Source organism: Chaetodon trifascialis, chromosome 17 (assembly GCF_039877785.1).
Source record: "Chaetodon trifascialis isolate fChaTrf1 chromosome 17, fChaTrf1.hap1, whole genome shotgun sequence".
Classification (NCBI taxonomy): domain Eukaryota; kingdom Metazoa; phylum Chordata; class Actinopteri; order Chaetodontiformes; family Chaetodontidae; genus Chaetodon; species Chaetodon trifascialis.
This window is the reverse complement of record NC_092072.1, coordinates 19,789,413-19,861,501: the sequence shown is the minus strand read 5'-3', so window position 1 is coordinate 19,861,501 and position 72,089 is coordinate 19,789,413. Positions and strand designations below refer to the sequence as shown.

General features: G+C 44.5%; 1 protein-coding gene across 2 annotated transcripts; it reads left to right on the top strand.

The window, feature by feature from the left end:
- Positions 1-13,405: 13,405 nt before the first annotated feature.
- On the top strand, positions 13,406-67,223 carry arid1ab (AT-rich interactive domain 1Ab). Of its 2 annotated transcripts, none has more exons than XM_070985159.1 (20): positions 13,406-14,699; positions 34,724-34,945; positions 37,592-38,371; positions 39,258-39,374; positions 53,630-53,870; positions 54,559-54,648; positions 55,058-55,228; positions 55,786-56,086; positions 56,732-56,877; positions 57,013-57,110; positions 57,205-57,414; positions 57,538-57,742; positions 60,184-60,316; positions 61,141-61,316; positions 61,405-61,534; positions 61,721-61,840; positions 62,032-62,128; positions 62,346-63,165; positions 63,640-63,770; positions 63,879-67,223. In XM_070985159.1, exons 1-20 carry the CDS (start codon positions 13,800-13,802, stop codon positions 65,802-65,804), a joined length of 7,014 nt encoding a protein of 2,337 aa, XP_070841260.1. In that variant the 5' UTR covers positions 13,406-13,799; the 3' UTR covers positions 65,805-67,223. The 2 variants fall into 2 exon arrangements, with proteins under 2 accessions (XP_070841260.1, XP_070841259.1); XM_070985158.1 differs by having other exon boundaries at positions 55,058-55,249.
- The last annotated feature ends 4,866 nt before the right edge of the window (positions 67,224-72,089 follow it).

Here is a 72,089-nt window from a genome sequence, read left to right as displayed (position 1 = left end):
CAGTTTAGGTTTAAATGTCAGGTGAAGGACATGTTGACTTTGTAAAAAAAAGAATTCAAATATATTCTGTTGGATTTCCACTATATTACATTATGTCTTATCATTTTAAGCATTAGAGAGGTTACTATTCCCTGTTAATAAAGAGGGGGTGTTATTCATACTTCAACATGAAGTAGCCACTCATTTGTTGTCCATCAGTACTTACTGTAGTGGACTATGAGTACTGAATCATTTGGTATGTAGGGCGTTTTGTTGAATAAATTGATATTTCTCCACTCTGATATGTGTGAATCATTATTTCATTACGTGATCACCGCGTTCATTATACCCAGCAAACTTGATGTGTGCTCTATAATGGAATATGAACTCCAGTGTGGTTGCTGTGGGACTGGTTGTTTTATAGGGCTTTTCCACTCGCTCTCTCAGTTCTCCCTCTATGTCTCTCTGCCTCTCTCGCTCATCGAGTCAAGGCGGGAGTTTACAGGAACAGCAGGCAGGCAGGGCCTTGTCACACCGCGGAACAACACAGGAATGTATTGTATGCGTTAGAAAGACAGGACAGCTGGGGCAAAATAGTGCACCAAGTTCCTTAAACATGGCCTGCGGATGTGTAAACGCATTGCATTTGCTATCCCGTGAAAAGACAATCAAAATGAACTATTACACCCTGCTTAATGTTTCGTTATGTGCTACGGCCGGTGTCGTTTTGTGCTGTAAAACAAGAGTCACATACACGCACACACAAGTGAGCCGCGGAGGAATCCTTAAGGTTGCCAGTGAGTGCTGCGGCACTGAAAGCACACACAGTAAATTGAGGCTTCAGCTTTGTGGAAAACCCGGACTGGATTTTGATGTTAATCTGAAGCAAAAACACGTTTTAAAAGTCGAAAACTAAAAGAGGAAAGTATAACAGTGTGTTACAGCGCTGAACAAATGTGTTATCATCAAAGTGTGACTGTCACGTCTTTCATACTCTCATACATTGTTCTGTTTTCAGCCTGTGTTTGCTCATGATCTGCCTGTGTGTTGGAGGGAGCGGTTGCTGTACTATGACCTCTATCTAGACTTGACTATCTGTGGCTCAACTGTGAGAGCGCCAGACAGTCCATGCACAGGGAGTGGAACTGGTTTTCTGGTGGTCGGTAAACTGGAACATCCTTGTGTGAAGAACGGCCCCGAAGGTCACAGCAATCCACAGAATGTCCCACAGAAAAAAAATTGAGAGGTTTTTCTGGTCTTAGCTGTTAAATGCACCTGCAAAGCCTCTGCACCACGGCAGACATGTTGAAATGTTGAGGAAAAGTTAGCATGACATTAGCCTCCTCACAGTCTATAAACTTTATGGCTAGTTTCTTATCAAAAAATCAGAATTTATAGTCTTCATAATTTTCTTCATAAAAATATGTTTGAAAAACTTCATTTATGTTATTCCTAATGATAAAATACCCTGTGGTATTTACTTCAATACATTTGCTTTATATTTTAATGTTTTTTTTTTACTTTGCCTTCACTCCACATCACATTTGTGACCGTGATTTGTGTATGTTTCAATGTTTGCTGTTCCCCTTCATTTGAATTATAATCTTTTGGCTCCATCATGCTGCTGCAGTAATCTACTTTCATATTGTGTTTTATGGACAAACAGGTATTCATTTTGCATGATATGAAGTTATATGCATGCTGAGCTGCTCAGGGAGGCATATAACAAAATCATAGCCAGTTTGGATAAAGAGCATGTTGAAGGCCAGGTCTGTGTGACCACAGACATGTTTAGATCTACTGTATCTAGCCGGCGGCCCTCATCCTGTACAATCTCTCCAGTCTGTCTGCCCTGGAATGCCGCCACTGACAGCGATTCTTCCCTGGAACAACAGGGAATTATTTGGAAAGGGTGGCAAAATCAACACACCGTCTGTCGATTATCCCCCTGCTATTCTGGGTCCTTTGGCTCCGCTGTGTGTTCAGAGCATCAAAGACCCGTCAGAGATGTCGGCCTAAGGGAGGTGATGCACAGTTTAATCAAACATTTGGGTGCCTCTGTGTTCAGTGTCATGTGCCACCGTCTCAAAGAAGTGACATATTAAGAAAAACAATGGAGAGAAATCACCCCCTTTGGAGCGAGGAGATTTAAAATCTATGCACATGTGCCCATTCCCCTTTCTTTTTTTTAAGACCCAGGAATCTGCATTGAAATGCATTTGGTTGAAATGCAACCAAGAACATTGTTGGGTGCAGTTGAAAGAGGAAAATCCTCTCATCCATTTCTACATCATAGAAAGCCATAATTTCTGTTACCCCTGGGATGAATCGTGACACAAGAAAATATACTAGTGGGGTTTCTATTATTTTCTACATCACATTAATTTTACAGGGTCCTGATGGCCCAGCACTTGTTATCAAGTGTCACACAGATGCACCATGTTATGTGACATTTGATAAAGGATCTGGGGGAAATGTTAGCCTCGTGGCTGCACTGCTGTGTTGATTTGTACTCCATCACTCAGTGCATTTGTTATGGGGACTGTATGCCTCTGCCTGCCCTGATAATACCCTTTCTCTACCCAGGCCCTTTCTTGACTGTCACGTCTGGTTGACACAAAGTGCTGCCACACGGATGGGGGTTCACCCATCCCTTGAAAGCCCAGCTGTCAGTGGTTACATAATAGCAGAGCCTTGTTGGCCTCGCTGGACTGCTTTGTGCACCTGTCAGTGAATGTGATTGTGGGTAAGATTAAGCAGCGGGTGAGAAGCCACAGTTAAGGGGTTCCTACCTGATCTCCAGCAGAGACGACAGAACAAACAGAATCAGAGGTTTTGGAGAGCGCTTTAATGTGGCTCAGCAAGACTCGTATCCCTTTTTCACACCACACATTGCGTTGATGAACAGCGCTTCTTGCTTACATGCTTTTATGCATTGCCTAAGTGAAGACCTGCAAGGGAGAAGCTCAGCTCCATGGGCAACCGATTAACTGAGCACCCAGAAGTGATATATTTGAACAAATGACATTAACCAAATGCCATTTTTTTCATGGATTTAAAGCCATAATATAATTCCTCTGCGCAGACTCAAAAACCAAAAGCTGTGCTGAAATTCTGTAGCCCACAGCTACAATCAATAACTGCTTATGAAATATCATGTAATGTAATGAATTCACCCAAAAGGAAAAAAGGCACATTTGAAATCCCAACCAAACAGCTATACAGCCAGGACAAGGACATGCACATGATCCCAGTAAACATGATTTAATAATAAATGTGTTATTGAGCTTGAAACCATAAAAATCATGGATAGTGGTTGGTTGGTGGGGGTATATGGGGGTGGTTTCCAATTTATTGTAGGGGGACCTGATTTCCCCAGGGCTTGTGTTGTTAATTCAGTGCATTATAGCACTGTTTATCCAAAGAGGGGGCAGGAGCTGCTTCAATAGGGGTACCATCCTCTCTGAGAAGTCGCCTCCCAGGGAGACCGTCCAGTCGGCCTACGACCAGTGATTTCTGCTGGACTGAATCCTTTCAAAAACTCCTCTGAGTGCTCCATCAGCAGGCTAACCGGCATCCCTCAGGCCGCTCGATGAGACTCTGCCTCTTCCTCTTCTCCTCTCCGTCTCCCTCTTCCTGCCAGTCCAGACCAGCTTTTTCCTCTCTCCGCTGCTTATAACAGAGCCAAGCCTTACATTAAATCTGTGTTTCTGCATAACCGGCCTTGTATGTTTTTTTCTCAGTCTGCTGGGCCCTCTTCTGTCTCTCTCCTCTTTCTATTGCAGTGGAAATAGCGCAAGCCAAGCCTCCCAGTGCCTCGCTATCAGCGCTTTCTGCACAACCTGAATTCTTCCAACACAACAGCAAATAAAGAGTGTGGCAAAAAAAAAAAAGGGGGGGGGGTACTGTGTACAGCATGAAAGTGCCAGTTAAAACTGTGGCTATGGAAACCCCTCTGTCTTCCCCCTTAATATGTGTTTACGTTGCTGGGTTTGACTGACAGATAAAGGCACACTGGGGGAAGAGCCTCTTTTAAAATGCATTGTCTTCAGCACCTCCTCCCTCCTATTTTATTTTCTCTTAAAATAGGCCTCACTGGCAGGTTAAAATGAGGCAGAATAAATTACTTTAGCTATATTTTGCCCTTCTTTCCCTACTGTTTTGATTTGTACAGTTGCAGGACAGAAATTGCTCTCCTTGGTGCCTGAAATTAAACATTGCTGTTGTCCCTGACTGTGTTCCTAGAGCCTTTTTTTATTGTAACAGTCTCAGTGAGGATTGCGTATGTGGCGCCTACTGCTATCAAATGAGGGATATCAAAATCTCTGAGAGGGGCATTCAGCCAAATCCTTTAGTAAGAAGGTTCATGGTAAAGACACTGAGGCAGTATTGTGTATTTAATTGAGTCTTTCTTACTGTTTTATGTGCAATAGCGAGTATTAAAGTGAACAAACAATAAAAATAGGATGCACTTATTTTTTCCATTTACCGATATTGTGAATCCACACGCCAAAAGCTGTTATTGCTTTTTGATTTTCCTAATTAAAATCCAATACAAACAAGGCTAAACATTGCTAAAACACATATGGAACCAATAATATTTTGCACCTTTGCTGTGTGCTTTAAATTGATCCTCATTCTTGCACCTCTCATCCCACTGAGAGACTGAGAGCTTTTTAATGAATCACTTTCAGTTTGTAATGCTTCTGTAACCTAATGCTAAGTTGTGTTTGGGCCAGTTGTCTGGAGGAGACAAGCCATACTACAGAGACACATGCCAAACAAAACCCTTGGTTGGCACTATGATGTGGGCATCATGCCTTTGCCAGCCTTCACTCTGTAGGGCCTGTGCCAACCTTTTATAAATGCCCTATTTGGCAAGAGCTGTGCCCAGCAGTGTCTCTTAAGGTTCTGGTTCAAATACCCTCTTCAAATGTGAACCTGATCCAAATCCTAAATGATCCAAATTATGCGTTCCAAATTGTAAGCTCTCATATCATATTCAGAGGAAACCGTGGATTATGTTTTATCAACTCGACTGGCAACAGATGGAGAAAAACTGGAAAGTCATGCACAGCCTCGTTTTTCTTTATTGTCACACATTATAGTAGATTTTGTTCGTTAATCTCAGCATCCTCCTCCCTCTCCATGCATGGAGAAAAGGGTGGCAGCTGCAGCACATCAGTGTTCATGGTTTGTTTTCTTGGTATTCTGCTTGGAGGTGTGTCACCCAGAATTACTGCAAAAGAGCAATTACAGCTGAATGTCCTCTCTTTCATCAGCATTTCAATGCAAAGATTTGAGATCTGACCCCCAGCCGGTTCCACCCCTATCTCCAGCCTTGCCCCGCAGCCTCAAGCCAATGATCAGCCCCAAAGAATAGTTTCTGCACTGAAAAACCTTGTAGCCCCTATCTTGCAGCCTCCCCACAGAGTCAAGATAAAGTTTTGTTTACACACTTGACTGGTGGGTGTTGCTGGGACCCCCCCCCCCCCCCCTCCCCATCTGCTGTCCTAGCATGGTTGCAAAAGGTCATTCCTAAAGTGTGCCGCCCCACATGGAGACAATTCTCATCACAACGGAGGGGCCCTGAGATTACCATCATGCCCATATTGGTGCCTTCACTCACAGGCCACATAGCTGCCTTTCCATCAAACCCATTCTATCCTGACGCTGTCACCATGCTAGGATTATATGCCAAAACTTACACCCCATTTTCCCAAACAGTCTCTGCTTGAGTTCATCCCACTTCAAACAGAACTCTCTTGCTGTTTCAAAATCGACTCCAGCACCTATCTTATACTAAACTGCTATGCTAATGTATTCCCTTTTTTTTTTTTTTTTTTTTATCATTGCCCTTTGTAAGTTGAGGCACTCATGCTTGAAACAGCACAAACATCAGCCCCCATAAGAAGGGAAGAGTTCAGGCACAACAAAAAGCGCATCTGTAAACAATAGGCTAAAAGAGTAGGATAAGAAAATGATTCAGCTGGCAACAGCTGAAATTCGTCCAATTTCAATATATGAGAAGATTGGTCTCTTGAGCATCTCAGGGGCGCAGGGAGTGAATTACACCAGCCGTTTTTCAATGTAATGCTTTGTATCAACATACTGATATTACACACAGAAAATGGTTTCTCCATAAAATGCTCCTTTGGTTTCTACATAGACTCTATTTTCTGTGCTGGATAAGTACAGCTGCTTGCATTTATTTTTTCTTCACATCCATTCATTCGCGTCCAATTCATCTTCTCACCCTGCCACAGTTCATATTGATATATGCTCAGGGGCTGTTCTGTAACAGGTAACTTAATCACTCCGTTTTCAACATGTCAATTTCGTCCATCTCTCTGCCAGCCCACTGCTGTTCATCATGTCTACATTACAGTTAGCTATTTCACCTCAAAACAAACGCAGGTCCCCTGGCTGCCACCATTGATTGCAAACCTATGGCTTCTGAATCACTAATTCAAACATGCATATTTGGTTCAATTACACTTTTAAATATTCATAGCCCAGTCTATCTTTCTATTCTGAATGTATTGCATGAGTGGAATCTAAAGGCCTAGGGTTAGGGTTAGGAGGACTAGAAAGGAGGGCAGTGCCATCATCTTCAACATATCACGTTGTCATTTATTTTCACCCAATCAATCTAAAAAAAATTGTGTATTAGGTGCAAGATGTTAGAAGAACAGAATTTTTGAAGTTGTAAAGTGCCTCTTGTTTGTATTGTTGTATTTAAACAATAAACAATTCCACAACTTATTATTTTAGTTTGTCCTTTTTCCAGTGCTTTCATTTCACAATGCCCATTTCTGACCTTTTATTGTTTTGTTTTGTTTTGTTTTGTTTTTTTAATCTACGAAAGATCTTTGTCTGTGAATCAAGACAAACAGGACAGGACCAATTATGTGATTGGCTGCCCAATTTGTTTCGATTGACAGACAGATTGAAGACTGTAATGAAAAGCAGCATCATGGAAAACAGACATATTTAATTGATTATTTTGCAATTTAATGTTTATACTGAACAACATATTTTGTCTCTGTTTACTCATATTATTTATTTTATATTTTCCCATTAATTTAATTTTGAACACTGTGGGTCTCATTAGAGTAGCCTAGGCCAGTGGTTTTTAAAGTGGGGGCCGCGGCCCCCTGGGGGGCCGCCAGGGAGCACTAGGAGAGCCTCAGAAAATTGGAGGGAAGTTAAGAAAAAACAGCAAAAAAGCAAAACATGTTAGTTAATATTATTCTTATGCTAAACAAATGTAATAATTATTGAATAGTGAATAAAAATAAGAAAATCATTCTAAAAGTTGATGTTTCTTTACATATTTTGTAGCATTGTCAGTGGGTTTGCAAAGGGGGTCCCTGGCCAGAAGCTAATGCTGTTTGGGAACCCCTGGTCTAGGCTGTGAGGTCATATTCCACTTTTGGTAAAGTTTGACATGCACAATTACACTGATGGGCAACAGCAGCCTGTCTCGACAGTGTTGACCTATGAGTCCAAAATGGAGGAAGCTAACATGACTTATTAGCTATGTTTCACCATGCAGTTTTATTTAATCCTCCTCTGCTATGATCTGAATTGTTCCACAAAATAGATTTGCCTTTAAGCAGTTATGATCCAGATTTCTGTTCAACTGTTTGGCACATATACATCTTTAAAATAAACTGAAACTTACTGCCTGATTCGTAATTGAGCTAGCTGGTCGATGATTAGCAAGCTAGCTAGTCTGGACAGCTTTCTCCCCGACCTCAATAGCCTAAATCTTTATTGAATGAAATTATATACAATCCTGAGAGGAAAATACAAATAAACAGCAACAAAACAGACAGAAAAGGCTTGGAGAGCTGCTGTGACTCGATGTTTCCAGCATACTAGTGTGTTAGCTGTTAGCTTGACAGCAGACATCCATTTTGCTAAGATGTACAGAAGACTTAAGGCATGACAGGCCCTTAGGACTGCTACAGGAAGAATAATGATATTAATCTATAGCATTAAAATCTAAGATTTGTAGTTGCAAAGCTGAACAGTGGTCTACATTTATGTTTTGAAGGAGCCCTGGTTATGTTTTTCCCTGTAAGACCACTGCACTGTCTTTCTCTGCTCTCTCTTTTGGCCCTGACTTGCAGCTGAAACGCTGACAAGATGCTCTGTGTGATTTATAGGAATAGGACTGTTTGTCAGTCGAGTAGAAGCTCACATACTGGGCTCTGTGACCCACGAGCAGTTCCCAGTGTGCTTGCAGTGATGGCTTCCCTTACTACAGAGATGATTCCCTGCACAGTTTCTTTTCATCCCCACTGAAAAGAGAGCGAGCACTTCTCCATCCTTGTAGGGTGGACACCGTAATTTTGAGTGCTCTTAACCATGCCTGGCTTTGTTGAGATCAGGGTCGCTCGTTCACTTCACTCGAAGTTTGTTTGGAATTCTGTCCATGTGACTGTGTAGATTTTATGAATTCAGAGATTTTCCAAAAATGCCTCCTAGTAAATCATCACCCCCCACACACAAAAAGGTAGATAAAGGTGCCCCAGTGTAAACCTGAACATGTCCTACCAGCACTGATTTTAAGGCCCGTCAGGGGGCACCCAGGTCCCCCAGACTATTTTCACCTGAGGACCACAAAGGATTTCACTGCTTGGGAGAAGATAATATAAGGAGAGACGAGCAACTGACTGAATGTCTGCTAAGCAGTTCAGGATAAGCTGTGGCTCCTGAAAACTTTGATCCCACTTGATCAAATCAGGAAAGAACAACGACTGAAAGATTAATCTGAAATATGACCTTATAAGGCAGTGGAATAATTCCACAAGTGCTTTTTAATATCCTCTCATCTATCAAATCTGTATGGTTGGATTAAATGTATACTGAGGCCCTGGAGAGAGACTGTGTTTTTTATAGCCAATATGAAACTGATTGGCTGCATTAATTAAGGAATCCTGGAGGAAACCATTGCAATGCTTTGAAATGCACATTCCTCAGTCCTGCGCTGCTTACAAAGTGGTGGGTGTGTGTTTGTCAGGTGTAAGTTTAAACGGCAGGTTGCACACACGCACACACAGCGTCTGGGAATGAGCCGGATGCCCAATGCACTTCGCAAAGTGGCACTTCCTTCCTCTACACACTCCAGACTATGCGTTGAACTGCTGCCTGGCAACCATCTGGACAGGACCCAACTGTTGTGATTGTGTGTGTGTGTGTGTGTGTGTGTGTGTGTGTGTGTGTGTGTGTGTGTGTGTGTGTGTGTGTGTGTGTGGCCAGGATGTCACTGTGGGATTGCCGCTGATGTTTGGCACAGGTATGCATTAATGAAGGACTCTTGATGGCCATAAATTCTCAGTGTGTACATTATTGTCAGGTATGAGCTGTGTTTGGCTGTTGCACACGTGGGTGTGTGCTGTGCATCCGTGTGTGTGTCTCTGAATTCAGCTCCACTCTTGTTAGGAAATTCCACGCCACATTATTGGGTTGTCTTGGTGATTGTATGGCTCCATTCCCAGACTGGATCCCTGGGGATTAAAGTAGGACTAAAAGAAAACCTCCTGAATGATCAGTCATCAGTTAACTTGCTCAACAAGAGTGACACATTTATTGTTCAAAGCTGAGATTAATTGAAGAAAGTTACTACATTAAAAATGCATATTTAAGAATATCAAAGGCTTACATAAATTAACAGAAATAGAATATTTTGGTTTCATTGAGTTAGTAAAATATTTATGACCCTAGCCTGTCCACTGAAATTTGTGTTTTGCATTCATAACTAGATTTGATGGCATGAATAATGAACTCTCTAACTCTGAGCATCTTTGAATGCAACTTCTCGCCACAGCTTTAATTGTTGCCGTATCTCCCTTCCTCCTAATCAACCCCTGATATCAGTTTAATAATGATTACAGGAGAAAAAGCCAGTGGATGAAGTCCAAGCTGCTGCCTTGGTGACAGCCGGGGAAGCCACGGCACCAGGCCTGAGGTGATGCATCATGGTCATCCTCGCAGGGAGGCGGTGGTGGGGCACAAGTAAACACTCTTAAATCATCATCCTGGGACAGATGGGGGGTGTCACATGCCCCCCACTCGCCAGCCACCCTTGCCTTTCCCTCCACACACACTATCAACAGTCAGAGTAAAGAGACAAATGTGACGGAGTCCAGACAGCATTTGAACAAAAGGTTCAGATTTTCTTCTTTTGTTGGAATGACTCTCAATTAGACAAAAGACACAGGGCACAGGGCTAAGTGATCATGTGGGAAGTGTGAATGTTATTCTATATGAGCCAGACAGGATTATGACAGAGAGTTACAGTGAGAGGTTTTCGTGGTAACACCTTTTCGTCAAGTCATTCTTTGCCTGTGGGTGGTAACAGTTATAGTACAGTGACTTCATATGAACAACAATTATAATATCCAATGTAGGCTGAACTGCTGTAGACAGCCTCTCTCTAGTTCAGCAGCAGAGTTTCAGAATAAAAGACTCTGCTTTCCAAGTCATATCATTTTCAGCAATCACATTGGCCCTGTTAATTCTGTGTTAAGGAGGTCCTCATGCTTGCTGTTGAGCTTGTCTGGACAAGCAGCATGACATTTTAGAGAACACCATATCCTTGTAAAACAAGAATCACATGAATAAATGCATGACACTTAGCTGCACAGGAGGTCTTTAGCATCATGTTGTTGCTCTCCCACAGAGATTTAACATACCATATGATCTTAGTGCTTTTAAGTCACTTTGCAGCTTCACGGAGCCACTGAGGCGGCTGAACAACAGATAAATATTTTTCAAGGTGAGCGCTGAAAATACAGCACATTTTGAAGCCACTTCTAAAATAAGACCAGGGAAACAGGGCATCGAAAGCAGATTATAGTGCCCTTTTTAAACATATGAAATACAGAGGAAAGACTGCACACGCTGATAATAAACAGCAAGTTTATGCTAGAAAGAAAAAGAAGCTCCCTACCCCCTCCTCCCTTACAGCCCGGTCTCTGCGCTTTCTGCTAACACACACACACACACACACACACACACACACACGCACACACACACACACACACCTCCCTTAGCCTATATAAGCAGACAGCCGCTGAGCTGACCCCCTCCACCCTGCAAACTCTCCTTTATTAAACACACAAAAGCAGTATTTGCAGCTCTAAAATACATGTGGATATTTGTGTTGGTTTCTTAGTAAAACTTCAAGTAAAGGAGGATCTCTTTTCCACGGACAGAGTGAGCAATGTGAGCAGAAAGCCCCGCATTGTAGAGAGAAAGGGCTGAGCAGAGCAGAGAGCTGATGCTTCCCATCCCCCACATTCACATAGCAAAGTTCTGCTGCTTTTGCAAGCGGTGATGCTGCCTTCACGTGCTCCACCCGAGGCTCGTGAACGCACAATGTCGCAGCATTCAAGCGCTCCCTGGCTTGAAATAATATACTTTATGCTGTTACATAAGTGGGTATTTACTTTCTAGGCTTTTTGCTTGATGCTTTGTGTACCTTTGAGCTACTTTATGAAATTAAAAGCAAGCAATGCATCTAATGCCCCAAAGAATAAAATAGAAAAAAATAAATATCACACTATCTTTCCAAGTGAACAAACACAAACAACGATTTATATTTCATTTTCCTCTCATTTGTCAAGAACTGTGTGAATCTGTTTTTTTTTTCCTATTAACACAAGAGATATTTAGGTCAAATACTTTTGCAGACTATATTTTCATATGCATGTTGAACAAGCCAATAGTTACTTTGACAGTTTCACTACATTCTATGATCATCTGTATGTTTACATTGTAATGTCAGTCATTTATAATCTTCATTATTCCATGATTGTTTGCTCCTCAAGCAGATAATATCCCGACACACCAATGTGCCTGATGTAATGTATGTGTTTTGGTGTATATAAGCCTATCACAGAGCTTTCACACACTGTGATGGCAACAAAGGTAGGCTGTGATAGAGCATTTCAGACTTTGCTTCGACATTTGTTCTATTAATTTCACACTGTGATAGTGGTTCGCTTCTGCTCATGGTGTGATGTGAAAAATTCCGAGAGTACGGGAAGGCAGCATGAAGGCTGCTGCTGCTAGGAGAGCGCGAGGCAGGCAGGCAGAGAGCACGAAGAAAGGGGGTGGGGAGAGAGAGTGTGGTGGAGAGACATAGCATGTCTGTTCCCATTAATTGTATAGGGCGACTTCATGCTTTCTCCAAATCTCTTCTCGTTCTCGTGTGTGTTGGCGTGAGATTTGACTTTTAACAGATAATATGTGATGTGTTGAATTTCATTGGCATATACAATGTCACTTTTCCACCACCGCTGTTTCTCTTTTTGTATCTTCACTTCCTGCTCTGTGACTGGGCTCAGTCCATCCCCCATCCTTCTCTCTCTCTCTCTCTCTCTCTCTCTCCCTCTCTCTCTCTCTCTCTCTCTCCCTCTCTCTCTCTCTCTCTCTCTCTCTCACACACACACACATACCATGCACAGACATGCACAGGTTGTGATTTCATCCTTTCCTTTACTCTCCTCCGCTGTAAACTCACATCTCTCATTTGCTGTTGTTGACACATGGAAGCAGTATGGAGGTAGTCACTTACACCGATTAGCCCATTCTAACAGAAGAAGCCTATTTTGTTCCACTCCTTTAACGAGCTAATACGATAAAGTGCACAAATGAACGTAAAGAGCAACGCACAGCTCATGCATGAAGCAATTTTTGTAATCAGAATGGTTGAATAGTTATATTTGACTTCAGGGCAGAGTAGCATAGTAAAGGAAGGGGCATTTTAATTGTTTTATACCATGAAACGGCAGACACAAAGTCTGGCTTTTAGCAGTGTTAGACAGAAACCTTGCATATGAAAGCTGTTTTGAGAATATTCAAAACAAAGTTAAATAAGACAGACTGGTCGTAGTTATGCCAGGGGTGTAAAGACACTGAAATGGCGTTTACTTATTAGGGCAGATAGCTCTTTAGCGTTGGAACGCTCTTAGTTTATACCCCAGCAAACAGCATCAATAAGATGTATACATTATAGACACTAAGACTATATGGCTGTGGAGGCCCTGCAAATAAAATAAAATTAAGTAGTTGATGAAGACCACTTTTGTAAAAAGTGTATAAAATATACATCTACTAATCTAAATCTGCCTCACTTACTATGTCAGAAAGCCTATTGCTGTGCATCTTCATTAGCATAAGCTTTTCACCTATATGCAACACTTAATTAGTCTCAGGATGACCAGTCTTTTATGCTAACAAACTGGGCTTTTCGAAAGCGTCGACATTTTTATGTATGAGAGCAGTTTAAAGCGCATTAGACCTACAATAATGGCTTTTCTTGGGTATAAACAATGTTGTTATTAGACAGTCAGCGTGGTCCGGATCCAGTTTTCGCTCTCTACTCCGCTCCGGGTTTTTATTTTCTCGCGACAGGTCGGTAAGATGGCTGTGTCTCGCGGAGCCTCGTGCTGGTTTGGGTGATTTCTAGCTCGCGCTCTCGTTCTGTAACAGAAGCCCCCCCTCCAACACACACACACACTCACTTGTGTCGGTGAAATTCATTTCCTTGGCTCTGTATTTATATATTTTTTCTTTCCCAAACTTTCCCCTCTGTTTTAACTTTAAACGGAGTCGCGGTGGATTACCGGATACCGGTCCGGGCGGAGGGCAAAGGGGGAATGAACCGGGACAACGGGTACGTTGTTATAAATATAATTGTATTTATATTCAATGGTTTTTCGGAGTTTGACTGTGAGTGAGTCGCCGTGCTGAGAGAGAGTGAGGTAGAGAAAGAGTGGGGGAGAGAGAGAGAGAGGGATATCATGGCCGCTCAGGTCGCCAGCGTCGCCACTCTCAACACTAGCCCGCCATCCGAACTCAAAAAGCCGGATCGGGACCCACAGGAGGAGTCGGTACCGGGAGAGAAACAGCATGAAAATAAGGAACCGGGACCTGACGGCGGATCTCCTGGCCAGAAGGAGCTGCAGGACGGGACCGATGCTGGGAATGCTGGGGGAGGAGGGGATCCTGACATGAAGAACGGCAACGGGAATTTGCCCAGGGTAAATAATAATAGCAGTAATCAGAATGATACAGGCGGGCCCGAAGGGAATAACCATCCCGGTATGGGACACCACCACCCGGGCCCCTTTCCTCCACCTCCTTACGGTTACAACCAGCACTACAGCCGGGCCCCTTTTCATCAACATGGCGGACAACAAAGCCCTGGCATGGCAGCTGCATCGGGGCCGGGCATGATGGACCCTTACCCCCCTAATTCACACGAACACGGCTACCCTAACCATTATAACAACTACAGCCCGTTCCAGAACAGGACTTCTTATCAGGGCCAAGGATACGGGGCCATGAATTCCCCGCGTAACAACCAGCCTCCGGCGGCTGGGGGGCAGCCAGGCAAGCAACAGCCAGCAGGAGGAACCACAGCTATGGCTGCCTCTTACAATAATCAGAGGTATAACATGGGAAACCAACAACCTACGTCTACGCCAACTTTAAATCAGCTTTTGACATCCCCCAGCTCTGCCAGGAGCTACCCGAATTACCCCCAAGGAGACTATAACAATCAGGAAGGGGCCAATAAAGGACCAGGAGATATGGGCAGCAGTCAGTATGGTGGGGTCCATCCGGGTTGGCAACAAAGGACCCACCATCCGCCTCCTATGAGCCCGGGAAACACTGGACAGCCTCCAAACAGAAATCAGGTAAAGTTCACTTACTGCTCGGACACACTTTGACTGAGTTTGAGTCACCCAGTAGCTCAGGAAAAGCACTGTAGAGTTGCATATTGCATTGGACCAGCCATTGTCTATGTAGCAAGAGCTCTAAAATGGCTGCCTCTCTGTTTCTCCCAATACCACCCCCTGCAATAGTGTTTAGACAGAGAAAGAAGCCGCATATTCTGTTGGAAACAACTTTCTGAGTCGTGGGTGTCGGTGTGTGTCCCTGCTGGGTACAGGGCAAGAGTTTGACTAAGTAGAGCCAGAGTTTGTCAGGGGAAAGTGTGTGTGCGTGCAGAGGGAGATGAGGGGAGATGTCTTCGCAGTGCTCCTTCAGCCTCATTGGAGATCCAAGTGCTGTAATCGATGTTATTTCTGCGAGAATCCGCCGCGAAATGGCTTCTTTTCGGTGCTGTGCTCCCACCGGTGCCATCAAAGTTGTGTCAGTGGCTGTCAGGGCAATAAACAAGATGCAAATGACGGCGATATCCGTTAAATAACATTTGCATAATGATTACGGACAGACCCCTCTCCGTCGGTGTCAAAGCCGGCGCACAGTCAAGTGGAGATGCGTCTCACAGTCCGGTGAATGGCAACGATCACGTCCGCTAAGTGTTTACTTGGATCAAAGTGTGATTGTGACCGCGATTGATTCATCCTGACGGAGGGTTTCATTCATTGCGGCTCCGTCCGCCTTTTTTTGCCTGCGTTTCTCCGCCGTGTGCCGCCTTGTAAACACGGCCCCGCCGGTCGGAGTTGGCAAAGTGCAGATTGCCTTTGCTTTGGGATTTGAATTATGGAGGTAAAATCCTGCTGTCAGAGCCAGGAGACAGTTGGTCTTAGGTTGACATGCGAGCCGAGATCTGATTGGCTCCCCATCCCTCTGCTCTCGGCCATTTATAATTGCATCTAATGGAAGGCTGCAGAAAAACAGCCCCCTCTGCCCGCTTATATCCTCCACACTGTCAAGACATCACAGTGCCTGTGTCTTTTTGCTCCCTTTTTATTCTTTATGAGCAATTTTGCACGCATTTGTGTAACCCCCCCAAAAAATAAAATTTTTTTTCATGTTAATATATCTGATTATTCTCACTAAACAACAGGGATATACACAGAGAGCACATTCTCCATTCACAATGCTAACTTTCTCATTGGTTGTGTTTATTTAAAGCATTTTGAGTACATGTTTTGTTCACTTCCTCCCGCTGCAGTAATTTGCATGATGACTGGACTCATGTAGACCCCCGTCCTCATTGTTTTTATTTGTTTGATTAAACCTTAAGCTCTCTTGTGCTGAGTCACATCTCTGCTGTCATTTTTATCTGTTGACCTCAGATGTGCACCTGAAGTTTTTTGCTGTTGGGTACACCGTGTGCGCTGCTCCTTCAAATCGGCTGACTCTGGTACAGCACATAGAGTAGGTGTGGTCATGTAGCCCCGTTGTACAACTGTGCTTTCCACTGTTTCCAGATCAGGAGTTGAGGAGACTTGTGTACCAGAACGTCTGGTGGCCACGTGAGAGGGTCGGACTGGCCGCAGTTGTGTTTACAAGCAGCCAAAGGTGTCAGCCAGTGTCACAGAGGGCCTTTTTTATTTTTAAGTGGGTTTAGAATAGCCTACTTTACTTCCACATGCAGAGAGTGTCACCATGTCAACAGGGCTTACCTTACCTACATCGAGGGAATGAAATCAGCACCTGCCACCTGCCAAACAAAAGCTAAATGTTGGTTGTAGCAGGTGACAATTTCAGGTCACCTGCCGCCGTGGCAGGTAGGTTTCTGAAGTGACCGGCTGACAAGCGACAGTGGCAGGTGAAGACCCTGCCTGCGCTCTCTCCAGTGATAGCGTGCCCTGTTTTTACTCTACAGTTTTGTGTCACGTGTGTCACAGCAGAGGACTAGTTTTATTACTAGAATTTTTAGCTTTGCTCATTTTTATTCCTCCAGTGACAGTATTTTGTATGTATTCTGTCCAGATCCTCAAAGTCATTTTGACTTTCCATGATCTGGCTTTTCTTTCTTTTCTTTTTTTTTGTTACTTGTGGGAGTATGATAGCACCATCATGGCAAAGGTCATTCCTGCATGTGTGTTGCTGTATTATCTTATTTCTGCAGGAAGGTAGATGTGCAGTGTTTTCCGACTTTATCTCCAGCTAAAGAGTGGTCATTAAGGACACTCTGCTCATCTGGAGGAGTGATAGCACCACCACTTGTTGCTTGAAACTTTAAAGGTGCACACTTTTCACACATTTTGCTAATTTGCCACTTTGCTGTACCACAACAGGGTTAACTGCAGACACTTAAAGCTGCACAGTGCACTACTCGCACATTCATAGCTCTGTCTAAGTGTCCGCAAAAGGTTTCAGTTCGAAATGTTTGAACCCAGATGTCCAGTACGCATGTAGAGAGATGAGAGAATTCACGCTGATGAGTCTGTCGCTTTCTCTAGTGCCGCTCACTGCTGCTTTGGGGAAAGTTTGGATTTCCCTTTTTCATTTCAGTTTGTCACTTCCTGTGTGCAGAGAAGTTCCATACCCAAGGCCGGCTTTACGTGTAGGCAAACAGGGTGAATTGTCAGCGTCTTAGTTTTTGTGTATGAGGCACTTGTCTCTGTTGAACTCCTTTCTGGTCATCAAGACCTTTTTACAGTCAAACGTTTGGACGAGCTGTAAACATTCATGTTCATGCTGTAGAGTGGGCTTTTTTACTCCACTGAAGTCAATATTAACCATCATGCATCATTCTTTTGAGGCCATATTTTTAGTGGGACTACTGAGATGACCAGACAGGTTATTTGTTGTCAATACCTTTAGTGAACAGCATATTCATATCGACTTATTTTAATTCTATATGTCTTTTTTTAAAATATTTTTTCTGAACATATTTAAGAATCAATGTTTCTAAATTGCACATATTATGATTAGTTTCTGTAATTTCTCAACTGTCAGTTCCTGATTTGGACCAGACTCAGTAACGCTCTGGTTATATTACGGACAAAAGAAAAGACTGAACATTTTCTTTGTATTCCAGGGCTCAAACTGAAGTTATGATCTTGGAATAACTGTCTTATCTGTGCTGTAACATCTCAATGTCCCAGAGAGCAGCGTGCAAAGAAATCTGCCTCCACTTTTCTTGAATTTATGGGTATAATACTTGCTTTAGGTGACAGTTAGATTACGCTAGTGACAGCACTGTATCACCATTAAAGTACACAGCCGCTCACACTCAAAGTTAAGGTGATAATGGTGTGATTAGAGAAGTAAGCTTTGTTTGTGTTCATATCCATAAACCCATATCCTCTCAACATTTTAACCAAGGAGACTGACGTCTGTCTCAGCACTCCTAACACTTTCTCATCTCTAGATTACCATCCATGCAGGTTTTTCATGTGCTTTCAGAGCTGCTCTTTGTTCAAGAAGCCCAGATTCATTCTTATTGTGCGAGTTAAAGAAGAGTGTCGCTTAAAGTAATTAAATGTTTTGGTTGTTAAGCACACCTAAAGGTAGCAGGACTGTATTTTTGCTGGAGGCCAACAGGCTGTGTCACAATCTCATTAGTGTCAACTAAGAATTGGAATCAGTGTTTGCATCAGTGTTGGTGTCAGTGGTGCAGGTACAGAGAACACGTTACCTGCAGACACAGCACCTGGAGGACGGGACCTTTCACAGGAGCCAGTGGACAGAAAGATGGGATGAGTCGTTTCCATATTTGGGACATGAACTGGGGTCAGATGATGGCGTGGAGATGTGACAGGCCAGGCGTGACGTGTGACCGCGCAGGCCGACGTTGCGGCCAGTGGATGTAAGTTGGCGTGCAGAGTTTTTCACAGACCATCCTCAGCAGAGGAGCTGTCCATGCTAAGTGCTGCTGGCTGTACTTCAGCAGAGTTTATGAAATGCTTCAGCTCTCCATTCATTAACAGTGGCACGGGCGGCTTTTTAATTTATGGATTTCTTGCCGGTGATCATTCCGTGGCTGATTTATTATTATTTTTCATACATTCATTATTATTATTTTTTAAATGGGGCCACTCCACCTGCTTTGGGCCACCTGCTGAAGATGAGTTAATGTGTTTATTGAGTGGTGGATGAGGGCTCATATGGCTTTTCATTATGCCTTGTACACAAATCCTCAGAAGTGGACTGCAGCGGGGTTGTTTTGGATGCTGTAACGCCAGGTGTTTCCCTCCGCCTAACACATGGGAGCGAGCCATCGGGGATGCCCTCTCAGCTCTGCAAGGCTGGCTTCTCAAATTGAGTTTGAATTAAATCATAATCGAAGACACTTTGTAAATATTTCTTTGAGAAAGCCCCACAGTTGAAAATATAATGAAAAACACCAAAGCAAGGGTGTTAAATTGACTGCTGCTAATAGACGCACAGCTCTGCTGCTGATGTACAAGGGAAGCCCCACTGCAAATTGGAAAGTAGCGTACAAATAAATATTTTCATGGCAGCTTTACTGTGTCAAAAACTCCCAAGAAATGAAGATGGAATATATTTAATATTTAACAGAGCAAATGTCTTGCCTGGGTCTGTATTGTTATTCCAAAGTAAAACTAATTAAAGCGTTAGACAGACCCGTTTGCTCTTATTTAGCACACCAGAGCTGTGTTAAGTGCGCTGTTTGTTCAAGGATCTACTGGAAATCTTATTTGAGATTATACTGGAAATTTGAAAGTACGCTGGGAGCCACATGGCAGAGGGGCCAGCCTGAAACAGGAGTTTAAAGTCATTGCATTTGTTTTTGAGTGATCAAGGGGTTGATACTAGAGCTGAAACTGTTGGCCAGAGCTATTTCAGTAATTGATTCAGTCATTTTCAGGCAAAAATATAAAACATGAATAAATGCAGATTTGGTGCGTTTCCTTGACCTACAAATGATGCTAAACTGAATATCCATTCAAATTCTAATGTGCATTTTATGCTGGGATCTGACATTTTATTAAAAATGTATCTAATTTGAAAATAATGTTTCAGTCACTCAATAATAGGAATAACGGTTTGTTTTAGCCCTGCTTAAGTGGCCAAACTTTCACTAGTTCCAGCCTATCAAATGCAGTGTTCCTCAGTTTTCTATAACTGTAAATTGTACCACTGAGATGCAGACTTTATATCAGACAATTCAAACAGAAGTCATTATTGTGGTTTATGAAAAATGATAAACCTGCAAATTTCATTGTTTACTTTGATCGACTAAACGCTTAGTTGTTGAGGCCGTCAACGAATATTCTAAATTCGAATAGATAATCAAATGAAACCGCACTGCTGCGGTGGATGCCCTGAATGCACTGCATGATGGACAGAAGTCATTAAACCTTTTCCTTTGTCCAGTAATTATGCCAAAAATCATTTTTAACCAGGAGAATCTGTTGAAGTCCGACATATTTAATGTCCTTTGAAAATAATTCCTGAGTTAGATGTGAAAGTATTCCAGCTCTACACACTGCTTCCCCCACTGCTTCTCTGATGTCTGCCCTCACTCCTCTCTCGATTTGGTGAATTAAGGATTTATTTCGACCAAACGAGACTTGGTGATCTCTGTCGAGATCCTTTCCATGATGTTGTTGGACACTTGTCAGTGGACGTACACTGACGGTGCTCAAACACCTGGATGGATTACATTTGAGCACATTTCGTGGCTGCTGCACTCTCGCTCAATACTGGAAAAACTTAACAGTCGTCTCCATTTGTCACTCAGACAAAAAATCATGGGAATATAGGGTCCATAATCAGGTAATATTTGACCGTAATTTCCTCCATTTTCCGGGACATTGAAGTCTTCCAGGACACGTTCAGTGGCACCAACAGGAAGCTCTGCATACAAAATGTAAATGCAACGTAGGTCAAGCTGAAAGGGCGAATATTTCAGCAATGTGGTCAAGGACTTAATTTTGTTTATTTTATAATGTGAAGGTATGTAGATCATGTTAATGTTGAGGTAACATACTAGTGGTAGTATATCTTGTATTAGTTTGCTGTCTTATGGACAGAACGTGAAAAAATAGATATTTAAATGGTTCGAACCTTTGTGTTTTTAAAAAGGAATAATGTCATTTTTGACCAATTTTGACAGCCCCATAGTTTCTATTGAACATATGGTTTTATTTGAAATCTGAGATTTTCATGTTACGGTAACTATCTCGGGAAAAACATGCTCTCACTGTATCATAGCGTATGATATTGCACAATTATTATTTTTATTATTCTCAGTTATGTCCCTTAAAGGAATGAAAACAGAAGGTTTTTTTGGTTGAAAAAATTTTATTATAATTTAACAAAATATTATGTCCTGACTGACATTGAACTTGAAATATTTTTAAATAACACTAATACAACAGAAGTCAATACTGTAGAAAAGCAAATATAAATGATATGATAACAGTTTTTGAAATGATGCATAGATAATCCTTATTTAAAACAATGCGTTTTTTGGATAAGGTTTCTTTACTGGACAGTACTCCAAGTATCAACCTGTGCACAGCCACTAGAAAGTGATATACTGTTCTGTGACAGCCGGCCCTGCACTTTCTCAATTGTTGCTAGTCACACAACACAATACGCCGTTCTAAGAAAACATACAGAACAACTTCCAGCTACTGTTTCGACTCCGTTTTGTAGGGGGTGGTGCCGTGGAGAAGAGGAAGCCCGAGCGTTCAAAAAGGAAGTTCACTCTCAGCTCTTTAGTCTGCACTGCTGAGTAATGATTCTCCACAGGCCACATGGACAGCATGCTGCCTCCCGGCAACTGTGTGTGTGTGTGTGTGTGTGTGTGTGTGTGTGTGTGTGTGTGTGTGTGTGTGTGTGTGTGTGTGTGTGTGTGTGTGTGTGTGTGTGTGTGTGTGTGTGTGTGTGTGTGTGTGTGTGTGTGTGTGTGAGACAGAGACTGGATGGTGTGTGCACATGAGGGAGAAACGGTGTCAGTGATACCCAGGGGAGGAGGGGGTGGGTGTTTTGTGAATGATCTTCGTCTGCCCCTGACAGCTGTGTGTATTTGTGTCTAAAGTGCGGCAGTTACTTGGTGGTCATTGTGTATGTGTGTGTGTGTGTGTTTGCCGCTGCCTCAGGAGCCTCTCTGACCTGCTCTTACTCCACGTGTCACCGTCGTTCTTTAGCAGTAATGGCCTTTTTCATCCCGCTGATGACAACAGACAATCTTACATTTTCCAACCTGGCCTTTTTCCTCGGTTTCATCATCCTCAGGACCCTTTCCTTATCCCGATAGGGGGTGCTCCAGGAAAAAAACAAGCAAAAAAAACCCAAAACAAAACAGCAGGGTATGAACCCTGGCCATCATGTAAATGTTTCTAGATTTGACTGAACACTTCCAGGGTTACTGACCTCAACAGGTGATCGAAAGTTTACTGGCCGTCCCTGGCGGTGCAAATTATTAATGAGAATAACTGGACGCTCCGTATTGCACATTAAAATACACCGAGGAAAACAACTTCCCCGATGGACAAATGCCAGACTTGTGCTGTTGCATCAGGCCATGCTGGAATGTAAACGTAATTCATTTCTTTTGACATTTACCTTCAAAAATGTTCCAGATTAGCATAGTAATATCCTCCTCGGAGTCTGTGTGAGACTACAGACTTCATTTACATGACGTATGGTGTGTGTGTGTGTTTTCATGGAATAAAGTGGTTAACCTTTAAATTGGTGCAGTTGTTGATGCTAGAAGGCAGAGAATGATACTTCCTCCCGGCTCTCACCTTTGCTCCGTGCAGAAGAAAAGCCAATGGCTCATATATACAGTATCGTATATATTTTACATAAAACAGGAAAAAGGCAACATTAGCACGCGAGGAGTGGTTGGCTGCTCTCTCTGTATGTCTTCTGTAGTTCTCAATCATGACGTCAGTTTTTGTGGATTGTGCCCTCTGGTCACAGCCTTGCTTTCTGTTTATGCTTTCCTGTTTTTGTTGGCACCAGAAATACAAACTGGTTGAAGTAGCTGTTCCAGTGGATTCAGCTCATCGTGATCATGGTTACAGTGATCATCTGCTTGTATGGATCACAAAGCTCGGGACAGAGAAATTAATCTTAAAAAATGAGTTTATAGTCATACAGTCAAGTCATCTAGTTTGGCTCATTTTGTACTTACTCACAAAAATTCATCTGCTTATAGTGATGAATGTGGCCCGGACATATGCAATCACTGTAAGCAATTTCCACTGTTTTGTTTTACTAATATATGCATTTAAATGACAACATTCATAACGCGACATGCAAAGCGCGTCTCATTTAAAGTACGTAAGAATGTGTTTCAAATGGCTCTTATCACATACACAATATTTTTCTGACAACATTTAACCTTATAGATTACATTTTACTCAATTTGAGTGTTTGCTGCTTCCAGCTTCTTAAATAAAAGGATTTACTGCTTTCATAGAGCTGAAACTATAATATGATTGATTGGTTGATTGACAGAAAAGTAATAGGCAACTGTTTTGACTATTGCTCAATAGTTTAAATGTTTTTTTCAGCCAAAATGCCAAACCTGACTGCTTCCAGCCTTTCAAATGTGAACGTTTTCTAGTTCTCTTAGTCTTCAATCATATTAAGCAAAATATCACAGTTTTGGACAAACCAAGCCATTTGAATCCATCATTGTGGGCTTTTGGAATATTTTTAACATTTAATGGCCTTTTGTGAACCGATCTGTTAATCAAGAAAATAGTTTCCAGGTTTATAGGTGATGAAAACAACCAGTTGTAGCCCTAGATTTTAATCTGTGTAATTATTTAATTATCTGTTGTATTATTTAATTAATTGTGTAATATTTTTAAGTAAAAATGCCCAAAACTCACCGGCTCCACAGTCATATGTGCTGGTTTTCTTAGACCTCTATGACAGTAAATTAAATCTCTTCAGGATTTGGACAAAACAAGACATTTGAACTTGTCAGCTCAGCTCTGGGAACTTTTTCTGACGGTTTTCACTGTATAACAGGTCATTGACTAATATTGATTAGTCAGTCAAGCAAGAAAACAGTCAGCTCTTTAATTGATAATGAAATTAATCTTTAGTTGCAAACCTAAATAACCCTCCTGGGTTTTGGACTGGTGTTGTTCGTGTACAGATAATCAAGTTTGGACTGTAATTCACGATGACCATAATACTAAAATGCAGCCTAAGCACTAACTTCACATCGTGCTGTATGACACAAAACTATAAGAGAGAGACACTAATGTTTATAGCTGGAGTCTGTCTGTCCAGTCCAACAGTCCAAAGTAAGCCGTTCAGCTCTTTAAACAAGTATATATGCTAGTTCTACTTTTTAAGTGACCTAAATAATTCATGTAAATATGTCATAGAAGTGGGATGTTTACACAAGCACCTCTGTCTGTGCAGCAGTGTACCAGGCGGCCAGTTAGCAGCCGGTTTGATACACAGCCATTGTTTTGTTTTGATTTGATCGGCTGATGGTTAAAAAAAGAGCAGTCAGTGGTCAGCAGGGACATAGTTGCACAGACAAAAGCGATCGCAACAAGGCTGTTTAATGTCATTGTTTCTGGCTTGTGTGGCAGGTGACAGTGATTTATACACCAGAGACACGTTTGAACAGTGTTCGGTGCCCGACTGATGCTAACTTTGGACTCCACAGCGTGGTGTTGTGAGTGTGGAAAAGGCAGTAACTGTTGTTGGTGTGTTCCTCTCCCGACTTGAAGATTTGCATGGCAGTGAATGAGTGCATCTGTTTAGTCAACTGGAGAGTGCAAATGAACAATCCCAACGGTCTCTCCAGCCCAGCTCAGCCCGTCACTCATTAGTCACAGTCCTTCACTGCAGCCTAAAAGTTAATATTTGAAAGTGGACCGCTCTGCTACAATGCACGAACTCCAATGAAATTACTAGTCTGTGATTCAGATTACGTCTGAGCGTGTTTTCCTCTGGCCGTGTGTGTGTATGTGTGCAGAGAAGCGTGTCTGACGTCAGTGTCAGAGTTGTGACTCTAACCATGAGGCAGGCAGTGACCCAGCCAGGTCCTTAAGTGGCTTCGCCCCATTCAGTAGCCAGGGTATTTTTGGCATAGTAGTGAGTGACACACTTATCGTAATGGGTCGTCCAGGGTGCCAATGGTCAGCCTGAATAAGCATCCTTCTCGGCAGCGCAAGCCGAGCCTCGGCAACATGATGTAACCGATCACTGTCTTGCTTCCAGTGCTGACCGAGGAGTCGCCGCCCGCTAACGCATCAAGTGGCTTATCTCTGAGCAGGGGTGGAGAGTGGAGACCGCTTGTTCTTCCCTGAGCGGTCCTGCTGAAGTGCTCATGTAACCTGAGCGCCACTGCCATTCTTGCGCTGTACTCACATTGTGGCCTTAAATAAGCCACACTGCCTTGTGTTATGGGATGTCAGTCGACCGTAACTGTAAACACTCTTTGCAAAGGTAATGCATTTTAACGGAGAGCTGTTAAGTGTCACTGCGTAGCTGTTTAGAAGTTTCATTCAATTTCAGACTGTTTAATTGGTTAAAGTTTAAGAATTGATTAATGTACGAGTCACATTCGTACAGCTGGGTGTCATCAGAAATTTGGTACCAATACCAAAACAATAGTTTTTTTTGTGCACACTTTGAAAAATCAAAACAGGTTTATTGCAAACCTTTTTTTATTCAATAAAACAGTGCTTAAACATTCAGTGCTGAGTAAAAAACCCAGTTTACCTAACACAAACAGAATGCAGAACTTAGCCTTTCACACTAATATGAACCTGCATCTTTCAGGTCGTTACCTTGACTGCACTGGCAGCGTATCTTTTTTTTCTCCAAAAGGGTCTCCAGCTTCCAAAATGGTATTTATTTTTTTTTTGAGTTTGAACATTCGTCACCTTCTTTAAAGAACTGTGTCTGCAGATGCAGCATACATCACTCAGAGTTTACTATTACTCCATTGTTAAAACTACGAACATGTGCTTTGCCCTTTACCGTTTGTCACCACAATGTGCACCATGCCCACCGGCCGTGCCTTCGGCCTTTCTGAGCTCCCACTCCAAACACCCCCTCCCCTTGTTCCATTCCTGAGAATCAGCCGGTGTCACCTGGAAATATAAGTTTGGCCTGACAGGTTGACAGCCTGCAGTCAGGGTGAATGTTCACTCTCTTGTAGCCTCAACCTCAACATCACACTGACAGCCCGGGCAGCATCAGGCAGACCTCTTTTTTTATATCAGGAAATAACTGGGAGGTCTCAGCAAGCTGCTCTGATCTAACTAATGAGAGATTTTCTTTTATTTTTTTTATTTTTTTACAAGGCACACTGGGCCTGTCAGTGCAGTGGTGGGTACCAGTTAACACCTAGCAACTATGTCGTTATTCACCAGTCAGCATTCGCTAATCACCATAGTCAAATAGATACCAATCAGTTGAGTTTCTTTTCAAGGAAGAACTGAAATACATGTGCTGGTCTAAACTACATTTTCTAGACATTTCTGGTGCCTTGTTGGAATAAGTTATATAACCAGTTCATGAGAAGTAAAGATGTATCTGCCACCTGTAGATGAACTGTGCTACTACCATCCATCAATTTGATTGCTCAGCTATGTTTCCGCTAAATCTATAGCTTCAGGAGTTAAACACAACCTTTATTTTAAAGGGATAATCCACCGGTTTGGCATTGGGTGTCCATGAAGACAGAATAGCCAAAATGGAAGATGAGCTAAGAAACCGTAGTGCAAATGCAGTGCAAACCCCAAAAAGCTAATAACTGGACCTTTCAAAAATTCATGTGCTGTCAAACCACATTTGAGCTGACCCACGAAAGGCTCTTATATCTGTGACATTACCTTTGGCTGCTGTTTGGGAATGAGGTGCTCAGAAATGTGTCTTCCCACCCTTAAATCATAAAGGTGCAGAGAGGTGTTTTTTTTAACTCCTGCCTCCTTGTTGTTGTTTCTGTTATCAACCTCAAATCACCCACCCCCCACCCCCCTGGAGATGTGAAAGATGGTTTTGTCATGCGAGCATGCGAGTTCCCCTCTTCCTCTCCTCCCTGAACATCTTTTGCATCTCTTGGAACAGCTGGGCGAACATCTGGGTGAGTAGGGTGCTGTTGCCTCTTCATGGTGATGATGGCACCAGCAGGCACAGGCTGCCACCCCCCTCCTCTGCCCAACCCAGGTCCCCCCGCTTTTATCCAGAGTCATGCAGCGGTCAGCTCAAACTCACAACTTCTCAGTGGGAGTTTTGGTTGTTTTTTTCCCCCAGCTTCTTGGCTTCTTGTTCACTCTACCTCTCAGGTACTTTCCCCAGCTATTTGCTCACCCCAGTTGGCAATACTTTAGCTTGTTTTAATGCTTCATGGCTGCTGTTGCTGCTGGGACCTAGCTGTGTGCTTTCCCTGTTTGTTTAGATGTCTGAACTGTTCATGAAAAAGGGAAATATTCACCCAGTGTCTAACTCCTGTCTCACTCCTATGGTATGAATTCTAACAGGAATGATCAGTGACGTTCGTACAGTGTTGAAATGTGAATGTTCTGTTTTGATATCATCAGAATCTCATGGGTGACGTTGCTGTTGTGGTCTGGTGTGGGTTGTTATTTATATAGAAGTTGGTTAAGACAGCTTCACAGTTTTGAAACGTAACGGTCAGGGGTCATTTTTGCATTTACTTCCTGTCAGGGCTGGTTTTCGTTAAAAGAAAACTCAATACTAGTGCTGCCATGATACCTGAGTTATGCTACTCTGGACTATGGGATGGACAAAACAAGTAATTTGTATGTCACTTTTGGCTTTAAGACATTTTTCTCTTTACATTTTTCTTGTCTTTCGTCTTGTTTTTTTGCATTTTCCTGGTGTTTGTAGCATGTTTGTAACAAACAAACATGGACTGAGTATCTACCTGTACATTACCAGCTTAAAGTTTGCCTGGGTTTAAGTGTTGTCAGCAGTGCTCCTCGTACAGCTGGGAAGGTATCAGTGGAGAAAGCGGCTGAGGATCGCTGTCGCTTGTCCTGGGGTAAAGAGCTTAAGCCTTTGCTTCTGCAGTGGAAGTGTTCAGTGCTTAAACAGTGAAAGACCCATCCTACCGGGCTGCTCCCACTGTGACTGTGGACAACAGCATTAATGTGGAGTAAACTAAGTGTGCAGATTCACCAGGCTTGCTCCTTCCTGGACTCACATCTCATCCCTAAAGTTGACAATGCAGCTAAAGGGTAGGTTATCCTGTCCCTCTTTGACGTGTGATGTGTCTGACTCCACCGCCATATGAGGGCGGCCTTAGCCGGCCTGGGTTTGCGCTAGTATGTTGCGTGTCGAAGGGCTTTAACGCAGAACAATGGTGTATGTGGCGAGCCGAGGCCATGTGGCCGTGTGGCGGATTAAATTAGCAGCAGTTGTTTATCGTCTGTCCCCCCCTCGGTCCATCTGCTCTGCTCGGCCCCATACACTCCAGCTCTGCTCTCAGGCACTGCTCCAGACTCAACCCCCCCCCCCCCCCCCCCAATCAACCCATCCCACCCTCCCCAACCCCTTACAAATCCCTATCCTCATCCCCATGTACACACACACATACATACATACACACACACACACACACACACACACACACACACACACACACACACACACACACACACACACACACACACACACACACACACACACACACACACACAGCTTTGAATAGTTGCAATATCCACCAGCAGCCCAGTCATGACACAATATACTCAGTGCAACCTCTTCTGCCAAGAGTGCTCTGGCTTTCCTCTATGCAGATTAGCCATGTGCTAATCGTGGTTATTTATTTATTTTTTTATGGAAGAGAGAAGAAAAGGGAGGGGAAGAGTTTCCTCCAGAAATTGATTAGATGACTGAGCAGAAAAAAAGAGACAGTGCACTGCTGTGAGCTGAGTTGCCATCAGTGTTTGAGACTTTGTTGCTGTCAGTGGAAAGTTTGTTGGAGGTCTTGATGCTGCGTGGAGAAGGAACCACTGCCAGGAATATTTTGGCCTTTTAGTCAGAATGAGAGTTTGAGTTATCTACCTCTGAAATCAGTTTCAGAATTGAACTTCTTGAGGAAACACTGAATAATCACACTGTTTTTCATGTATTATTTGCTTGATTTTTCTAGCCAAAACCACTAAAGCACAGTATTTGTTCAATATTTGTTTCAGTTAACATTTTGTATGATCTCTCTATCTTAGATCTATCAAAATATACCTCGACCTTTTGGAATGAAAATAAGCCTGAAGCCGTGTCAGAAACAAATAGGCGGGATGCTGCAAAGCTTCCTCACTCGCCTTTTGATCCGCCTGCGTCAGGGAATCTCCCTATTTGTCATTTTGTAGCCACATGGCCTTTATAATGAAATACAATATAAGCATTCAGGAAATATTTCTAATCTCATTTAGGGGTGAATAATATTGAGGACAAATTACACTGCAATATTTGTGTTTGCAATAGGCATTGAGGCAAAATGCACCAATTTACTGGTTGCTTTTGATTCGCATCGCTTTATTCTGGGAAAATAGAAGAAATAAGCACCTGTTTTTGTTCCATATCATATTTTTTTAATCAAACTACTTTCAAATAAAAGATGTAGTTACTTTCTGATACTTGTTGGCTCAGTCCTGTTGTCTTTACTCAATTTATTGTTTTATTGCATTGTAAAATGACTTAATGTAACTTTGGCTCGACAGTGGCAGGGCTGTACCCAATCCCTTTGTTTTCTTTTTTCTTTAAACATTCAAAGCTGATATTAAGGTTTTCAAAGAAAACTCCACATCTAAACTTCTAATGTCTGTCATCTTGATGGAGTGCATTTATTGAAGCAGATTATTTTCATCAGATAAAAGCATGTTGGGAATTTTTGGAAATTATTACATTCATCTTTTTTTCTGACTTTTGGACTTTACAGCGCTCTGGAGTTATTGCAAATTGGATCGTGAACAATCTCATTCAGCCACCACTGAAATCTAATTCTACAAATAGTATACAGTTAATAAAATGAGTTGCAACTGTGCAGAAATATTGGGTTTAAACAGAGTGAATAGATATGCAAAAAGATGTGCACCATACGAATTTTGATTTGGAATTAAAATGTCAAGCTTTGGACTATTCCACAAGTGGCAATTTCAAGATCACAGTAAATGCTAAAACACAGCTTAACACTAGCTACAACAGAGTGGAGTCATAATGTCAGCAAATTAATTGTAGAATGTTAGTTATCCAGCTATATGTACACATAAAGGTTTGCAGGCATACCAGAGCAGGGAAAGCTATAGCAGCCAAACCCCTGAGAACACTGGATTAGCAATGGATTAGTAAGAGTGCACTTTATTTAAGTTTTCATTAGTAAAATTCTGAATGTGCCATTGCCAGAAGTTCCAAATAGTGTTTCCTTAATGTTGCATGAAAAATTCAGGGACTTGATGTGCTTGGTCAAGTCAAGGTAGTGCAAACACGAGTAACTAAGAAGTCATTAAAACAGACTAAATTGCTCATGTTCAAATGTGACAGGCTGGACTTTCTATGCAATAGCTAGTTCATGTGTAGTAAGATAGTTTACTTCGAACCATTATGAGCCGAAATTGGCGTAATACATTGTGTGCTTTGAGCTGCCCATGCGTGCATTGTGACGCTGATACTTAAATGATGTGTTGCAGATTGTCACTGTGCTCAGTAGTGGTGCACCCCTTATCATCTTTCCACTGTGTCTTTCTTGCCCTCACCACCTCCACCCCTGACATTTTCCTCAAGTACATCAGAAACAAATCCCTTTCTGTGCCAGACCCTGAACAATGAACAACAAATAACAAGTTTGGCCATTTTATTGAAGGTTTTACTGATGTAGGAAAGCCCAGTCAATCCAAATGTTTAGTGTTTAACATTGGCTTGCATGGTATTTCAGCTTGAAACACGTTCTCCATTTAAATAGACCGAAAACTGCAACGCATGTCATTCCCTCTGCCGGCATTTTTTCCCTCAGCCTTGTCCCTGTGATATTTAAAGTAATGGTACTTTCAATCATAGTTTGGTTGTGATTTAACTCTCAACTCAGAGTCTAAAACGTGGGAAAATAAATTCAGATGATCAAGGTCCTTACTCAACAGCAGCGGTGCTCCAGCCTTGGCAGTGCCCTTCAAAAGAGCTACTCATTCTACAACTAAGAGAAAGAGGAACAGAGTCTACTATGGCAGTCCCTGACCTCTATACACAAAGATGCAGTAGAGGTTGTGCAGTGTGGCTAAAGTGCACACACACACGCACACACTCACAAAGGCCTCAGACAAAGCTCTCTGGGATCTTGGAGGATGTATAATGGTGTGTTAGATGTGAACAACTTGAGCAATGCGAGGAAAATGCTGGTAAACAGATCAATGAAGGCCCGAGCAGTAGACTGGCCACAGCTATCTCCCAGTGTGCAGCTCACAGATGTGTTAACATGATCGAATGAGGCTGAGGAGTAAAAAAACAAGACATCTCGAGCAGGTTTAACATCCTGGATTTCCTGGATTTATTCTGGACTGCAGACCACATACACTTAAAGCCATTATGACATGTTATGAGTGGTGTTGGATAATATTAAGCAGGGTTTAGACAGGAGTCACAGCCATTTGTTGTGCACATTTTCGAGATGGGCATTATGACCTGAAATTTAGATGCAAGTATTTTTATTTATGTTTTCGGTTTTACCATGACTGACCTCTCCATCTCCACTCAAAAACATTTCTGTTTTCACTCTATTAGCAATGTAAAGGAGCATATCTTCAGAAAGAAAAAAAATTGCACCTGCATCTGTCGTGTGGGGAATATCCTGCCCCATAGTGTAGGAAAATGAGTAAATGTTATGGGATTGATTCACAGAGTTAGACAGGGGTTGAGCTTGTGTTGCAGTATAAAGTGTGGAGATAAGTTTAGCTCTGACTGCAAGACTACACAAAAAGCAACATGAAAAAAAGAAAACAGTAAACCACATCTAAACTATTACTCTGGTTATTCAAATGACACTCAGCATTCACAGTTTCTCATAACTCACAACCAATATTAAATATACTAGCATTACTCCAGTGGTCTACAATAGATCCTGCTAGCTGCATTAGTTGTGGAATGTGCTAACGTCAAATTCAACAGGCCGACCAGCAAAACAAACCGAAAAGCAACATAAAAATGGCAAAACTTACAGGTTCTAAGTTTAAAGTCATTATCGATCCACCCTTGAGCCTCAGTTTTGAAGTCAATCTTGCTTTGTATTTGTCCCTCAAAGCACTCAGAATAAAATGACACTCACATATATACTGAGTAAATTTCTGTAAAAAACAGTCAGCTGCTTTATTTAAAATACAGTTTAGATTTGTGCAAAGTGTATATTGGTCTAACACTTGTGATTGCTCTCTGATCACGTGGTCAAGTGACCAGTATCCATCCATTTAGAGTGAAATGAGACATAGAAGAAAGAGAGAGAGACGTGTTTTGGGGACGTCGGCACTGATTCTCCACGTGGTTCAGGGAGCTGGAAACCCTGATTGTAGTTGAGCTGTACTTTCCAGGTCTCTCCCTGCTGAGCCGGGGCCGAGCTGTCAGGCTTCTTAATGGAAAAGCGGGTACACAAGCTGGTGTAGAAATATTCTCACCGCCGGCGAAATATCGACCGAAATTGGTGCGGAAAAAGGTTGATTGTTTTATGGCCCCGGTCATCGCTGGGAGATTTTGTCTAAATGAGAAATAGATTTTACCTTTAGTGTTGCTGCTCTGTAGTTTGTTAGCATTCTAGTCATTTTTCATGTGGATTGGAGGACGTTAGCGGGTGATTCAGGCCTCTGTGGCACACTTTACGGATGACACAGGAGGCTCTGCCTAACTGCTTAAGCAGCTCATTAGGAAAGAGCGATAGCATATTTGTATCCAGTGAAAGAAGTCGCTCCAGCTTTGTTAGAGGGAAGGTGAATTTCTTGTTGTTGTTTGCCGTAATTGGACAAATACACCTGTCTGAAATGGATCGAAAACCAGTGATAAGGTGGGGCCCGCTTTAATATTTTCCGCCGGTCATCTTTAGGCTTGAGCAGTCTGTAGTGTGGCATGGTGTCAGGTGGGGGGGGGGGGGAGGGGCAGGTATGGTGTCCTTCCTTGTAGACTGGGGTTAAAAGTGCATTAGAGGTCACAGGAGAGTGCCTACTGGGGCCTGTTACCTCTTTCCCCCAGGTGTGGTCGGTAATGACCCTGGGGAGCGTAGTAATACCCCCGCCCCCTCCCTTTGCCTTTTCCTTCCACACACACAACATAACACAACACAACACAACACAACACACACACACATATATATATAACCTGGAGGAGCTCAGGAGAGTGTGGCCTGGGGGAGGCTAGAGGGAAAACCTGGAGTGGAATATGTTATCTTGCATAATGTTGGTTGACCATCCTGACAGCCTGTTGATTCCCTTCCCCCTCCCCCTTCTCCAAAACACCTACAGGATCCCCCACGACACACACGCTCACATACATATATTTTCACACACACTAGTCTCCTGCTGAGACACCCCCCACCCGACCTCCTCTTTCTCATTGCAGCACTGTCATTCATAGAGTGCCAAAGCCTGCTGCTTTATTAAAGCCCAGGAAGAGCAAGGCCTGGCCCAGGTTCAAACAGCAGTGCAGCTGGGACCTGTTACATTTTCGGCAGACTGCCCTCTCCGTCTCGCTGGCTATAAATAGCCCCGGTGGTTGTATCCCTTAACCAAGGAAAAGAGGTTTTTGGGGGAGGAAAAAAAAACACACACACAGATTAATAACCGTGGGAAGCAATGAAAGCTTTGTGTCTGCTACTCGAGGTCAGCAGGCCAGGAGGTGTTGCTGCTTCAAAGCCCCCATTGCGGCTCATACTTTCAGATGCAGCTGCGGTGGGTTTGATGGGAACACACACAGGCTGCCAGCGGTGTGATGAGTTGATGCCACTGGATTGTGCCAGCCAGGCAGATAACCCACACGGCCCTGATGTGGCTTCTGTTCTTTCAGATTTGCAGGGGATGACCAGTTCTTTTACAGTTCAGTGGAATTCCATTTTTTAATTGTATTTATTTTGTGTTGCACTGGAGGAGTGTTGTGTTTGGGGGGAATCCACCAAGCTCATCTCTTATGTACACACACAGCATCAGACACTTTATGACCTTGGCTCCAGCTGTTGACAGGCGAGGCTACCTCATTATCAGCCCCCCTTCTCTTCCTCCCCGCTCTCTGTTTCCCTCCCCGGGTCTCCAGCCAGAAAGGCCGTCTGGCCCAGTAACATTGCCTGCCCGGGCCATGTGGATCTCCCTGAGTCCAAGCCGGCCAAGGTCAGCCCCCTCCACCACCACCACCACCACCACCACCACCACCACCACCACCCCTTCCTCCATCCTGACGTGGCTCCAGCTGAGGGGTGGGCCCAGGTCCAGCCACCGCAGACACTTCCACTTCCTTAAGCTTATTTTCATAGAAACCCTCCCCGACGTCTCCGCCGAAACAGTATCCACCCACTGGCACAATGATCTCCTGGGCAGGGAAACGCTCCTGGCGGATATAGTGGGCTCATTCATTCATTCATGGCCAATTTTTTCCCTGTCTAGTAGGAAAGTAAATCCACTACTGTTTTTCCCTCCCCCTTCTGCTTTTTGTTCTATATTTACTTGATTATACTGTGACTGGTTTATGAGATGATGCTCGCACGACACACTGCAATGGTAGAGTTATCATTTGTGTTCATTGCTGAGTAATGCTTTTTCAAGAAAACCTACTAAAAGGTTCCAAAATAGCTCACGCTATATTTGAAGTGGACTACATTCGCTCAGTTTTTTCTGTCGCATCACTGGATTCAGAGCAATCAGTTGCATCACGACAGAGCTTGTTATAGCTTGTTAGGGTGTGTGACTGCACAGTCTAATAGGGGCAGAAGACACACCATAATCATCAACCCCCAAACCATGAGTGAATGGTAGACAATTATCTCTAAAGTCAACCTCTTTTCATATAGTTTTGCCAGACCCTCCATCCGCTGTTTCAGCCCATTGAAACATTGTCTCTGTATGTCCTCCAGCCTCCAAGCCCAATGGACCAGGTAGGGAAGATGCGCGGCCAGCCGTATGGAGGACCCAACCCCTATTCCCAGCAGCAGCAAGGGCCTCCCACAGGGCCTGGACCCCAGCAGGGAGGCTCTTACCCAGGGCAGGGCTACGGACCACCAGGCCCTCAGAGGTATCCTATGGGCATGCAGAGCCGGACACCTGGCGCAATGGGCAGCATGCAGTATGGACAACAGGTCAGTAATTATTGATTTAGATTACTTTCCCTGCGTCTTCATTGTAACGTTGAACAGACCTCTCTTTGAAGCTATAGTTTGACATAAAAGACACTTCAACCCTTCAGGCCTCTTTCAGAGCTTCAGCCCAGCGATTTCAGTTTAACTTCTCCCATCTTTGTACCATGTGGAGAAATTAGAAGAACCTTTGATTGATATTTACTTAAAAATGGAGCAAGTTCAAAGTGCATCATGTGATCAGGGTTACGTCTGGTTCCAGAGACATGTTGGCCAAGATTAAAGGATTGTGTCATGTTCAAAAAGTCAAAGTCAAACCTGAGCCGTCATCAGCATAAGTGTTGAAATCACCAAATATTAAGTCACTGTCCTGGATGTGAACTCGGATAAGGTTTTTCGGGCAGCTTGTTATAAACAGTGAGTGGGATTCATCCTGCCCACGTCAGAGAGGGTGGCACTGTTGTTACAAAGATGTTCCGAACCACCATCACAACCCGTTGTTGTGCTCAGTGAGTAGAGAAACAATGGATCACCAGACCCAAGCCACATCTCTGTTGTGAGTAAAAAGTCTAAACCAGGTGAATCCACTAAATTACTAAAATCATAAGACTGAGGAGAAGGCATTTAACAGAGCCATTGTGAGTGTCTGCAGTACTTAGTCATGGTGCAGGACATGGTTTGAGGTCCAGACCATAAGTTGATATAGTTTTTACATTCCTGATAGTTGAGGCAGTAGAACGTTTATTCGGTCTGTGAATGACTGTTATGGGAATGGTGGAAATGGTAATGTATTGCAGGAGATCAGAGCCAGTTACTTGTTCATAGTGAGTAATCATGATTCAGATAAATAAGGAGCATATCCTTTTAGCTAGAGGTGGAGCTGATGGATGTAGCTGCACTTAAAGCAATAGTTTGACATTTTGGGAAATACCCTAATTCCTATCTTGTGAAGAGTTAGAGTTGAGGGAAGTCGATACCACTCTCAGTTTAGCATAGCATAAAGGCTGGAAGCGGAGAAAAAACCTGGCTCCTGAGGTTATTGCTCCTGGATAAGAAGTAGTTCCACATATAAACCTTCATAAAATGCTTTTTTCTGTGTTGATTAAACAAAGATTTGTATTTGGTCGCTTCCAACAGAGCCAGGCTAACTTTTCCCCCCTGTACCCAGTCATTATGCTAAGCTAAGTGATTGCTTGCTGTAGTAAATATTTAGCAGACAGACAAAAATATTACTCTTCCCATCTAGGTCTCAGTATGAAAGCAGATAAGTATCTCCAAATTCCCAAACCTTGTAGCAGGGAGACGGGAGAGCAGCATTGAAGATATACTGTTTAAGACTGGTAACATAACAACATAAGACTGTAACATGCGGATTCCCGCTCCGATTGATCATAGACGATCCCACCAACAGAACTAAACTTCTGTCCTGAAAATGGACTGAAGAAAAAAAGCTCTCAGAGGAACTGACTCAAAGAGAGCAGTCCATCAATATTTCACTGTCTGCTTTATTTTCATGCTCAAAAGGAAAAGTTGTGGGAAATTCAGGTTGTGTGTATGGACCCAGTGGGAAGCATTTTCTGACAGCGTTGCCCAATTGAATACAGCAAACATCCAGTTTGTCATAGCTACTTACTTATAGCTAGGTATAAGACCCTTGTTGAGCTCTCTCAGCCAGGCAGTCCGTCTTAACAGAGAAATGCATGCAGGGAATCCCGTAGAGTGAAGCCTTTTCTTCCACGTCCACTGTCTGTGGTCTTGTGCCCATTGTGTGGTGTGATTATCTCATACTGGCCTGCCTGGTATCTGACCGTGGACTCGATAAGTGCCCTGCAGAGAAGAAAACTGCTTCCCTCCCTTTGTCAGACAGATACAATATAGCCACTTCATGTTGTTTAAAATGTGTGGCAGTTCTTTACAATCTCTTATTTTCTTTGAATTCTGGAGTAGCTCAGAACCCTCCCAAACAACACGTGGCTCTTTTTTTCCTCTCTCCTTTTTTATTACTGTGTTTCCTCACAAGGTCAGGGTTTTCTCCTTCCATGCTCCTTGAGGGTAATGAAACGAAAACGCTGTATTGAAAGGCTTTCCGTGCACAGGATCGGGCAGAATATGAAAAGCCTCATATTGAGGTTCAAGGAGATGAAGTCAAAACTCAATTTTTATTTTCACGGCTGTAATTTAAAGCGATACACGGCTGAATTCTTACACTTAGATGGTTTTTCTTATGCGCTTTGACTGATCAGTTTATAGCGAGGAACACACTCCTCTCTCTTACAGGCGCAGAGAGCAGTTGTCTTTCCCTTTTAATCTGTGAGTAAGATGAAGAGATGCTCTGATTACTCCGCTGAGAATGAATGGTAAAAAAAAAAAATCAAAGAGGTGACTGGATATTTGGTTATTTTTATAGAATTGTGTAGCTTAAGAAAGGATCCTGACAGTGCACCGACTGTATTCAGGTAGTGATTGATATTCCACAGAGGGGCTCAGGATAGTAAAGCTGTAGTAAAATCTTTCAACTGAAGAAAGCTGTTTATGTTCACAGGCAGTTCAGCTGTGCTGGGTTATATTTACTCACATACCCTGAGTGTTCTTCCTCTTTTTAAGGCGAACTATTGCTGACCTAACTAATTGTTCTGTGTTCATGTCTAGATTTCAGCCTATGGACAACAGGGACCGGGTGGCTACGGCCAGCAGAGTCAGAGCTACTACGGTCAGCACGGCCCCCCTCCTCACCCTGGCCAGCAGCAGCCTCCGTACCCTGGCCAACCCCAGGGCACCTCTGCAACTCCATACCCTCAGCAGGGCCATCCTTCTCAGCCTCCTGGCCAACATGGGCAGTCAGGACCACCCTTCCCACAATCCCAAGGTCCCCATGGCCCTACTCCAGGTCAGCCTTCTTATAGCCAGCCCCCACAGTCACAGCCAGGACAGCCACCCTACATCCCTCCCCAGCAGCAGCAGCAGCCTCAACAGCAGCAGGGACCAGGTCCTCAAAGTCAGCAGGGCCCTCAGGGTCAGCCTGGCTACCCACAACCTCCTGGACCAGGGCAGCCGCCGCAGCAGCAGACACCGCAGCAGCAGCAGCAAGGGCCGCCACCTCCCCCACAACAACAACAACAACAACAACAACAACAGCAGCAACAACAGCAACAACAACAACAGCAACAACCAGGAGGTCCACCTCCTCAAGCCCAGCAACCTCCAGGTCATGGCCAGCAGGGTCAACCATCACCTTACTCCCAGACACCCCCCCTGCAGCAACAACAACAACAACAACAACAACAGCAGCAGCAGCAACAACAACAACAACAACAACAACAACAACAGCAGCAGCAACAACAACAGCAACAGCAGCAGCAACAACAGCAGCAGCAACAGCAACAACAGCAACAACCGTCACCATATCAGAGGTTCCCGCCTCCTCCACAGGTAATATCCCCCGCAGAACTGTCAGTACAGTAGGCTGTATTGTGATGTTCCATGTCGGGCTCATCTGTGTTTCTATTTCTGTTTGCAGCAGCAGATTCGTGAACTGACACATGCTCTTTGTGTTTGCTACACTTAGTGGTGCTCTGTAGATGCGGTCCATGCCTCCCTTACAGCATTAATACAAACTGAAAACTGTCTGCAGCTGCTTCACAGTGCACACCTCCCAGTCACCTTCCGCTGTTTCATGCCTTTTGGTCATATTTGACTTTGCTGTGCAATAGACTGTTAAAGTAAATAGTTTGTACTCAGTGTTCCTTAACATAGAATAACTGGTCCAAAAATGGGGTGAATATCTGGAAGGCTTTAGTTGTGAGGCAGCTATTGGAGGGTTTGACTGAACCTTTGACGAAAGCCATAAAGGGCTAACTTGTTGCTTATGTAAAGTTCAATTATTTACATAATTATAGGGGCTTCTGTCTGTTGAAACAGTGGGATTTAGAACACACAACCCCTACATTACACAGGAGAAAAGCTTTGTTGTTCAATATAGGTTGTTGGTCGAAAAACACTTCAGATAAAATGAGAATGAAGCCAAGTGAGCTCCGCTGGCAAATAGCTCTAAAGTAAGCGGTGACTTTTTTTTTATGCCGTGTCTCGTATGGTGACACAGACGTGCCATGCAGTAAGTTGTTGGAGTTGCCCCTGGCACAGCACACTACATTCATCCAGCCCAGTGGAGAACTGTTGTTTCAACGTATGTCAGCAGTTAAATGGCTGTACATTGCAAAGAGACAATAAGCAGTAACAAGGCGCTTCATTTGGGGATTTTTTTTTTTTTAAATGTGTGGAATCCATTGTATTATCTCCTTCTTGTCCCCATAATCAGGAACTCTCCCAGGATTCCTTTAGCTCCCAGTCCAGCGCTCCTCCTTCCAACCAACCCATGGCTTCCAACAAGAGCAGTCAGGAAGACAGCATGCAGGGCCGGCCATCCAGTCTGCCGGTGAGCCCTCTGTCTTCTCATTTAACATCTGACTTGTGCTTGTTGTAGCTGGATTTCATCCACTGGGCATCCAAGGCCACCAACAACCTCCATTATTTGCCCTGTTAATATATATCTAATGACCTCAGACGAATCCAGAATTGTACTAAAGAGGACAATTTACAACCTGTGTAGTTTTTAATATATTCAAATTTGACCAGAGTCAGTCCAGCGGTAATCTTGCTCTCCTGCAGCCATGGCTAGAACACACAGTAATTAGTAATGTTGCACTGCAAGTAGCTTTTTTTTTTATTTTAAGCGAATAAGGGACTTAACTTGGATTCTGAATTTGTAGTTTTATTTGTCAAAATTGGGAAAGCAGCATGTGATAGAATGACCATAGCCAGCTTCTCTGCCCGTCCTAATCTTAGTCTAATCGTTATTCGCACATTGACCGTGTCACTGTTGGACTAGAGCTGATTTTAGACCAGATCTCACTCACATGTTTTCTGGATCTGCACCCAGGTTCATTGAAATTGTTCATTTTACTATGTAGGAAGGCAAACCGGTCATGGATTTACACTTAACTACCACTATGAAAGCAAACTTTGTCATTTGTGACTCACTCCCATACTAGTCCAAATTGTACCACAGTGAAGGACCACTAAATGCACAGTTGGTAGAGCTGCAAATCTCCACAAATGTCCCAATTCCCAATATGTTCTTGATTCAAAACTAACCCTCAGTTGAATAAATCTGAAGGGCGTCACTGTTTTCAGGATGTTCCTCCACTGAAAAGCAAAGTGAAACAGAACTGGCAGATAAGGCAAATGGTCATGTTGTTGTGCTGATGTCTTACTCACTGACCAGCATCACTGGTTAGACTTTTTTTTTTTTTTTTTATGTGAGTCAATTTATTTCCCTCACCCTGATCAGTTAAGGCCCATACTGAACAGTTCGGAACTGAATGGTCCAATTTTCTGTATTTGTTGCAGTTTTGCCTTTCATCAACAGCAACATTTTCACTGCGGTCAAAACTGTGAGAGGCCCGCACCTGTATTAACGAGGTGCTGGAGCAGCCATCTAACATTGCCATAAATTACATTTATATAACCACTGTACCAAAAAAAAGATCTTTCCTCTCCAACACTGTTAGAGTGAATTACTGAAGTCGTTATAAAAAAAAGGACGATATCATGTACCTACATTGGCTTGGCGTGCTGTGCTCCATCAATCACCAGTTTTGAAGCATATTACTTCATGTCTTTATTGGATTAGCCACCTGCCTGCATGTATTTATGATAACAAAACTGATGAGTTATATTTGTTAAAAAAGAAGATTGATTTAAGAAAAAAAAACAAAAAAAAAAAACGCATTTAATCCAATGAATCACTTTATTCACATTGAGGCTGTTGTTCAAGGATTTTTTATTTTAACTGTTTTGGGGGGTGATGGTGTCATAAAATATGATGCCAAACGTTTGAAGCTTGACAAATGTAAAAAACAAAAAACAACATTCAGCACAGCCCCAGTGAACAGCTGTCCTTTCTTTTCCATCTCTCTTAATGTTAAACATAGCTGCTTTTAGCCTGTTCATTTTCAAAGCTGTCATATAACCAACATCACTTGGAACCTGACTTTGTTGCATAATCCAGCAATTATCACCCACAGCAGTAAGACTTAACCATGGTAGTAAGCACAGCCATAAACTGGAGTTTTGTCTCCGTGTGACCAGAGCTCTTTGAGTGGGGAAAATACACTGAAATGTGGGATAAATGTCAGATTTCTGGGCACACTGTGTAACTGATTGACTACCAAACACAAATTCAGCTGCACCAACCCTTTCACAGCAATGTGATGGACATTTTATGCTTTTTCAGGCCTATAACTGCTGTGGGTATCGCATGCTTTACCAGAGCAGGGTCAATATTCAGTACTTTGGACTGCTGACACTGTTGGATTCCCAGGTTTGTTTACTGCTGTCTGTTGACATGCTTGCTAAATTACTGGCATTCAGGTACTGAACTCTGCTCAAAAAATCCAACTTGTCCTAACATGAACTTTTTCCCCCAGTTGGCATGTAGCAAAGTTTTTTTAATCCAGTATCTGGATATTAATGACTGAAATTTGCGGCTTAGCTGATCTTGTAAATGTAAGAGGCAGAGGTAACGAGAGTAAAAATCTACGTTCCTACTGACATCTTTTTGAATTTGGACCTCATCTCTGCTGCCTCTGACTTCACAAAGCACACAACAACAAGCAGATGCCAAGAGTGAGTAAAGCGTGTTCGAGCGGTGCAGGTTTCTCCTGACTTGTTAGACACAAAATTCTGAGAGGGCAAAAAAAAAAAAAAAAAAAACATTTCTGCCAGGAAAGGGATTGTTGAAAGTGAAGCAAATCTGGCGTCTGATAGCCCTCTGGCTAAGATAAAGGTGAGAGAACTCCCTCTCCCCCCCTCCGTCCCCCACCCCCCATCTTCCCTGTTAAAGAGGTGTCTCGCTGTAACACGTTGCAGTTTCCATGGCAGTGTTTATAGGTCAGACTGCGGAGCTAACCTCATTCTGGGCCTCGGGGAAGGAGAGTGAGAAATGAGATCATTAATGAGAGAGAATGAAAGTGAGAGAGCGGAGTCGGTGGCGGGGGGGTGGGGGGGGTGGTGAGGGAGTGCAAGCAAATAACTTCAAATAGTGTGAGTGATTGGTTGGAGTGGGAGATGCTGTGAGTGTGAGGGAGGGAGAGAGGGAGGGGAAGCAGTGCTGTCTATGCCAGTAGGGGATGCCCTCAGGATGTGTTTCCCTCCTCTTTTATTTATTTCTCTTATTTATTAATACATCTCTCAGTGGGCTCAGCCATTGGCCGAGCAGGCCAGGCCAGGGCTATTTTTATTTATTTCCCTCCGACTTCTTGGGGATTCCCTTTCGATGCTTTGTGATTGGCTGCAAGAGCCATTAATCTGGCTAAGTAAGAGACGAACTGATCCCTTTCTCTTCATCTCCCTCTTCTCTCTGCACCCCTGTGGAGTGGACATGACACTGTTTGCAGATCAGACCGTGCTGACTGCCTGTGTCAAAACAGTTGAATTGGCTCCTGCACGTGTTAAGAGTAAATATACAGTAGTGTTATCTGTTGTACTGGAAAATGAAGTTCTTTTAATAACCAGGCTAATTTATGTGTTTCTGATAGGCCGCTATTTGTAAAATGTATAGAAAGATATTGTTCAGAAGAGGAGAAAATCTGTTGCTTTTAACATTGTCAGTGAGGAATCAGCCAGTGTTACATTAGTTAAGGTGGAAGCAAATCTGTGCCATGGTGGGTGTCAAGAAATGCTTAAAAATTCTTTAAAATGTGTCTGCTTTATTTATGCATCATAAATCACAGTTTTGATCATTTTTGACTAATTCATTTGGCAAATGTCCGTATGACTTTTTTCTATGAATCCAAATTAAACACTCTAAGAGTTTGCTTAGAAATAGGGATTTTGCCTAAAAGTTGTATAATTCAAAGTAGGGAAATACAAAAAGTATGACAGATATTGTGTTGGTGGTATTGAAAAATTTCAAATGATATCCAGCCCCGATGAGCAGTTGGCAGGCTTATTTTTGCAATTCAAAGGAAGGAAAAGGAAGAAATCAGGTGTCATATTTTCTGTTTTATGTGGTGGATTGACAAACACAATAGATGCAGTGATCCCCGTGATTGATCGAGAATATGTGATCAGCACGTGCCTGTGCCTCTCTGCTTGTGAAGTGTTGTCGAATTCTTAATTAACTAACTTTCCTCGTGTTAAACAAAGAAGAACGCTTTCCAATTTAAAACACACCTGACAGAATGTTTGGTGCAGATTACAGATCTGCAGGTTTAATTTGTGTTTATTTTGCTAGAACCTGCAGTGATTCGTACAGACGCATTTGTTTTCATCTGCCTCAGAATGTGTTTGAATCGTGATCCAACAGCGGCGGAGGGGTAAGCGCCATTTAGCTACTTTAGTAGCTTTCGCATAGAGCCAGCCAGACATCACCTCATCCAGAGCACAGATGGGTCTGTTTGAGCCAGGTGCTAAAAACCCGGCGTCTGTTAAGCTGCCGTTGAGGTGGGAATAAAGGAATACAGGCGGCTGAGCGCCTGCTGGAAGGCGCAGGTAGGAAAGCAGCAGTCAGTTTGAGGAAAGGCCTGTCGATAAGAGGTGGAGGAGGAGTGAGGGGAAAAAAACATGCAGCACAGTGGAACCAGCTGAGCAGGTCGAGCTGGTTCCTGGCTCCAGGACACACATGCAGTTTGACTGTTGAGTATTTACCACAATGTCAGTTCCCTTATAACCGTTGTTGTCTGCATGGAAATCCTTTAAAACCTTTACAGTGTACGCTAATCTAAAACAACTTGTAGTGAGCGCAAGACAATTAACAATGCAGCTGGAAAGTAGACGTCTCTGTGGTCTTAAAATGTTCCTGGTATGAATGTCATTTCTAGGAAAGGTAAATTAATTAAGAGCTAAGCAGAGGGAGAGAAAGAGGGACTTTTTTTTTTTTTTGCTTTTCTCTATCAAATGTGTCACATTATTGTCTGTAATGAATAACTACGGATGCTGATTAATGGGGCACTCCCACACACGAAAGATTTTACTCCTCACAGGGAGGACTACACAAACAGTCGTGTAGAGTCTCCTGTGACTTTAAGCTTTCAAAATAATAGTAAAAAGAAATAATAGCCCACATGATGTCATAATGCTGCCACAAGGGTAATATCAGTTTGAGACTTTAATACATACAAATACAGAGCCTCCAGCCAGAGGAGGTGTTGAGTTTGAAAGATGTGGGAGTTTAGGCAGCTTCACTGTTGCAGCATGGGAAATGTAGGATCCAGAGTTTGTGGAGCCTCATGCTAAAGGCTAAAAGTCAGGCTGTGTCTGCTCATTGAAGTCTCACCATTCTTTTTTTGATCTGACTGTCACAAATCACACAGCTTTATGAAGCACTAAATCACAGGGCTGTAGTGGCGATTCAGACTGAGTGCTGCTCAGGTTTTTGGAGTAACGTTCTGTGCACAGACTGGGATAGTGAGTCCAGTGTCTTTGTTTAAGGAAGACAGTTATAGTGTCCCTCGTGTTATGGATGCTCGTTGCAGGAGATCATACCAAAGCCCACCAACTCCAGCACAAGTGAAGCAGGCCAGAGTCTTTGCTGTCACTCTGGAAGTGACACTTCCTCTCCAGCTCATGGGAATGAGAATTACTACCAGACCACCACCAGCACCCCTCCCTCCCACCTAGCTCCTTCCCCTCGCTCGCTCTCTTTTTCTTTCTTTCTTTTTTTTTTTTTTTTTAAATCTCCTTGTCTGCTCCCATGTCTTTTGTACACCCTTTCTCCACTGTGGGGCTAATCCCACTCAGGACCGCCCACTGACTGTGATGCTCCTCTTTTCTGATGTGTCTGAATGTGCTCAAGACTTGAGAGGAAGGTCACATGTTGGTCACACACTCGCGCTTGAGTTTGTTTTTTTTTCTGTCCTCCATCTTCCTGTTGCTCTTGCCTCTCCAAATAGGAGGCTTCATCTGGGGTGGTTTAACTTGAAGGGAGGGCCCAGGGTTTACTTTGTGTCAGGGATGTATATTCGCCTGTTTTCACCACTATTTAGCCCTACTTAAAATTCACAACTTTAGTATAATCTGTGGTAGATATGAGGCCTGTAGATGGAGTTGTTTTCTGAATTTGGTGGTGGTCTTTCCATGTCAACTGCAGGTCCTAGTTTTGTCAAACTTTTCCCGCCTTTAAATTTACCACCACATCAGGACCCCACCCTTGCATGAATTCAGTCTGCAGTGCATTTGCAAAGCCCAGGGACCACCCACATCACAACATCAACCCCCCCCCCCCCCCCCCCCCTTAATGACCTTTAATGTTATGTGCCAAGCCTCCTGATCTGGAACTGAGGACTCTTCCAGTCTCGGTGTTGATCAACTCTGAGTCTTCCTCCTGCAATCTCCATTCCCTGTTCAGCCCAGCCCAGCTCTGCTCTCCTCCTGCAGCTAAGCTTGTTTTTGCGACATAGCTCTGGAGCAATCAGCCTGACAAGGCCGGCCCACTTTTTTTCCTCTCCTACCCAGCCCAACCCCCTCCTTGCCTTTTTTCAATATTACACTGTTTTTTTGCTGCATTTCTCTCTTTTATTCTGTTTATATATATATTTATATATATAAAAATTCACTCTCTGCCTCTCTCCCGTTCCTCTTTCTAAATTCTCGTTTTCTCTTTTCCTCGCCTGCACCCTCCTCCTCCTCCTCCTCCTCCTCCTCCTCCTCCTCCTCCTCTTCCCTTCCTCGTTCTCTCTCTTCTCTCAGTAAATCAGCTTTCATAACGCTGTGCAGCGCAGCCTTGTTTTGCGAGCCTCTGACGCTGACAGTATTCAGAGTCCGGGGCCAGTTTCCTGTTGCTATTCTGGGGCCCTTGCTTCCTGTGTGGACATGTCTTATTCAGATTCCGGGGCGCCTCTCGCTCACTCTCACCCCCTCCCTCCTCCCAGCTTGTCTGTTTCTCTCCCCTGCTCCCTCTCTGTCTCACCCCTTTCTTTCCTCTATGTGATTTTTAATTAATGTACTTGAGAAAATTCAATCTGCTGACAAAGTGTGTTGTTTTGCAGTTGCTTCAGTGAATTGTTTCTCAGCCTGCTAAAACCTGAGCCCTGTTTTGCTCTTGTGAGCTCGCATGCACGCACACACACACACACACACACACACACACACACACACACACACACACACACACACACACACACACACACACACACACACACACACACAGAGCACTCTCCCTCTCCCTCTCCCTCTTGCTCTCTCCGCTCACTCACACACTCTCACACTCGCACACACACTCTCCCATGCCCCTCCCCTCTGCCTCCATTTCTGCTGGGCTGAGCTAGTTTTGCAGCACAAAGACTGTGGCTGACTGCAGCACTGTCTGTGCTCTGCTTTCTCCCGCTCTCGCTGGAACAAGCTGCTGAGCCTGGATGGATGAAACCGGCCTCACAATCAAATTAACTCTTGCTCTATGAAATAACCTCTGTATTATCTTTCCCCCCCTCTACCCAGTTAATTCACTGGTGGTGGCAGTTGCTTGGATAGCGCCCCCTAGACACGCTGTGTGTGAGTGTGACAGTGGGAGGGGAGGGGCGTTGCTGCTCTGGAGAGCAGGCAGACTGGCTGAAGGGGTCTGGAACCTCCTCACCAACCCAACCCCCCTTCTCCTCACCCGAGGCCCCTCCAGCCCCCTCGCCCTCCGTATCCCAGCACCCCTCACCTCGGGCTGGGCAGCTGCCTGCCTCACTTGGGCATCTGTGCGCTGCCCTGGGACTCCCTGCTACTATTGTGATCTCTACAAAAGGCCCCCCACGCACACACCATCTCCCCATTATTCACAGCAATCAGACCGCCCCCCTCGCCCTCCTCCCCTTCACCACCTCCCTTCATCTACTCTGTGTTAGCTACACACAGGCTGCTGCAGTGTTTGTGTGCCTTGCACACCCTCTTTTTTGTTACCCCCACAGAGAAGCTCAATTAGGAAAATGTGGAGCGTTTAAAAAAGAACTCCCTACTCATTGATTAAGATTCATAGTTGGCCTTTATTTTCGTTTTGATTGCAAGCCTGTATCACACAGGAATGTTAAAGCAGAGCAGTATTGATCACTGTCAAGTGAATTGTATTTTTTATGCCTTAGCAGTACGAGACTCTTTTTCTGAATTATGCTGGTTCACTCTTTTATCTTGTACTTTCTTGTCCGTGTTATTATCCTTCCCACGTGGCTGCTGGTGATAAAGTGGAAGTGTAATGGTGATCTCTGGGGAGCTGGAGGTAGCTCGTCTGTGAAGGTAGTAGACATTGTTTCTGTGGCACTGATACTCTAGACAAGATATGTAACCCCTGCAGGGTACTCCCAGGCTCCGAGCGTCGTGTCGCCTTACTGCTGTTTTCACTCTCCGTGTTTGTTGTTTGCTCACATCTTGGAGAAATGAAATAACAGATCACAGGCACGTTCATTTCATCCACCGTGTGTTCTTTGAATCATCTTCTCAACAGCTCATATCTATATCGTGTGGATCAGGTAACAGTTGAATTGTGCACCTATAGGTTGCTCCAACTGTGTGTAGAGAGTTTCTCATCAGCCTGTGCTGTATGTGAAACCCTGTAATGGCTGCTGCTGCTGCTGCTGCTGTATGAGGCAGGGGCCTTGCTTCTCCTCCTTTCTCCAGTTCTTCCCTCATAGTGGGATGGGAGTGCCCCCTTATGGTTGAGCTCAGCCCTGCAAACCTCGAGCCGGGGCTGGAGCTGCCTCTCCCCAAGCCTTCTGTGGACTTCCCAGAAGCTCCTCATAACTCGGCATGGCCACTGGATGTAGGTGGGACCTTCAGGACAGGTGGCGAAGGCGTCCGCAGCACCCTCCTGTCCGTCCTCTCGGTCAACACCTGAACATTTCCTCCTGTCATCTCATGGTACTGCAGCACAAAGTCAGTACAGGTGGTTTCACAGACTAGACAGCTAAATTTTGTTTTGTCTGAGCGCCTGCAGTCTATCCGTCATCTGTGTGTGCACACAGAATTGCTGTGATTGTGGTCTGAAGATATTACACTTCTGGGCTCAGTCAAGTCAGCATGTTCAGGGGCTGAGCTGGGAAAAAGAGAAGAGAAACCCCTTTAGAAACGTGCAGCGAAATTCTCACTTGATCATAAGCTTAAAAGGGAAGAGATGACTTTTCCCATGACCCTGTTTGGATATCAAAAGCCCGCTTTGCCCCGAATGAGTGGTAGATGCGATGCGCTGCAGTGTTATCGCTGACGAGGTCGCTGGCATATAAACATAAACATCAGGGACTCGGGAAAGACGGTGAAGAAGTTCAAGGTTTTGCTGTTTCGTGTTTGTCCATTCTGTGTGTGTGTGTATGTGTGCGTGTCTCCCAGGCCTCCTCAGCGCAAAAGGCCCGGAGGCTGAGTCTGTAATTAAAGCGATGGCGGCGGTGGAGCAGGAGCAGTGGGGGGAGGAACACGGCTTTGGTGCGTCTGCGTTTCCTGTAACAATGACGGGCTGCTTCTTTTGTAGTAGCTGACTGCACCGTGACCCTGCCAGGCACGCAGGGAGGCCGCTGAGAGAGAGAGGGAGGGAGAGGGAGAGGGATGGCAGCAACAGGGGGGAGGGACTGTGTCGGCTCTAATGTGTCAACCACGTGGATCACAGTAACCATGGCAGCCCTTCAGATGCAGCCTTTTTTTTTTTTTTTTACCTCTCGTCTATCCCCCCCGTGTTCGTACTCTCTCTTCCTCAGCTATCGCCCCGCCACAGAGGATGTGCGAGCACGTGTGTGAGCAAGTCTGGAGTGAGCGCTTTGGTTTTTTTTTTTTCCCCTGCATATTGTGTTTAGCATCTGGAGGCCTGAGAACAAGGAAGCCTGCCAACTAGGCGGTTGGTGAAACCCTGAGGTCTGAGAATGACAGAGGAGTGGGTCAGGGAGAGTGTGTGACTGAGGGATGAACTCTGCCCCCACCCCCACACCTCATCCCTCTCCTCACCACCACCATATCTAGTTACACACTACTGGCCGAGGTCACACAATCCAGATATGTTTCATTATCCTAGAGCTGCTACGCTACCGCTCTTCTCCCTCTTTCTGTTTCTCATAACCTACAAAAAAAAAAAAAGAGGAAGAAGAAATCGGCTGGCTTGGCAGACTAATGGCTCTGGTTGGGCTTGATTGATTCAGTGAAGTAATCTGCAAATGGAATACATTAGGACGGCAGAGAGGAGAGCAGAGCAGATGACTCAGACAGCACAGGCACGCTCAGAGGAGCAGTGGAGAATGTGGGAATAATGGGAATAGTAAAGACTTTCTGCCATTTCCCACCATCACGAACAATAATTGCATTAGAAGGAATTTTCTTGAATTTATTTTCTTCAATTTTCAGCGCCACACTTTGTGCAAATCTGCCTTTTTTTTGCCTCTCTCCAACCCTCAAACATCATGAACACTGTTCTGCAGTTCTCAGCTCTGAAGTTCCATGTTAGGCAGTGCTGGGAAAAACACAAAATGGCTGCCATAGAGAGGAGCTTGAAGCTCCATAGAAAGAGCTGCAGCTCTCTCCTTCTCTCCACAACACAGCTCGCATATCTTCCGCTCCTCCTGCGTGTAGAAACATAGTGTGTCCTTAAATAGTTCCATGTTATCAGCTGTTCTTACTGTCATAGATAGTAGTGCTGTAACCTTCCCTTGTGCTCATAAACCCCCACACTCAAACTTAGCCACCCCACTGTCCCTCAACCCCTCCGAACACCTCGGCCACATCCTCTTCATCATTTGCCTTCTGATAATGAACGTGTTGAATAGCAGGGCCACAGCAGCATCAGTATCCCCGGCCTCCCCTCCCCCCCTCCTCCTCTTTCCTCTCCCCTCGCTGTCCGGCTTGTGCAGTCAGCAGAACAGGCTGGTGCTGTGCAGTATTGAGCTGGGAAAAATCAATGACTGCAGAGTGGGAGTAGGTAGGAGTTGTGTGTTTGAGTGTGTGTGTCTGTGTGTTTGTGTACACTGCTTCTGCCTATCCAGGCTGAGGGGTAAGAGCTGTCAGTTGTCAGATATTTACAGGAGACCTCGCCCTCTGTGCTGCATACGAGCTGGTGTGGCAGGTGCATGTATGAATGTTTTTCTAGATTTGCATTTAATGTTTTTTTTTTCAATCATTTGTTAGGGGTAATAAACATTTTGATGAGATTTTGTGCTACAAAAACCCCTTTAAGGAATATTTTTGTTATTGGTTTAATGTTGAGCTGTGACAAGTTTCACTGAAAACAAAACCTTTTTACTTTGAGTATGAACATGATTTTTCTACAAACTCCACCTTTTTCTGTTTAATGAAATAAGCTAGACTAATAAGAGAGTAATCAGACAGTAATAACTTAACACTAAATGCACTTTCTTGAGTTCATTACACGAACAGTCACATTAGAATTCTGTCAGTTGATTCAGGTCTATAGTGTTCACACCTATGGCTGCTGTTTGTCTTTTCCAGAGGAATTCTGGTCTGCAAGTCCTCTAGACCAAGGGAAGTCCAGAAAAACTGTCATGAGTCCAGTCTGGGCTGACCCCCTTTGTCAGGAGTACACTCCCACAGATATTGCATTTAACAGATGTTTAGTTCCACACTTTAGAAATCCCTAATTTTATTCAAGATAATGGTGCGTTTCATTTGGTTGTCTGTCAATGGCGGCATATCCTCTTTACCCCCTCTAGTTAACTTCCAGGGAAACGCGGGAAACACCAGATGAAACATCGGAGAGTGAGGTCCGTGATCGCGACTAAATGTAACGTGAATAAAACTTAAATACATCACCCTGTTGGTGAACATTTCAGGATTAGTACATTAGATCAGCAGTAATGAAGACAACAACTCCCATCACCCCACGCAACTTCACGATGTCATCAAAACGTTGTTTTTTTTCATTGTTTTGATTGAGAGACCCCTAGTGGTGGAAATTACATAATGTGCGATAAACAGATCTGTATCATTTACCAACCCTAACCCTAACCCTAACCCTAACCCTGAGCCAGAACAGTGCTTGTGATGGGAGCTCATCCCTAATAAACCTGGAATCAACCCTGGCCAGTGTTTTAAGGTTCTGTGGAATTCTTCCTTGCCAGCAAAGATTTTGGAAGTCTAGGTATCATCTGTCAGGTGGTCATGTGCCATTCATAGTCCAGGGTTTTCCCCATGAAATTGTTTTATGGATGTAGTAAAAAACAATAAATCTAGCGTTCAGTTTAAGCGATGGCCTCTGCAGTAGCTGCTCTAAATGGAATGAAATGCCTCTGTGTTTGCTGTCATGATGTGAGCAGCGGTGGTCTTTGTTCCAGGTGAGATGATCCATGTCTGCTACAAAAGCAATGCTGGAAATCCCAGGTTACACACATTACTGGTTTGGAGCTAGGATTTGAGAACTTTTCTGACAGTAGGTTTTCTGAGTTTACAGCCGAGTGAAACGCAAAACGTTACCCTGCTGCTGTTCGCAGTAGTGTTAAAACTGAGACAGCCGATGGATAACAGTCTCCACTAAGGCAGCTGTAGAAAAACCTTTCCTCAATAAAAATCTGTTATCTACAATTGGCAAAATTGTGATTTAAATGAGAAAGTGTCTCATCAAAGAAAAAGTGGATGGGATTCAGTGCTAGTTTTTGGCTCTTGATGGTGTCACCTTAGTGCCAGAAATGCACAGAGGATCAATACCCAGCCATAGGCTACACTTTCTGAGGCAATAGAGACAAGAATGAAGACTGTTACTTCTCTAAATTTGCTGCTTTCTGGTCAGTTCTTACTCCTCAGGATGGATCCTGCTTGTCAGACTTTCTAGCTCTCTCTCTGTCTTGTGACTGAAGTGTGTATGCCTTGTGCAGCCGTCCACAGTGACCTCCTGCCGAGACATGACTCCTGGGCCTTACTCTAGGAATTGACCCCTGACCTTCTGCTCCTGTGCCGGGACATGACTGTGTAATGATCTCTGACGTGACGAGCTCGGTAGTTTGACGTGTTGAGTGTGGCAGCTGCTGAGGTGGTCATCTGGCGGCTGGCCCCGGGCCTTCAGGCCGAGCCCGCTGTCAGATGACCAGTCTTATGATGTCTTAGTGGAGGTGGGGTGGTGCTGGTTGGGGAGAGGGGGGCGGGGATGTAGGTCAGCTGACGATTCTGGCTGCTGGAAAAAGGATCCTGCCACGGTTGTTTAAGCAAGGAATGTCATGCTGTTTGATCTCTGCTCCAGAGCATTAAGATCTCACCGCTCTGTGTCGTTCACCCAGCATGGCCCTGCCTTGCTCTGACCTGTTTTTACATTTGTGAACATTAATTGGGTATCAGCCAGTGAAACACTTTAGAGGATGATTCTCATACATAAAGCCCTCCTGCTACGTTTCGCATGGTTTTGCAGTTACCACATCTTCTGCGCGGGTCAGAAAGGCCCGCGTTTGTGCAGTCACTGAAGTGAGAGGAAGAGATGGAGGGAGGGCAGAGGGAACAGGGTGGGGGAGGATTGGAGAGGGGGGTGGGGTGGGGTTTGGATTCTGAATCAGCGTTCTGCTCCTGTCACTCCCTCTGGGGTTCCTCCATCAGGTCACATCCCAAAAATAGCAACGGGCGCTGTTTCAAGTGCAAAACCGCCGGCTTCGGGGCTGCAGCCAGCCTGCGAGTGTGAGATTTCTATGGGAATAGTTGGCCACCTTCCAATGAGTGCTTTTTTTCCCTCCTCCTCCTCCCTCCCTCCCATTTTTTTTCCCTCCTCCGATGTGACTGGCAGATGAGCTTGCATTTCTGAGCAAGCACATGGGCTCCACGTGAGTGGCCAGTGTGTAAACATTCACCTTCCCACAAACATAATCATCGCCGGCTGCCTTCCTACCTTCTTGCCTGCCTGGCTGTCTTTGTGTCACAGCCAGCGAGGCTCAATAACAACACCACATGGCACCAGAGCCTGTGCCCAGCACCAATTATTTCAACTGCCTCCCGAGATGACTTGCTTCAAATATTTTTTTCCCCCCACTTTCTCTTTGCAAGCCACACAAACAGAGTTCTCCGTGCCAAGATGGATCATTATCAGCATTATAGGAGGGATGTGGAGTATTTTTAAAAAAGTGGAAAAAGAAGTCATTGCACCTGAATGTGTGTGTTTGTACCTTAATAGGGCAGGCAGTGTTGTATGAGAGAATAACAGACACACCCCAGCAGAAGCAAAGATTGCTATAACACATCAGTGGCCGTTTGGATTTCCACTCACTCGATGTGACTTCACTTGACTTTGACTTGACTCGACTCTCACCCTCCTCATTCGAGTATGTGTGGGAAAAAACCCGAATAGGATTCACATTCCCTCAAAGGTTTTTTCACATTTCAGAGTCTGAGCCAAACTTTATTTACATCCCTGCTAACGCACACCAACACGCAGAACGTTTGCCTTTGATATCGTGTTTCAGTTTGTCCACTTAATGTCTCCTCTCCTCCATCGTGCTTCCCATGTAACCCATCCCATTACAAACAGTTGAAATGGTGCATTAGGTGTTTAAAAGCACATAAACCATAACGAGTGCGAAGTGTTTTGCTTCAGCAAAGTTATCTTCAAAGGTTCCAGCTCCGTCTTTATAGTTACCCAATGTTAGAATGCCCAGTCTTTGAATTCTGCATCATTATTTTGTCATTATTTCAGACTAACTTCATGTTCCCTGTAAAAACCACGATTAACCCATGTTGCTCCTCTTGTTCCAGGATCTGTCCGGCTCCATCGATGACCTACCCACCGGTACAGAGGGGGCCCTGAGCCCGGGCGTCAGCACCTCAGGGGTGTCCAGCAGTCAGGGTGAGCAGAGCAATCCGGCCCAGTCGCCCTTCTCTCCGCACACTTCGCCCCACCTGCCAGGCATACGCGGGCCATCGCCATCACCTGTGGGCTCTCCTGCTAGCGTCACCCCCTCCCGCACCGGTCCTCTGTCCCCTGCTGCTGTGCCAGGTAACGACAGACTACTAAAAACACTTAATGGTATGTGAGAGATCTAAATTTGGAAATGTTGATCTGATTTTTTGCTCATGTACGACAGATTTTGACATATCTTTGTTGCTTGTCTTAAAGCCGTTGGCAGCAGTGTTAGAAGTACCATATGCAACAGAAATACATTACCAAACACATCTGGACTTCATGTTTCTTGACCACAATTTTTTGTTATTTATAGTGTTGCACCTTTTTTGTTTAAATAGTATTACAGCTGCTGAAACACCTAACCAGGAAAAATAATTTGAATCCATTTTTCATAGATAGAGCTGATGCTGTGTGAAACATCCATAAACAGACAGGAGGAAGATTTAAAGTTTTAATTCAACACTCGCTAGGTCACAAATACAACGGCTCACATTTGTAATTCATGAAGCGACTCGCCAGATGGGAACATTTTCTCCACACATGATGCTAGTAAACCATCCAGACTCCAGAGAAACAGAAGTTACGATGCCACCAACAACTCATTGTGGCAAAGAGTTTCACAGGCAGCCCACAGGACGCTGTCATAATCTTATTTTTTGTTTGGATTTGATTGGCTTATCATCATATGATGATTAATAATGTAATGACAGTTTTTGAAGGTCTGAAGCTATTTTACTCTCTTTTCGAGTTCCTGAGCCCTCGTGTTGTTGCTGTCCTGCAGGTAATCAGATGCCTCCCCGGCCACCCAGTGTCCAGTCAGACAGCATCATGCACTCTTCTATGAACCAGTCAGCCATGGGCCAGGACAGGGGTGAGTGCTTCAAGACATTTTTTGAACATGTCAGGTTCAAATCGAGGCCTCTTTAAAAACCCCTCCTCAGTTATGTGTCGCACAGTGCAAGCGTGTGTGCTACGTCCTCAGCAGGTGGGATTGTTTGCATTTGTATGCATTCCTTCCTCCTGTAAACATTCCCTCAGGCTGTGTCTTTAAATAAGAGTGTGCTTATAGTCTACTTGCCAGGTCAAATGAGGGTAACTGCAGAAAGACACACTGCTGTGTGTTTGTGAGGAAATAAAGAGCTAGGTTCTTCACATAGAGTCATCATGTGTTTATGTAACAGTGTGTTTGAGCACATGCATGGATTTTTCAAAGTAATACTTTGGTGCTTTATGAATGGAGAATAGTGTTTCTAATGATGTTCCTTCCCAATCCTCTCCAGTCTACATGCGTAACCCTCAGATGCCCCCTTACGGGTCCCCTGGACAACCTGGCTCCGCCTTATCTCCGCGCCAGTCTTCGGGAGGCCAAATGCATAGTGGGATGGGAACCTATCCCCAGAACAACTCCATGGGAAACTACGGGCCTCAGGGTGGCCAGTATGGTCCACAAGGTGAGGCCTCGGGGCAGAAGTGTAAGTGGTGTTGCATCGAAAGGCTGTCTGCACTGGATGCAGGAGTTTACAATAGTAAAGGGCAGAGGAGAGTACAGTGTTAAGTGGTTCACACTGCTGTCAGTTTTTTTCAAATCCTAAAAATATTATGAATGAGTTTACAGTTGGCGTCCTGCGACCATCACAATTTCATAGATAGCCCAGATTTTAAAAATGGCTTTGAAGTTTCCTCTCACTTCATATATTTATGAAATTATATCACTTCACTTTGAAGCCTCAGATGGTTTCTGTGGGCTTTGAAGAAGTTCTGCTGTGAGTCATAGCAGTGAACGGTGAGGGCCAGATAAAGCCCGCTTCATCAGGGCTGCTTGTCAGAACAGGCAGCGCAGAGGTAAATTTAGAGCTGGACTGCTGAAACCCTTTATCTCAGCAGGGAGAGAAGAGCAGAAGTCCTTCCACTAATTTCTCTGTTTTAGCCTGAAACACAATTTCTAAAATCAGGTGTTTGGGTGTAGCAGGCTAAAATCAAACTTTCTGTCCATTTGCGACCCTTCCAGGTTACCCCAGGCAGCCCGGCTACACAGGGATGCCCAATGCCAACTACCCCAGCGGTCCCAGCATGGCCGGCACCATGAACCCCATGCCTGGTCAGGGTGGCGGGGCTCCATATGGAAGCATCCCACCTGGTAGAATAGGCCCAGGACAGATGGGTGCTCGGCCCTACGGTCCTGGGATGGCCTCAAACATGGCCGGCATGCCTCCTCAGGTGGCGTCTGGGATGTGTCCTCCTCCAGGCATGAACAGGAAGGACGGCGGTCCCTCCATGCACCATGGACCCACGAACTCTATACACAACAGGTGGGTGCTTACAGCTTCAGTGTGTCAATAAGACCTAAAGGAGCCGCTGACTGGCAAAGGTCAGTTCGACTCATTGTGTTAAGGCTTTTGAGCCAGAAGAGGTTTTTTTTTTTTTTTGGTAGCTGAACGTGTGTGCGTGTGTCTCCTCACTTATATGTGCTGGTTGTGTGACCATGAAAAATGATTGGTTCTTCCCACGTGCAAGCCGGTCTGTTGTGTGTTTTGGTGCCTGAGTGTGCTGCAGAGTAGATGGCAGTAGACCAAATGCTTATCTATGAGAGAAAAGGAAAAAGTGGAGAGAATGAGAGAGCAGGAGATGGTCTCTGACATCTCTGAATCACATCTTTCCCCACTGAGGCTGCCAGCTCAGCCTACAGAGAGGCACTCGTGGGCTTGGCAATTGCTGGAATCATATGACGTAAATTGATGTTTCCTACAGAATACGCTGAACTCAGTGAATGCAAGACAGGGAAAAAGCATAGATTTGTTACAGAATCAAACAGAGGCATGAAAAGGATGACTCTTGAATTCAATTTAAACCCTGAGATATTTTTTTTTATTTCCTTTGTGATAATAATAATGTGGTTTCATTAACTCGTGTCTCAGTTTTCTCAAGTGTCTCTAAACAAGCATTCTCATCTCTAGGCCACCTGGCTACCCTAACATGTCCCAGGGCATGATGGGAGCAGGCTCTCCATATGGCCCTGGCATGAACAGCATGCACGGTATGATGAACCAGGGAGGGCCAGGGCCGTACCCAATGGGGGCGAATATGGCCAACAACACCCCTGGTAAGTAAAGGCTAAGAAGCCTTGATCATGGGGTTGTAGAGCTGTTGTGGCCTGGATGTTGTGTCCATAACATGGTGTTCTAGACTGCTCGTCATTATTTTTTCACTCTTCTTTTTACCGCCCAAAAACAACCAGGAATGGCTCCCAGTTCGGAGTTTGCCATGGATAAAATGAACCCTGCCCAGAAGATGAACAACAAAGTGGAAGGGACTCCCAAGCCTGAATCCAAAAAGGTAGCAGTGCTAAATCCACACAATGACATTCTTGTTGTTACATTCAACCTTTTTTTCCCCAGCTCATGGTTTCCTCCCATCATCTGTGTTGTAGAAGTCGAGCTCCTCCACCATCACCAACGAGAAGATCACTCGTCTGTATGAGCTTGGCCCAGAGCCAGAGAGGAAGATGTGGGTAGATCGATACCTGGCGTTTGCTGAGGAGAAGGCCATGGGCATGAACAACCTGCCCGCAGTGGGACGCAAGCCTCTCGATCTCTTTAGACTCTACGTGTCTGTCAAAGAGATTGGCGGCCTCACCCAGGTATGCCTGGATTCCACTTGAATTTGATGTGAATATCACACATTGGAACAGACAGCTCTGTAATTCTTATAAGGCTCCTGTGTGCAGCTATCTGAGCCTCCTCCTCCCTCTATCACCCACCAGGTGAACAAGAACAAGAAGTGGAGGGAGCTGGCCACCAACCTGAACGTGGGCACGTCGAGCAGCGCGGCCAGTTCGCTCAAGAAACAGTACATCCAGTGTTTGTACGCCTTTGAGTGCAAGATTGAGCGTGGCGAGGACCCGCCCCCGGACTTTTTCAACACAGACACCAAAAAGAACCAGCCGAAGATCCAGCCTCCCAGCCCAGGTGAGCACCGGCATCCCCCGCCTCCTCATCACCATGTCGTTTCCCCCTCTGAGTTAAATCACACTGTTATCCAGTGAGTGAGAGCTTATTTCATTTTCCCTCTCTCCCCAGGGGGGACAGTGTGGTTTCCATGTAATTCATCACATCCTCCTTGCTCTATTTGCCTCACATCATCTGCCCTATAAACCAGTGTATTTTATTGTATCCTATTAATTGCAGTGTTAAAAGCCGATCTTAGACCATCGTTTGTCATCTCCTATACAGGGCTGCCATCCCCCATAAATCACTGCTATTTTGGCATATATTGGAGGAGTTGTAAATGACGGTGCTGTAGTAAGTCACAGAAGCGCATCCTCTGGACAGTTCCACGAACACATCTCTGGGGGGAATACTCCCTGGCATTTGCACAGGACACGACGAAAGACTTGTCCTTTCAGACTCCCCGCGTCGTTTTTTGTGCCACCAGCATGCCAGATCTTTCAATGAACTGTCAATGTTGGGTAAAAAGTCAGTGTGTAAACTGGCAGTCAGTCAGAGGTTAACGGGGGATGCAGTGGGGGTCTCAGGATGATGTCGCCTGGAAGCTGTTTGTTTTGGAGGGACTCTGGTTTTAGCTGCCAGGAGCAACCACACCAGTAGCAACCACGTGTTGCTTCAGTCTGGCCGAGACCCAGGCTGTCAGACATGGGGCACTGAGTCAGCGCCGTGGTGTTGTTACAGGAGACATCAGGGTGCTTGTCAGCTGGCATCAGCCCTCTAGTTAGTACGAAGGAAGAGATGGGAACGAGGGGAGGAGGGGTGTGGGGCGGGAGGTGATTTGGCGATAGCAATGCCCCGTCAGTGGCGTGTCCTCACGGCCTGGTGCCTGGCCCAGGGCTACAGAGGCAAGGCAACACTCCCTGGAGATTAGTACTGAGCCAGAAATGATGAATGGGGGGAAGAGGCTTGAATGTGTGTGTATGTGTGTGCTTAAAAATCACGCGATTTCTCTCCCTCTCTCGCTCTCTCTCTCGCTCTCTCTGACTCTGTTTCTACCATGCTATTTTTTTTCCATCCTCACGAGATCCTCCCCCTCCCCCTCCCCCCCTCCCCTTTCCTCCCTTCATCTTTAGTAGAGGGAAATCCCTGCCCAGAGGGAGGAGGGGGGAGGGGAGGGGAGGGGAGGGGGAGCCGATTAATGTGTGTGTCTGTCTGAGAGCTAGAGAGGCAAGAGGGTGATGTGAGAAAATGTGAATAAATGTGACCTGCCAGTGACCCTGGTGTTGTGTGTGTGTGTGTATATGTGTGTGCCAGTTTAATGAATGGGAACCTGTGAGTCATCAGACTGGCGTGCTAATAGTGAGAAGTCCTGAGCTGAGGTTAAGGATGAGCGCTACTATGTCTCTCTCTCACACACATGTGCGCACACACGCACACACCATAAACAAACAATTACTCACTCTCATGCACAGAGACACCACTTGCTGTCTCTTGTCTTTACAGGTCAGGCAGTAATCTGTCAGAGTCAGGGTTTAGATTATTGCTTCCTGGGCCATTCACACATGCAGCGCTACTCTGAACTTCCCAGACAAGTTGTGTGTGTGTGAAGGCAAATGACATGAACTGGACTTGAGCGTGTCACCTCCCTATTACAAAGTGTAATGGCTGGAGCCCATGTTTGAAAAGAGCAGGTCACTGTGAGAGAATTGACAGCGAGCGAGTAGGCGTGTTGATGGCATTGCATTGAGTGTAGCTGCTTTGTACTGTTGTCTGCTTGCCTGTATCTTACTTTCCACATTCTTTGATATTGCAGACACATCCCAATACACGTAGCATTCATATCAATGCAAAAACAGTCATTACAGATGAGTCCTTCCTCCTCCTGCACACTCTGCCAAGGCGCCACCCCTCACCTAAACCCAAACACTGTCCTTCCAGTAGGGGAGATTGTGTGTGGCACGGGCAATCTCCTGTTGTGTTACATATTCTAAAGGGCAACTCTGGACCATGTCCGGACCTGATTCTCCAGACATTCTGTTCTGGAGTTCATTTGAGTAAGCCGCTCTGGTGACTCCAAGAGCCGTCAGTGGTTGAGGAGGAGGGTGGTTGGAAGTGGGGTTGAGTGGGTGGTGGATTGGCATGCTGTGATGAGCTGGAAGATTCAACATTTTCGCTGGCTGTGCACTCAAAAGCCAGTCAGCTTGACACAAACTGTGTTCCTCTGTGCAGCGCTCAGGAATTTCTTAATGGGATTTAGGATTGCCAAAAGCAGCATGTGTTCCTGAAAGCCCCCAGCAGTGCTCAGCCTATCCACTATCAACTCTCGCCTTTATTCCTGCAGTAAAGGGAGGAGGAGGGGATGTGCTTTGAATTCACTGGAATAAAAAAGAAAACATTTTACAAACTGGAGGACTTTTGTTTGTCATTTCTGATTTTTCAGTGTGTATATCCTTGTTTTGCAGCTGGTTCTGGATCCCTGCAAGGACCCCAGACTCCTCAGTCCACCAGTAGTTCGATGGCAGAAGGGGGGGACCTGAAGCCCCCCACCCCAGCCTCCACCCCGCACACGCAAATGCCTCCAATGCCTGGCGTCAGGTAAAAGTTAGAAGACACAAGATCATGTCTCTGTAATGTTAACAATATCAGGAGTCATCACAATAAAAATGATCCCTCTGGAGAAATTGCATCGTTGCATCAGGAAATGGAAAAAGAGCACAACAAATAAGAAAAAGTGCCTTAAAGTATGTCATGGTAGATCATGTTAAGATACATGCACAACCAACCAGCTTCTTAATGTGAGTGTTATATGAGTATAATAATAAAAGTATGAAAAACAGTTGGTTAAATTATGTACTTGGGGTTTGGAAACTTACCGCTGCAAAAACCGACCTTGATAAAAACCCTGCAGAGGTTAAATACCTGGGTCTCTCCACCAGTCCCTTAGAACTGAAGAAGTCCTTTAAATTAGACACGGAATGTTTTTAGGTTTCTGCAACAAAGTCCAGTTGCCCTTGATTCAGCCCCCCCTGAATAACAATGACCTGGATGACTTAGAATCTTCACAGACACTGAAAATGATTTTTCCACTAAAAACTGCTGAATAAATACTATCGATGCATCCACTGCACATGGTTCCCACACTGTTTGAAATGTCTTGAGATGGAAATTTGCTAATAGTTGACCTTTAAAAACATACTGCCATGTCTGATATCAATAATGTAACTCAATTTAAAACTCAGTTTTCTTAAAATTGTAATATATCTTTTTGGGTGCTAGTTAGAAGGAGCAAGACATCAACTCCTTCAAAAAGAGAAGAATTTTGAAACAAACCGATCAGGAGTCCTAAATATATTAGAAGTATATGATATGATACCAAAAAAAGTCTTTATTTCACTAACAAGCCTTGTGCCCTCTTGTAGGAGTAGCGTTAATCTGCAGGACCCCTTTGCTGATGGCAGCGACCCAGTCTTTTCCAGAAGGAACGCCATGACTCCCAACTCACAGGGCTACCAGCCTGGGATGGGAGGCCCAGAGATGATGGGTCGAATGGGTCCCTATGAGTCCAACAAGGACCCCTTCGGTGGCATGAGGAAAGGTGAGCAACAGCTAAATCTGCAAATAAGATGCTGTGGGAGTTTCTTTAGAGCTGAAGCTAACGATGTTCTGTGTTTTTCTATTTGAAGCTGGGGAACAGTTCATGCAACCAGGTCCCAATAGTGGAATGGGAGAACAGTATAACAGAGGCCCTCCAGGCCCTATGGGCAACATGCAGATGGGCCAGAGGCAACAGTTCCCTTATGGATATGACCGCAGGTAAACATCTTGCATTATTCTACAGTAGTCAGCAGAATTTTCTTATTATGTATGTCTGTAAAACACATATAAAAGGGTTACAAAAGGCTTAACAAGATCAAGATCCAGCCTGCGCTATTCCAATGTCATCTTATACATCCAGTTAAAGTCAAGTAAACTGATGAATGTTGTTTGTTGGATTTATAGACAGGAGCCAGGCATGGGTCCTGATGGCAGTATGGGACCAGGAGCTCCTCAGCCAAACATGATGCCCTCTGGAGCTGACACAGGGATGTACTCGCCCAGCCGCCCTCCGCCGCAGCAACGGTCAGTACCGTTCAGTGTTAAGATTGTAGTAAAGGAGAAGAAGAGAGGTTGTTTTAAGGTGTTTTACAGAGTGTGATAATTTTAGAAGACTGCAGTTTATGAGCGTTGGAGTTTCATACTACAACTGTCTGCATTTACTGTAAAGAAGAAATGTGAAATGTAGTGGTGTGAACTTTTGTTGTTGTTTTCAGGCATGACTCCTATACCAATCAGTTCCCTGGCCAAGGAGCTCCCCCTGGTGGCCAATACCCAAATCAACAGCCAGGAATGTATCCACAGCAGCAACCGGTGAGAACAGTTTGTTCAGTATTTGCAGCGCTCATACTGCAACTTGACTCCTCTCTTTTTAGTATTTCATAATTAAAGATATTTGTTTACTTTTTATGTATTTAAGGTATGCTTTCCTGTCTGTCGGGGGACCCTACTGAACAGACTGAACCATTGGTCTTCTTCAAAGTTATTGTAAAAACACACTCAATTAATGCTGAATGTTGTCTTCTGACAGAACTACAAGCGTCCTGTAGATGGAGGGTACGGTCCTCCGGCCAAGCGCCATGAGGGAGAAATGTACAACGTACCCTACAGTGGTCAACAGCAGCCAGGACCCCAGTCATCTGGACCCCAGGGCCAACAGGACATGTACAACCAGTATAACGCATATCCTGGAGGGGACCGCAGACCACCAGGCCCACAGAACCAGTTCCCTTTCCCCTTCAGCAGGGACAGAGGGCCGTCATCTGCAGGCCCCAACTCCCAGTCTCCAATGCCTCCCCAGATGATGGCAAGCCCCATGCCTTCAGGCCCTGATGGCCCCCAGGGCCCAATGTGGCAGGGCCGCAATGAGATGGGCTACCCGAACTATCCCAACCGACAGGGACCTCCTGTACCGGGCCAGGGCCCAGGCTACCACGGCATGAACCGCTCAGAGGAGATGATGTCATCAGACCAACGCATGAACCATGAGAGTCAGTGGCCCAGCCACGTCAACCAGCGGCAGCCACCGTTTGGCCCCGGTGGTTCTGGACCTCCAATGACCAGACCCCTGCCATCTACCTACCAGACTTCCCAGAACCACATTCCTCAGGTGTCAAGCCCAGCACCCATGCCCCGGCCCATGGAAAACAGGACGTCACCCAGCAAGTCACCCTACATGCATCCGGGCATTAAGGTGCAGAAAGCTGGACCCCCAGTGCCCGCCTCTCACATTGGCCAGGCCCCTGTGCAGCAACCCATGATCAGGAGAGATGTGGCCTTCCCTCCTGGCTCTGTGGAGGCCTCCCAGCCCCACCTCAAGCCCCGCAGACGGCTCACCATGAAAGACATCGGTACAGAATTTTGATTTCAGTACCTGTTCTGTGTTGTCAATAGACATGCACATGCACTGAACAAAATACAGTCAGCGACAAAAATACAATTTAACCTGTATAATGTTGATGAGATGGCATTGTTTAAGGCATAAGGTTATTGACTCAAAAACAGTTTGACAACAGTGTGTCACACAGAGCAGAGTGGGCTGTGTTTGACCATTTCTTTAAATGAATGGCACTAATCACCACTAAATACGTAATGAATGACCGCCTGCCTGACCTGAATTTGCCATTTGATGCCCCTGGCTGTGCTATGGGAAACTGAACTGAGCTGAGCAGTGTAACAGATAAAAGCTGCTTATTTGGAGTAGGTGGCATAAATAATTAGGAGTTAGATTGATGCCAGTCCTGATGGTACGCATTAGTGAACTTCTGAAATACCTGAATGTGATCAAGTTGGCTCATATTCATTCTGTTTTTGTCTTGTCACAGGCACTCCTGAGGCTTGGAGAGTGATGATGTCACTAAAGTCAGGCTTACTAGCTGAAAGCACCTGGGCCTTGGACACGATTAACATTTTACTGTATGATGACAATAGCATTTCTACTTTTAACCTGTGCCAGGTAAGCCATATCTGTTAAAGCTGCATCAACAAACTAACATGTCTTGTCACATTCTGTATGAGTTTATAGGATTGTTTTGGTGACTTTCTTCTTCTTCTTCTTTCTCAGCTACCTGGATTCCTGGAGCTGGTGGTGGAGTACTTCAGACGCTGCCTCATAGAGATCTTTGGCATCTTAAAGGAGTACGAGGTAGGAGACCCTGGCCAGCGCACCCTCATAGATCCCAACGCTGCTGAGGACTCTGATGATGAAATTCCCATGCCAGAAGGCGAGGACGTGGACATGGATGAAGAGGATGAGGAGGATGAGGAGGTAGAAGAAACAAAGGCTAATCCTGACACCTCCTCACTGGTCCAGGTGAAACAGGAGGAAGAGGGCTCACAGAAACACAAGTCTTCAGAGGATGAGGAAGAGGAGAAGGAAAGGGAGTCTTCTATCAAGGAACCCAATACCTCTACCTCAGGGTCCTCCCAGGACCCCAACCTCCACTCGGAAAAGCCCAAGCAGGCTAGCAAGTTTGATAAACTACCCATCAAGGTGGTGCGGAAGAAGAATCCCTTCCTGGTGAACCACTCTTCCAAGCTTGGGCAGCGGCAGAGCTTTGACAGCGGCCTGATACACTGGAGCATTGGTGGTGGTGACACGACCGAACACATCCAGACCCACTTTGAGAGCCGGATGGACCTTCTCAAGCAGCGGAAACGCACACCAACAGCCGCTGAGAGCCGCAAGAAGGTCCAGGTGATTGAGACTGTGACGGAAAACCCAGAGAAATCCAAGTCCAACGGGGAAGATAAGTCTCGGCAGCAGCAGTCCCAGTCTTCTGAACCTCAGAAGTCTCCAGCGGAGAAGACCCCTCCTCCTCTTCTTCCCATCGGTGCACCAGTCACTGCCACCATCGATGATGTACTATCTGCCCGCCCAGGGTCAGTCACAGAGGAAGCGGTTCGTGGAGGTGCTGAAGAACAGAAGGAGAATGGGAAGTACCTGTTCAGCATCAACCCTGACCTCCAGAGCCGACGCAACGTCAAGATCCTGGAGGACGAGCCTCACAGCAAGGATGAGACGCCGCTCAGCACTCTGTCAGACTGGCAGGACTCATTAGCTCGGCGCTGCATCTGTGTTTCCAACATTGTGCGCAGCCTCTCGTTCGTTCCAGGGAACGACCTGGAGATGTCGAAACACCCAGGGCTCCTGCTGCTGTTGGGCCGCCTGGTGCTGCTCCACCACAGGCACCCCGAACGCAAACAGGCTCCAGTTACCTATGAGAAGGAGGAAGAGGAAGATGAAGGCGTGAGCTGTGAGAGAGATGAGTGGTGGTGGGACTGCCTCGAGGTGTTAAGGGAGAACTGCCTGGTGACTCTGGCAAACATCTCAGGCCAGCTGGACCTTTCTATCTACCCAGAGAGTATATGTCTGCCGCTGCTGGATGGCCTGCTCCACTGGGCTGTCTGCCCCTCAGCTGAGGCCCTGGACCCCTTCCCCACGCTGGGGCCCCATGGCTCACTTTCCCCTCAGAGACTGGTCCTTGAGACCCTCAGCAAGCTCAGCATCCAGGACAACAATGTCGACCTCATTCTGGCAACGCCACCATTCAGCCGCTTGGAGAAGCTGTACGGCTCCTTGGTGCGCCTGGTTGGTGAACGCAAGGTGGCTGTTTGCCGGGAAATGGCGGTCGTCCTGTTGGCTAACTTGGCCCAGGGTGACAGCCTAGCGGCACGGGCTATTGCTGTGCAGAAAGGCAGCGTGGGTAACCTGCTGGGCTTCCTGGAGGACAGCCTAGCTGCCACACAGTACCAGCAGAGCCAGAGCTCCCTGCTGCAAATGCAGGGCGCACCTCAGTTTGAGCCCACCAGTGTGGACATGATGCGGCGGGCAGCCCGGGCTCTGCACGCCTTGGCTAAGGTGGATGAAAACCACTCAGAGTTCACTTTGTATGAGTCGCGGCTACTGGACATCTCAGTGTCCCCTCTTATGAACTCTCTGGTGTCCCAAGTGATCTGTGATGTACTGTTTCTGATTGGCCAGTCATGACAGCCGTGGGGAGGTTTCAGCTCTGCCTCTTTCCGTTCCCAGTCACCCCTTCCTCCCCCTTTTTTTTTTTTGTATGTGTGCGTGTCTGTTGCGTGAGTGAAAAGAGTAAAACTGACTGTCCTGTTTTTTAATTTATGCAAAATCACCTCGGATTCCACTGTCTTTCTACCCCTGCTTCTCACTAAAGGAAGGAATATCATGAAGTAGCTGTGGATTTTAAACGTCTGAAATGGAAAGATACTGACAAAGAAGAGCAGATTGGGACCCAGGCATAGGACAGAGTGCGCTGCCCTGCGGAAAGGACTTGTTTTTTAATGAAAAGAAAAATCTCCAGAAAAAAAAAGAGAAAAAACTGTAACCAAAGTTGCTGTCTCGTTTACAGTGAGTTTGGGGGATACATGTGCTCGCTTTCTCCCTTGGGGGGTCGGAAGGGGGAAGAGGGCACGGACTAAACAATATTATGGTTCATGTTTGGAGGCTTCATAGACTCACGGACTGTGGTGTGGTATAATTGCTGTAACTTTGGATGCTATATACTCAGCCCCACAGGAACCACATTATTGGCTGTGAACAGACATCTGTCATGGGAGGCCTGTGCAGTAGATTGTAGGACTTTTTTCTGTACTGTACACCTTAAAAACTGTAAACATACTGTAATAATACTGTTTCACACTGAGATACGCTGGCTTGGCAGCAAACTGTAGTTTTTAAAAACAGTTTTAGTTAATGTCAAGAGAGAAAACGGCTTTCCCCCCAAAGTATGGTGAACCTACAACACCCCGACCTCTTCTCTTTGTCCCTTGATTGTATGACTTGACCCTTATATTAAAAAGTCACCTCTTTAGGACTGGTCCTCAACTCTAGATGCAGTCCAAGCTGCAGTGTATATATGATGTTGTACATTACACTTCTCTCTCTTTCTCAACTTCTGTTGCTCTTCACCATTTTTAATCTTTGCCGATTACAAGTTTCCCTGCATCAAGTACGCCATGTGATTACTTGACGCCCACCCTCTCCGTTACTTAGGCGCCTCACCCTGCTCGTATCGCGCTCCAGGGGGTGTTTAGCTGCTGTCCAACGCCACCCCCAACAAACACAACTTCAAGTTTCAGTTTGTCTCCGGTCCGGGTGTAGAGAATATAACAAAAGTCATGTCTGCGGTTCCATTTGAGCTCCTTCATAAATGACAAACTAGACCTTGATGAAGAAACCATTTTAATTTTGTTTATTTTGTTTATTTTTTTCCAGTGATGCGGATTCTACATATTTGTATTTCAGATGATGTAGCTAAAAACTTGATGTAAATTCCTCTTTTTTTTTTTTCCTTTTTTTGGCTTAATGAATATCATTTATTCAGTATGAAATCTTTATACTATATGTTCCACGTGTTAAGAATAAATGTACATTAAATCTTCGTAAGACGTTTGCTGTGGATTTATTTATTATTCCCCTCATACATAGTTGAGGCAGCAGGTAATAAAATCCTGAATTTTTCTGCTGGCTCACACTTCACCTGCTCAGACAATCCAATACGTCTATAGCGGCAAACAGTGTGTCCTGCTGATGGTTTTCATATTTACGCATGAATGCAGAGACAGTGCACAGCCAGCTCTGTGGAGTATGCTGCTTATCAAATGCACAGCCATGTTTTCCATCCGTGCATTGATTGACATCTCACCCCGATGTAGCACGGCTGTCCCTGTCCCTCGATCACACATGCTGATATTTACATATATATTTACATTAGTGGGGAAATGTGAAGAGGCAGTCTGCTGGAGGCACACAAATAACCTCAGAGGGTGAAGGGTGGAAAAACATCTTCTCCCAGAATATTGTCTCTGAAGTTCATTTGTGTTACTTTGACAGAAGCTGCATTCTTTTAAGAGTGATCGGTAGAAGAGATTTTCCTTCATGTGGCTTTAGATAAACCCAGCTGTTATTCCTACCAGAGGAGCAGTAAAATAAAAGCATGACAGTAGAAGTGTTGAAATATTTATTCCCACTGTAGACCTCAATAGCAAGACAAAATAGCATCCATAAAAACAGAACACAATCAGCATGAGCTAAATGTGGCACCAGCTAAGTTTTCAAAGACCACTCTGCTGTCTCTTCATGTGGTTTTCCTTAGTAAAGCTCTGTTTATTCAGGAAGTCTCACTGAGATCAAGATCTCAAAAGAGACAAGAAAACAAAGCAATCCGAAGTAAAGTCCTCACTTCCTTTTCACAACATCAACTTGGTTAAATGCATTAAGGCACATGGATCCCCTGAAACAGACCTGAGTGCACTGGTAAGATGCTCAGAGCCTATTCATGAACTAACTATTCATGAATTACATTATAAGTAGACATTTATATAGCAGCTTTCATTTAGAAACCACAGCTTAAAGGGCTTAGCATTAAGAGAAACGTCACATCAAAGCAGAAGATGTAAGGATTTGCCACTTTTAAAAACTTTGACATACTCAGTCCAATGAGAGCAGGAGGCTGTAACCGTGCTGGCTGCTCTGTGAGGCTGTATGTAGTCACAGTGATGCTTTCAGCTAAATGCATTCCAATATGTTGATGTTTAGTAGGTATGATGTTTACTGTGTGCACTATCTGAGCAGTACAGCTGAGGTTGGCAGGAATGTCATTAGTTTTGCCTATTTATTGGACAAATGAACATTTTGACCTAATGGTGGCACAAGTTTGGATTTTTTCTAATTGTCTTTACCAAATTTCAGAGCCATACTTGCAATATTTGTGGAGATATTTCACTCAGAACCACGTCAGCCTCATGGTGGCAGCAGAGGATCAGCAGTCAGCTGGGTTCATTCTCTGGAGATATTTCAAACTGGACCAAAGTGGTGAACCAGCTGACTGACATTACCATCAGTGGATCAAGAGCAGATTTTCAGTGAACATAATAAAATGATAGAGTAGTGAGAACAGATTCCATGTAAAAGTCACACAAAAAAAGGTAAGTTGGATGTTTTTATAAGGAGCTTGTAGCTCCAGAGGGAGCTTCAAAGAAATCTGGGTTCAAGATTGCAGAAGCAGCCTCGCCACAGGTTTAAGAGAGACTCTCAGAGAGACGCATGTGGGACAGTCGATGTTTTCTGGCCTGGTTTTCACATCATTTACATGACTGTGCACCAAACACTGTGAGCTATGAGCTCATGTGAGAGTCCTCCTGACACTGGTGCTTTCATTGTGAGTCCCATTGCGCTCTCTAGAGGACGTTTGGAGGTAACGGCACAGTGGTACAGGCCACGAGCACTCAGTCTGCACCACCGTGATAATGTATTTGAGTAAGTAATATGGAAAATGATAACATTACAACAACACGTTCTGCATATCAGGGTAAAGGGGTGGATATTAGGAGAATTATTCTCACTACAGGCACTCAAAAGAGATATTCTTAGCCAGTTGTATTCAGTGTCTGATAGACATGAAGCTCTGTGCTTTAAGATGTTTAGCTGGATATTGTTTGACTAAGACAATTAAGTGCAAAAATGAATCTTAGACAGCTTGATAATGTTTCCAAGGTGAGCTGCTGCTCAGGGTAGAGGAAGAAAAATAAGAGGCAACAAATCTGAGGATCAGGTTAAGGATATTCTTAATCTACACTGTCAGTGGTCACTGAAAGGCCATCCAGAAACGATTAGTGGGCTCTGCCTGCCTCATCTGTATACTGAGAGCACAGTCTAAGCTACAGGTGCCATTAAAACAACCTCAGTGATGCATTCATTGACAAACATGAGAGTCTGTGCATTACATTTCATTCATCCCAGCACCTGAAGCTCGCTGAGGCTTGAAGACATCTGTCATGGATATTTGGAAGAGCCATGACAAACAATCATGGCAGCCAGTAGTAAACACACACTGCCAAAGATTTTCCACGGCTCTAAAGAGACTCCTGATCTGTTATAATTACATCAACAAAGCACCTAACAAATTTTTCAGAGCTCCCCCTCATCCCTCCATCCCCTCTCATGTGGCTTTGCTTCCAACATGCTGACAGCATTGATTGCAAAGGATGTTGTGAAACAGATTCACTGGAACGCTGTCAGTATCCCAAACAATATGCTCAAATATTGATTTCAGCAGAAGTCACATTCATATTTGCTTTGATAGGTTGTAAAATGAGCCTTGCATCACAGTACATTGTATTTAAAGCTGCAAAGGTCCATATGCACCAGATAGAATATATTATTAACTCAAAGTTATGATGATTTGTGTATTAACTGAGCATAAGTCTATTTCATGTCCCAGACTATTGTTCAATTTTCCTTTTTATTTTTATATACATATTTGGTCAGTTGAAGCCAGTATGCGTGTCATCTTGTACTTCAGCTGGCTCCTCTCTCCACCCTGAAAATATGGCACCCACATCAAGGTCAGAACTACACATGCAGAGTCTCTCAGTGGGGTTCTGTGCCCTGTGCTGTGTGATGAGGTATGATGGACAACAAGGCACCTGAGGGTACTGCTGTAACGTTGCAATATACAGAGCACGATGGCAACAAAAAGGCTGTTGGGAGAATGTAGGTTTGGATCGGTTCATGTCAGCAGAGAGAACAACGAAAGTGCTTTCGGTCAATCAAAACCTTTGTTTTTGGCTTAGTGTTCCACTTCAGTGAGTGTATCTATAGTAATGTGTGCATTTTGGTCTAAGATTTCCTTTTTAATCTCATGTTGCATCTGCAAATAGACTTAATGTGAGCGAGCTTCAGTACATGTAGAAGACGTCACGTGGCAAGAGTTGACAGCGTCAATGTCAATGTAGTTTTATGAATAAAGTTAGCTTCAGCTTGCAGAAAACACCAAAAGACTATTATTTAATCCTGACCAGTGTTCTCAGGTAAGCTAATGAGCCACACAGCCGTCCCCATCACCAGTCACTGCTCTGGACATACATAAACACACCCACACTGTTAGGTTTTGGCGAGATTGGAAACATGGTGAGCAAAGGAAATAGTGTGTGGGCAAAATAAGCAGTAGATAAATGATGAAATATGTGCCAGGACCAAAAAAATAAAGTGAAATATACAGTATTATTTGTGAATAATAATGTTTGAGAGCATAATCATAAGCAGTGTGTATGTGTGTGTATCCGATATAGACTAGAATACAAGACCTTTTCTGAATTGTATTTACTTATCATTATTTCCTAGATATAACAAAAAAGAGCATGAGGCCCAACAAAATTATGCAAAAACAGAAAAATAGCTGTTTGCAGAGCCCCCAGAGTCCTGAAAGATGATATTTTGGTAGCATTTAGGCTACAAAACACAAGCTTAGGCAATGCTTGACGATGATTGATGTAAAAAACAGCATCTGTCATAAATTTTATTTCTTTAGGGATATTCATGTTTTTCCATTATTATTTTTAACACTCACGCAGAGGACTGAAATACATACATGCACACTCACAATCAATAGACATGCAGATGTTGTGGAGAGACCTTAGAGCGATGGTGCTCCACACAGTCATGCACCCAGAGGAGTTATGGGTGGATATGGAATATACATATGAAATATATCTAAATGTGAAAATATGGTCCTCAAGATCTGGAGTGTACGCCCACAACATAACATCACTAGGCCTGTACCACACTGACAGCACACGTTTCTACTGATTAGTAGTGATTCTAGTGATTAGTCACAGAATACGAAAACATTGTGTATAATGATTACAACTTGAAGCAATCAGTGTTTACATGGATGAGTTTGAACTAACTGCATTCATTGTGCTGTGACTCAAGATGGTGTGACCTGCAGAGGCCAAGCTGTGTTTGAACGCATCATGTGCTGAAGGGGTTCCTGATAAGTGATTAATTCAAAGGTAGAGAGCAGATGTTTTTACCTTGTTAAGATCTTCTTTGTATTTTGTCTGGTGATAGAATGGTACAGATGCTGTGAGCGCAAGTAAATATATTACATGCAAAAGATAATAACTACAACTATGTTATGACGTTTGCCCAACATAGAATATCATCTTTCGATACTTTTGGGGACATTTAATGCTCGCCATCTTTCACACTCAATTACACACAGGCGCGTGATAATCATGGAAACAGAACGCGGGACGCGCGACAGAGGTCTATATAAGACAGAGCTGCGGGCCTTTCCGCTTTCTCACTTTGCACTACAATGTGACACGAGTTGACCTGCTGCAAGACCTGAACGCTGGAGAGCTGAACTCTGGAGAGTAAGAGCACCTGGAAAACGAACGCTGGTGGAGAGCTGAACCACCGGATAACCGACAGGACAAGACCGAACACCCGAAGGATGGCTGTTCG

What these genes read in the sequence shown, in the direction of transcription:
- arid1ab (XM_070985158.1), top strand. Translation starts at nt 13,800, where the DNA reads ATGGCCGCTCAGGTCGCCAGCGTCGCCACTCTCAACACTAGCCCGCCA. An exon ending in ACGAACTCTATACACAACAG is followed by an intron (nt 56,087 to 56,731) that starts GTGGGTGCTTAC and finishes TCTCATCTCTAG; the next exon opens with GCCACCTGGCTACCCTAACA. An exon ending in AGATTGGCGGCCTCACCCAG is followed by an intron (nt 57,415 to 57,537) that starts GTATGCCTGGAT and finishes ATCACCCACCAG; the next exon opens with GTGAACAAGAACAAGAAGTG.